The 60948-nt window shown below is 38.6% G+C and overlaps 1 protein-coding gene across 4 annotated transcripts; it reads left to right on the forward strand.

The window, feature by feature from the left end:
• Window positions 1-43207: 43207 nt before the first annotated feature.
• cbfb.L (core-binding factor subunit beta L homeolog) lies at window positions 43208-60674 on the forward strand. 4 transcript variants are annotated; one of them, XM_018257853.2, is made up of 6 exons: window positions 43208-43434; window positions 46782-46868; window positions 47665-47781; window positions 55036-55152; window positions 55903-56031; window positions 59194-60674. In XM_018257853.2, exons 1-5 carry the CDS (start codon window positions 43357-43359, stop codon window positions 56026-56028), a joined length of 525 nt encoding a protein of 174 aa, XP_018113342.1. In that variant the 5' UTR covers window positions 43208-43356; the 3' UTR covers window positions 56029-56031; window positions 59194-60674. The 4 variants fall into 4 exon arrangements, with proteins under 4 accessions (XP_018113342.1, XP_018113343.1, XP_018113341.1 ...); XM_018257854.2 differs by having other exon boundaries at window positions 55903-55998; XM_018257852.2 differs by having other exon boundaries at window positions 43209-43434; window positions 59212-60674.
• Window positions 60675-60948: the final 274 nt, after the last annotated feature.

Consider the following 60948-nt stretch of genomic DNA (forward strand, 5'->3'; position numbering starts at 1 on the left):
ATCAGACATTTTAATGCATATACAGTAAAGTGCATCTGTTCAGCTTCATTCCTTAAGAGAAAAGTGTTGTTTCTCCGGGTGCAGCCAGGAAATTTAAATGGAGAATGATGCAAAGTACAAAATAAATGTTGCTTTTGGGACCCATGGACTTGTACAGCATATGTATACAATACCTTTGCCACATATAGTACAGGAAATGGCACTTTGGTTTTAACAATTCACTCCTAGTAGCATATGGCACAGGAGGGGATACACTGAGTATTATCTCTAATCTCCCAACTTTGCAGCTCATGTAATTCCAAAAGCACATATAGATTTTGTAAAAGCAGCTGCTTAAGATAAATCTGTTCTTATACTGATGCAAATTAGTCAATCCAGCAAGTCAGATGTATTTCAAAAATACAGACTTCCACATTTCTGAAATCAATCTCTTGGAAGTATATTTCTTTCTAAAATGTCAGAACTGAACTTCCTGCCTTCTTTGAGCACATATATCAGTGCAGCAGATCCCCTTGTTTCTAAATCATTAATCCATCAGTAGAATACATGCTCTTATTATTTTGGAGAAAATTGGATATAAATTCGGCAGAGTGGACCTCTTTGGTGCATGTATTTGGTCATCAGCTGACCTGGAAGCAGAAGAGGCTTCTTTGGCACTGTGATCAAATTCCTTAATTGTACAGACCTAAATTGTTCCCTGCATTGCACCACATTGTTCTTAGAGGTAAAAATTGCCAATAAGGTTCATCTAGATATATCTAAGCAATAATGCACCCAGCAACCTTCAGAAAAAGCAATGCTCAGCTGCTTAAGAGAAGACGTTGAAAATAATGTCCTTCAGTGATACTTACAGTTCTCTTTTTCCTACTTGAACATATATTTTTTACTTCTATATGCTTTGTGAAAATAAAAGATATCCTTGACATTTATCTCACATACCAGCATCATTTAACTTATATGTTTCAACAACATTTTCTCAACTTGCGGCAGCACAACCACCATTTTGACTTTTTCGTTCACTTGAAAAAATATTTTCAGTTGCAAACTGAATAGAATAATGTACTGTATGCACACCTAAATGGTTATGTAAAGAATTCTGACTTGAACCTGGTCCGCAGAGACATTCTTCATTGTACAGTTAATACTGCTCTGCTTTGACTCACATGCCAGCAGGCCAGTTAATATGTGTCCTCCAGATGTTATTGTCACGGTTGGCACCCTAAATTCAGAACTGATGCTAAGCACCCTGTTCTCGGCTCTTGCTTCCGCCTTTAACAGCCGCCTTTCACCTCGGGAGGAGCCCTCGGCTAATTGGATGCCACCAGGTCTTATAAAGAGAGGTGCAAAGCGAGAGGTTCTGAACAAATTAAGGGGCACAACTGTAAAACAGAGTCTTTTGGGCTGAGGGTCACGGTACGAGGCATAGGCAGAATCGTAGTCAGATCAGGCCGGGTCGGGGAAGGCAGAATAGTCAGGTAGGCAAGGGTCAAACCAGGAGATCAATCAGTAGGGATATAGAGTAAGCGAAGTAGGATATCAGGCAGGGGTCAGGATACAGATGTCAGAATCGTCAAAAGCCAGGCAGGGGTCACAACAGGAATCAGATAAACAGAATAGCACTAAGCTGAGAAGCACCAGGAACAAGATCCTATAATGGGCAAAGACCTGTAGCCCTAATGAGCCTTTTATACTATTCAATTATCGCGCCATTGCGACTGCGCCTTTAAATTTCGCAGAGGCGCGCAGTGCGCAGCCCTAAGGAACCGTGCCTGAGGGGGAAAAATGGAGCGGCGTGGTGGGCGTCACTGCTGCACCGCTAGACCACCAGGGAGGTGAGTCACCATTACAGTTATATTCTCTCCAGGAGGTTTCAACCACAATGATGACAGATAACAGAAAAGAATAGCAGAAAATAAAACTGTATGCCAATGACAGAGTTTATGGCCAGCTCTCATCTACACAGACATGTGACACAATAATAATACAGCTCTACCAAACTGGCAAGAAAGGGAACCAGATCGGTGCTCATCAAGATGGAAACCTATAACTAGATCTGCTTTACACTTCAAGGTGATATCCATTCCCCAGGACAATATTTTGACAGAAACAAAAGGATGCAGATTTTCCTGGAACATAAAAAACAGAACCTGAAGTAATAAAATTTTGATGATATTCACTCACAAGGAAATAGGGCAGGTTCTTCAGACAATTGTGACAATGGTTCACAAAGCTGGCTGACTTCATAACAAGGCATACATTCGACTCATTGCTTTTTCTGTGACGTGCTTGTTTTGTGCATGCCTTTACAAGACTGCCAAATGCCTACGGTATTTGTATCCAAATGGTGAAAAGTGAATCCTAGATGTGCGGGTATTAAAGGGAGTATTTTATAGATTTGATGTGGAGTGGCTAGGTCAATGGTAGTATCTGTACTTGGTGTAAAGCTTGTTCTCTTTAAAAATTGTAATGCACTTTAATAATGCTGTGCAATACAAAGGCAAAGCTGGAGTTTCCTGCCTTACTCCATATAAAACATATCTGCAAAATGAACCTACTGACCTATTAAAGAATCTTACAAAATTTGATTGATTTATATGCAAACGCAGTGCCTCACACAAGCCAGATTGTAGTACTTTAAAAGGCAGCTTTTATATATGGGATTATCCAATGGCAAATATTATTTGAAAAGCTAAACTATTAGATTTTTTTTTAAATGAAAAGGAATTATTTATATAAATCATTGTTTATGTAAGTGCTGCATTGTTGGGGGGTATAGTTTGCTTTTAATTAAGCAGAACCTGTATTTAGCCATGTTATTATCCTTTATTTATACAACATCAATATACTACCTAGTAGCAGTTTTGGAGCTCCCCTGGAATTCTGCGACACAAGAGGAAGTCCAAAAAGGCTTAAAACCTTTAAAAGGGGTTGGTACAGAGCAATGGTCTTTTTGGCCTAGTAACATTTGATTGGTCACTAGCACTCACTAGTGGCAGGGTAGTATAAGTGGAACTTGTTTCAGAGCTGAGAAATAATTAGTCTAAAGAATTTGGGCAGCCCTGGCTCCAAAGAGCAGGTAGTGAGAGTTGTAACCCCAGTTAAGGATGTAGTGTGTAGGGCTTTGGTTATTCTGAGATATTGCAGGAGAAGCAGCAAAGTCAATGTGCAGCTTATTGCAACACTTATGTGGAATGTAATAAAAGTCGGTAACGGAAAAGTATTCGCAATGCGAAAAGTTATGCCTTTTCTTATTTGTGCAAATTGCTTTGCTTTTTGTGACTTTTATAACATTCTCCTATTAATGTTTTACATCAGATGTCAGGAGTGTCCCCCGTGATATCTTGCAAATTTTCTGGGGGCAGTAGTCAGCCATATGTAAGTGGATGACAGGAGGTAAGAAGCATGGCTAAACCACAAGAATTGGGGAAGACTGTATCAGTTTATGACTGTGCTGCATTAAAAGTCAAAAGCTGATTCAGTGCAATGTGTGTCCAGTGCATTCTGTACATGGAAAAGGCAAGTGGCAACTTTATTTTAAGTGGCACAGACTGCTTGTAATTCCAAGATTCCTTGCACCCATGTGTGCAGTTCATAGGTGTACAATATGCTTATAACGATCTGTTTGCCTCGGATCCCGGAGGAAGATAGCTGATCCAGGAGAACTGATGGTAACAGGAACCTCTCTACGGCTCCGGTATTCACCGCCGCCCTTTTGGGGCCCCGGGCTTTCTGCTGCGGAGGTGGTAGAGAAGCCGGGTGAATTACCAGGAGCGAAGTAACAAGGGATCAGGTAAGGCGGAGTCAAGTGCAGGCAAAGGTCGTTTCCAGAAGACGGGTTTCAGAGAAGCGAAGTACCAAGGGGTCAGGCTAAGGCATAGTTAAATGCAGGCAGAGGTCGGATTCAGGCAGCGAAGGTTTGGAGGTCAGGAAAACAGGCAGAGGGTCAAAAACCAGGAAACTCGAACAACCAGGGCTTTAGCAGGAACAGTAGGAACTGAAGCCAGCTTGGGCAATGTGAGGAGGAAGAGGAAGGTATTTAAGGGAACAGGAACCAATCAGGAGCACGCTGAGGAAGACAGACACATCAGGGACCAAAAGGAAGCCAGGCGCCCAAATTAGAGGTCATTGCTCCTAAGTATGCGAGCGTCCATTCCTGCGCAGGCATCCGATTTGACGTGCGCGGGCGCCTCGACGCCGGCGCCCAAGTTGACGCGTGCCTGCGCTTATGCGCCAGCGCTCAAAACCAGTGGCGGGTGTTACAATGCTTAAGTGCTTGAGATGGGGGGGGTAAACTTATATACCTAAATGTTGTGTTCTGCCATGTCCTCGGTAAGATACTAAATAAAACTTTTTTTTGTGAATTCACTAATATCAATCATATCTACCTGGTAATACAGTATTTTAGTTCTTTTCCGAAAGCATTACAACGTATTTGTGAAGTGATCCAGTGCTTCCTCCACCAAGGATAAATCGTTACTGTGTGCATGCATTGTATATACTTCTGGAGCACAGTCTAATGGTCTGTATGGCTGATTTGATGTTATAAAGATAGTCAGAACTATATTGCTGCTATAGTCATGTTTCCTTATGTTAGTTTATTCTGATCTATGGATGTACTTTAGGCACAGGCACAGCTGCTCATATAGGAACATCTTAAAAGATACAGTAGTTTTATATAAACTACGAGAGTTTATTATATTGTCCCCTTATATACAGTTATCATGTGACAAACAATATCAGCTCTACCAACCTTCCTCATAACCGAGACCTTCCTTACCTATATCAGCTTTTCAGTTTTATTTGGACTTTCACTATTTTTGAATTTCGCTTTCAAACACCGGAGACCAAACTGCACTGCATGTTTTACAAGCAAATAAGGTTACATAGTAACATAGTAAGTTAGGTTGAAAAAAGACACGTCCATCAAGTTCAACCTTTTGACTCTTTTTTTAACCTGCCTAACTGCTAGTTGATCCAGAGGAAGGCAAAAAAAAAAACCATTTGAAACCTCTCCAATTTTCCTCAGAGGGGGATAAATCCTTCCTGACTCCAAGATGGCAATCGGACTAGTCGCTGGATCGAAGAGGTTCTGCCAAAAATAAAAGAAAATGCATGTTTTAAAGCTTTTACATTTTCAGATAAAAAAAGGAGTCAATGAGTACTTAAAAACAACTCTTATTGCTAGTGTATAGATAAGACATATTTTAGCCAGCAGAAATGATAATATAACAGTTGCTGCAAAAAATGTTTGTTGACTTCAGTGTATTTTGTGTGTAAAAATTTGCAGCGAAAATATTTACATTGACTCCAGCGCATTTAGCGTAATAACGTTTGCGACTTTTAATTACATTTCCCCTAAAAAGTACTTTGTTTTTATGCCAGACTAGCCAAACTGAAAGGGGTGGTTCCTCATTAAATTAACGTTTCATATGTTATAGAATGGCCAATTTTCTATTGGTCTTTATTTATTTTTTAATATTTTCTTTTTTTCTTTTTTAAGGTTTTTATTTTGCATTTTCCAACAATAAAAAAACAAACAAATATTGTATTATGCATGGTTCCATCTTATTGTAAATATATCACACAGTATATCAGCATTTGAAATATTTGAATCCTGTACATTTGTATATACTTTAATTCAGGTATAATTCTGGATCTATTGCCCCTAGGGCACTTAAGTAGGTGATATAGATTTATATGCCATTGTTATCTTGCCATCTCTAACATTAAGGCTCCTCTGTGGCCTCCAGCCAGTCATACTTCTGAGGACATCCTTTTACAGTATGGGTGAGTGGTATTAGGGGGGGTGTTGTTTTTAGCAAGTTCAAGCAACCATTAAATATGGGTGGTTGGGGGGACATCCAATTCAGGAGAATACATTTCCTGGCATAGAATAGTAATGTACGAAAAAGAATTTTCATGGCCGCCCTTGGGGTTACCTCATCTATTACACCAAGAATGCACACCTGAGGGGTTATCAGGTTGGGTAGTGCCATTTTATCCTGAATATAGTTGAGAACCTGAGACCAGAAGGCTTGGATTCAGGGGACATGACTAGATGAGGTGTAGGTAAGACGCCTCTGAGGCCCTACACTTAGGACACTGTGGTGAGTCGAGTCTGTTCATACTAAACAGCCTATTTGGAGTTAAGTGGAGTCTATGTAGGATCTTGAACTGAATCAATCTATCTCTGGTCGAGACAAGATAGTCATAGGCCCTGTCAGTTGCCTCCTCCCAGTCCCCATCCTCCAACCCTGGGATGTCTCTACTCCAGGCTGCACCCGCTGCGTTAAATGGAGGCTTAATAGTAGCTAGGAGAAGCGAGTACAGCCTGGTAACAATTTTCTTGGTGGTAGGGGCTGATTCTATCTTAGATGTTGTAAGGTTCATAGCGTTCCCTTGAAATTGTGCTTTGGTGGCCTGTCTAAGCTGGAATAGGAGAACCAGGGGAGAGATTCCTGGGTTTGGACATGTTTAATTTCACTCCTGGGGCGTATCATTCCATCCTTAACCAAGTCTCCTAGTGTACGTAGGCCCCATTGTGGCCATATTTTGTACTCTGCTATATGTTGCAGATGTGGGAGGAAGGAACTTCCCCATAGGGGTAGATGAAGCGACAGGAGGGGTAGTGCTAGATCGCAAACTTTAAGAATATTTTCTTTAATTATTTGCCTTTTTCTTCTGATGCTTTTCAGCTTTTAAATGGGGGTCCCCATCAAAAAAAACAAAAGCTCTGTAAGGCTACAAATGTATTGTTATTGCTATTTTGTATTATTCATCTTTCTATTCGGGTATCTCCTATTCATATTCTAGTCTCTTATTCAAATCAGTGCATGGTTGCTAGGGTAATTTGGACCCTAGCGGCTAGATTACTGAAATTGCAAACTGGAGCGCTGCTTAATAAAAACCTAAATAACTCATAAACCACAACAATAAAAAATGAAAACCAATTGCAAAAATGTCTCAGAATATCACTCTCTACATCATACAAAAAGTTAACTCAAAGGTGAACAACCCATTTAAGATTGGTATTGGTTTCAAATGTTTCATGCACAGAATAAAGACTAATTTGGTTTTCACACTGACTACAGTGGTTTCACATCTGGTCACTTAAAATGTCAGCATAGATTTTGACTTAAATTTTCCATGGAGGGTAATAATGGCATCAATAAATACTACAATATTGCTGCCCACTCATTTGCAGATCCTCCACAATGTTTAACTGTTGACACTAGACTGGTTTTTTTTTTATCCCAACATAAACCCTCTCCAATGATTTTTTATCAAATATTTCTCAGTAGCTGATGATCACGTTCAGGTAGCATTTTATGAATACAGTTCTTGCTTAGGTATTGTTTATCTGTTATTTGTAAAAAGACACACAGATTGTGGCTCTATGTTGCAGTAAGTAAAAGTAAAAAAACACCCAAAATGTAAAAGCTCTATTTATTTTATCAGTTCATATTAATTTTCTTAATAACCATTTTGATTCCATTCTTCTCTATATATCTGAGTGATTTGTGCAGCTCACGGCGTGCTTTAAAGGGTTTCACTCACTGTGTGTCTCTGAGCATACTGACAAATTAATTAGTACAACAATCCAAGACCAGTAAATGTCTCTTGGCAAATGTACAGATGCAGTGTACCCACCAACTGTTTTCTTGCTGTTCTCAGCATTCATTGTAAGTGTTTCAACGGACAGTAATTTGTTGATTAACGTTTCCTCTTATTTCCCATGTTCTGTAAGATTTTGTGACTAGCATGTGATATATTTTCTGTCATTTTATTTTCAGTGCAAATTGGGTTCTAATTTTATGTTCTTCCGCTGGCATGCATTACAAAGGAAATTGCCAGGAACATGGACTGATCTACGTGCGCTATCAGTCTGATTTGAAGTAAAGCCAAGGGATGAAATTTCATCATTGTTAATATCCTCGTTTCTGGCTGGCACATTGCAACCTTCTCTTACAATATCATATTATCAGCAATTCATCGCTTTGATTGCATTCTTGACTGATTTTCCTTTTAAAGCACCAGTATGAAAGCATAACTAATGTATTTCAATGGACATTCAGTATAAAACATGTATAGGATATGCTTCACAAATACGTCTTCTCCGTGTTCATATTCATCATTACTCATTTCTGGTAACAGTATTAACAGTCACCCTGTAATTGATCATCAGTTCCCTTCTAGTCTTATATTCTCCATCATTCCTCAGAACTCCACTCTCCTACCTACATGTTCAACCCTCCCCCTTTCTCTCTACTGCGTTGGTCTTCAGCAATCCTCCACCATCCTACAAAATTAGTTGTCAACCTTCCTCACCCTTACCCTAAAATATATAAAAGCTTTACCCTAACCCTAGGACTGATAAGATGGCATTGAGCTAAAATTGGACAATATGTTAGCCACTGGGCATCCATTGGATTTCCCTTTAAAGAAAAAAAAAATCAAAGTAAAATGTGCATCTTTGTGATGACCTCTTTTTTACCGCTGTAATGAGACCACAGAAAAATCATGTAAACTTTTATTAGACCCAATAGGATTGTTTTGCTTCCAATAAGGATTAATTAAATCTCAGTTTGAATCAATTACAAGGTAATGTTTTATTACTACAGAGAAAAAGGAAATATATTTTAAGAATTAGAATTATTTGCTTATAATTGAGTCTAGGAGATGGCCTTCTGAGCTTTCTGTCTGCGTAATAGCAGACACTGCATCTTGCACCCAAAGCACCAATATAAACACAATATGCAAGCAATTTGGCAAATCTAACACAAGTTGTGGCATGTGTTTTTACTGAGTTCGTGTGCAAATGGTAGATATTGGTGGAGCAATATATACAGATGCAAACTGTTTCACAGATTCCCAGTTACATTTATGCACCCAGTCTCCACTCTTGTGGTGCCCTATGTATTTATCAAATGGTAAGCTTTATCTTGCCCATTAATAAATACATTTCTAAAAATCCCACAGGAATGAATAGAAAGTGGATGAGTTTTTCTTTGGGGAACTCTAACATTTTGATAAATCTGTGTGTTTGTAAGAGTTATTTACCCAAATACAGTTACTTGCACATGCAGTTTATTCTTATTCAGATCTCTCCTTTTGGATAAAGCACCAAATTCATTTTTCCTATGGTCACTCTTATAACATCACCTGTATCTGAAACCTGTACCTATACATTAGCAGGAATAAACCAGGATATTTGTGTATGAAGGTGGATGTGTGCCTTTAGAAACAAGATATATTGGTGAATGCCCTGAAAGAGAAGATTTGCTAAGATATGAGGAATGTTTAGCATGCTTACTATAACACCTGCTTCAAGGATCATTTGTCTGAATAATCCCAGGGAATATTGTTGATATAAACAACACAAGAATCATGCTGTGCCTTCTGCATTGCCAAATAAAAAGTGCCTTAAACAATCCTTTATTTGTTCTGTCTATTTACAGCAACTTGGTTTTTAATGATGGGAAGTATTGACAAAACATCATAACAGAAAAGAAAAGTGAGTGAACACAGATATTAAATTTATGCGCCAACAAAAAAAAAAGAAATACACAGGAACATGAAAGCAGCCATAAATAAAGGGCCTTAAGCAATAGGGGATGGTAGCAACCATATACAAAGGGACACAGAGATACGGAAAGGGCTGCCAGCAGAGTTCGTGGAGTTGCCAGTTGGGAGTTTAAAACTTGTTTATCTAAATTCCCCTGATCCACCATGGTCATGCCCTGTTAGAAACAAACACATCCATTTTCCAGCAAGCACCTTCTTGGGATTTTTAATTTTGGATCATCATGTCTGTTCTGGCCTCTATAATGACTTGCCCCCTGACAGAACTCCCACCCATTAGTGGTCCTGCAAAAGGTCTTACCTTAAAAGATCTCTTCAATTTTTCATGGCTTATTAATGAACTGGCGAAATACCAGATTAAAAGACCACAATAACTTTAATGTTTTTCTGTGTTCCTTTTGTTTTTATCAAAATAAAACATTAAAAAGGTAGAATTTCTACTTTCCCTGGCTTCTTTGAAGATGTTGCTGCTCATGTCAGCTTCTATTTTTCACTGGTTGCCTTAGCACCTTATATCCCTCTGGTAGCACCAATCCCCGTATACACACCCAGAGGCCAAAGTGCAAAGGGTGCCCTGATGTCATGGGTGTAGTTGGACTGAGACAGCTTAAAATTAAGTTATTTATGCATAGCTGCTTTGTCAATAACCCTTTCCCATAGTCTGCACATAAGGAAGTTATAGGTTTTACCTTTTACTATGCACAAATAAGCATAAAGTGTTCCTTTAATTAATACATTTAAATTCCCCCAGCAGTTGACACATTAACTAACTGCACATGTACTGTATTAACTTCTCATTTAAAATTATACTAAGCATGTTTAATTAAAAATATACAATGTCTCTCATTAACAACTGAATCAGATAAAAACACTAGAGAACTGATTTATTAACATTTGCCATTAACATTTGCCATTTTTCTGTGATTAGATTTTTCTAAAAGTGCAATTGTGATTTTTTTAGTTTGTTTTAGTCAAATGTTTGAGAATCATCAAATAAAAATTCAAACTATTTGATTTGAAAATCCAGCAACTAAAACCTAGCATGCCTCTGTAGAAGTTGGAGGTGTATTATACAAAGATGTTATTTTCAAATTAGAGTTTTTGAAAAAAAAATTTTTTTACTGCTCAGCAGATCACAATTCCTAATTGCAAATAAAGATATTTTTTAAATTACAAATATGTGGCAAGCATTTAAGAATCCCAAGGAAAATTATTTTGAAAAACAAGATAAGATTCTCAAAATAGATTAATAGGCCCACATATATGGAGGGTTGCAGCATGCTGTAATGATTTTTGTATCAAAGAAACCCCCAAGTCACTAAGAAGCATGCAGTAAGATCCCTAAAGGGGTGTTAATAGGCCCATGGTACTTATGCTGCTAAAGGCAAAGCACTATTTTTTCTTAAAATTTGTGAGATCTAAGGTCATTAATGTGCATCATACAGGAAGGGGATTCATCTTGGGAATTTGTTATGTATGTATCAATGGCATATCCATTGTAAGCATTGTGTCTCTAGGCATGGCAACTGCTATCTTCAGGGGGGATTTTTGGCTCAGGGGCCTTATAACCATTTTTACCCATGGAGTCACAGTGCTAGTGGTGCTATACATAAGAAGCAATAAATTAAAGTAGCTGCATTACTAGAATAAAAAATATGTGGTATTTGGCTCAATATTATGGGACCTCATGCCCCACGTACTCTTAAATGTTTCTGAAGAACCTTCTGAGCGAGACTGTTACCTGAGACCTTCATCGTCCTTAGAGAAGATGTGTGCATGTTTACATACGTAAATGTATCTATAGTTATACAACAACCATAAAAATAGTTGAAAGCAGCTTAATATGTGTATCACTTGAGTTTAGCACTGCAAGGAACTAACCCATCAAGAATAAATCCAACAGAGAAAGCAGCCCACGAAGCTTGGCAGAAGCACACAATATGTAACTTGCAGAAGAACAGGAGCTGGCACTGGTGGGTGAATTATCAGTAAATTAACTACAAAATAACAAGAAAAGTAAAGCTACCAAAACTGCAGATATAATCAGTGGGATTGTAATAATAGTGGAATTGTTACTTTGAGTTTCAGATTGAAGGTAAAACATAAAACCGGAACCTTGGTTTTAATTGCTCTCATTCTGCCAGCAGAAAACTTGCCACAGTGATAGTTTCATCACTGTAATGTTTAATAACTATAAATCACATTTCTTTTTCTTACACTGCCATTTAGTAAACCTACAAATGCAAATTAAAAGTACAGGTATGGGACCTGTTATCCAGAATGCTCGGGACCTGGGGGTTTCCAGATAATGGACCTTTCCATAGTTTGGATCTTCATACCCTTAAGTCTACTAGAAATTCATTTAAACATTAAATAAACTCAGTAGGCTGGTTTTCCTTCCAATAAGGATTAATTATATCTTACTTTGGTTCAAGTACAAGTACTGTTTTATTATTACAGAGAAATTTGAAATAATTTTTTAAAATTTGGATTATTTGGATAAAATGGAGCCTATGGGAGATGGCCTTTCTGTAATTCTGAGGATAATGGGTTTCTGGATAAGGGAACCCATACCTGTCCCATCAAATTATCATTACAAGCTACATGTTATATAGCTTGGGAGCTGGACCCCAGTTCTTGCTTGGGAAATATTTTTGAAACAGTGGGATAAATGGAATGGTACAGCAACCTGAGAGGGACATTAATAAGAGGGACAAACTAACTCCATTCCTCACTGAAAGCATAGCAGCCAGTTGGGAAAGTGAGGAAAGCCAATTCACCACTACAAATAACAGGAATCTCTATAAAATGAGTATCTGAGCCAACCAGTAGTAAAAATTCAACAGCACAGGTAAGGGCTCTTAGCACATAGAAATGCATATATCACATTAATATGCTTTTTTAATATGTTTTTTATTTTTACAAATCCTTCTGTTTTACCATCTTTTGTTGATGCGTCAATCGCAAACAGCATGATGCGCTTAAAAAAACCACAATGGGGGTTATTTATAAACACTGGGCAAATTTGCACCTGGGCAGTAACCCATGGCAATCAATCAGATGATTACTTTCAGTATTCAACCTATAGCTGGCTGAAAAAAGCTAATCACTGATTGGTTGCTATGGGTTACTGCCTAGGGGCAAATTGGCCCAGTGTTAATAAATGAGCCCCAATGAATCTTGACTCCCATGAAAAATACAGCACTGAACGCATTTGAGTACAAACAGGTAGAATATAATGGAATAATTTAGCTAATGCGCTTAGACCCATGGGGCAGATTCCCTAAAGGGTGAAGTGACTAATGCTAGCGAAAATTCAACAGCGTGGAGTGATTTTATAACTAAGCCGATTCCTTAACAGGCGCAGGCGTCACTTCGCTAGCGAAGGAGATTGACCCTAGCATTGCTTCGCAATTTTCACTCTGGCGAACAGACGTGACTCCGCAAATTCAGTAAGATGCTGCTTTTACTCAACATTACCTGTTGCGCCACCTCAGACCAGGCGAAGTGCAATGGAGTGCATAGGATTTCCTCAATTTTTGTTTGAAAAAAAGTCCCAAAAAACGCTGGCATCTTTTCCTTTTTTCAGGATGAAAACCTGCAAAAGACCATACATTTTTTTTGGGTTCCCGGGTTCCCACATGCATTTCCTAAAATATGGCACATAAACCGTATATACTGGGCTCATGTGTAGGGCATTATAACAACTTTATTTTATTTTATTAAGGTTCCCTGGACTTGTGTAATGTAATGTATTTGCTGCAGCATATACGTCCATTCAACTTTCACTTCCCGCTGTATGCAAATTAGCCAATGCTAGCGCAGCTTCGCTTTGTTTGGCAAAGTAACGCTAGCACAACTTCAACTCCAGCATTCGGGACCCTGGACACAACTTTGCATTTTAGGGAAATACCGTTGTCCTGGCGAATTTTACGCCTGATGAAGTGTTGCAAAGGGGGCGAAGAGGTCGCTAGCGAATTTGCGCCACTTAGGGAATTTGCCCCATGTCAAATGAGCAAAGAACGCTAAAGACCCTGGTCCATTTAATAACCTCTCACAGTGCATGACTGGTGAAACAAGTGATAGGTTAACCTCTAACAGTACTGAACAAAATTAAACATTTGTTTTATAAAAGTCCAAATGCTAAAAACTAGAAAAAATCGAGTTTTTTTTTCAAGGTTTATATGCAAAAAGTCTGAATCCAAAAAACTCATCTCAGACGTGTCGAGGTTGTATATAAGTCAGTGGGAGAAGTCCCTATCCTATTTGGAGGTTTCTGTGGTCTGCACTAGAATTAGCCTGAAAATCCGACTATTTCAGGCTTTTCAGGAAAGATACAGAAAAATAATTGAGCAATTCGGGAAAAAACATCTAGAAAAAAATGTACAATTCGGGTTTTGGCTAAATTTTATTGAGTTTTTCCCCAATCCGATTAAATGAAGCTCTTTTCAATAATAAATAAGGTTAAATTGTGGATTCTAGTTTGGTTGGACATTTTATAATTAAATGATAGGAAAAATTTGGATTTTGAAAAATAAACCCTTTACAGTAAATTTCCAACACTTTATCACACAGTTTACTTAAAGAGGCTGCTATTTCTTCTTACTCATAGAGTTTGTTTACCCCAAATATCAGTCCTGCTGCCAATGACACTGTTTGCACTACAGATCTAGTTTCTAACATTTTACTCATATATATGGTATTTTCAGTTTAATTACAAAAATGCTTTAAAAAGAATTAGTTTGAAAATGTTTCCCAAAAGGACAACAAATAGACTGGGCAAGGGGTTAGTAATACCATTTCCATCCAAATTGTATGGCAGACAGACAATTGATGAGACTGCGAACAGATTGCTTTAAAATAAAATCAGATTCGGAATCTCTCATGCTTGGGATTTGCTTGTCTCTAGCATTTTTTCCCCAAATTGCCTACCATTTCAGAAATCACCTGGCAAATTGCATGTAATTAGCCACATGATTTATTCATATGGACTGACAGACAAAACAAGGGACACAAAAGATGGGTTTGGAGCATTGGTGAAATATCCTTAAAATTATGCATATTAAAGAACAGAAAATTCAGCACAATCCTAAAAAAAAGAATAAGGTCATTAAGCCTGAGTGTTTATTATTTCCCTGTTCATTATTTCCTTTTTATTTTTTAGTATGTCTATTTTAGTATTCAAAATAAATATACAATAAGGGTGTTGTGCTTTTGTAGATACAGTATTTTATATTTGGTCATAAAACATCTACTTTTATCAATCCTTTGTGCTGGATTATGTGGTGAAATGTGTCTAAATTAAACTGTCTGATTTGAATGCCCTTTACGTGACTTTTATTTAAGTAGGGGTTTTTTTTGTCCCTAGGTGTAGCTAAATTTCTGGAAAATGCTGAGCTTTCTAAACTCGTATGTAATGAACACCTAATATCCTGTCTGAAATAAACCCAGAGCTCCTGGATACTCTCTTACCCTCTGAGATCTATGAACCAAGATGCTTCTGACCCCCACCAGCAGAAATATGCAAACTGATTACCCCACTAACTATGCCATCTCTCAAGGTGACAGCAGTCAATAAAAGGCCTAGAAGGGAAAGCTAAACAGAACTATCTGCAAAGAGAAGTATTTTGTGCTCCTGTTTGGGGCCTATTTCACCCAGGCCATACGCAGAACATAAATCCCACTGAAAATATTCCATAATTTCCAACAGGATGTGGTACACACTGTGCAGTGAGAGTTGATCTTGGGAATGTCTAAGAAATCCCTGTAGTTTACTTGCAGATCAATAAATCACTCTGAGATCTATAAAAACTTCAAATCTGCAGGGAATTCCATATATATATATAAAATTAGCAAGCAGCATGCACTGCACAGCTGATTTACTAAGAAAAGTGCTAACGTGCACTTGTGGAAAACACTGACATCTTTGCTTTCATTTTCTTCCTGGTAGTAGAATGGTCAATACTAATTGCTGATTTGGTTGATATGGACAAGTGCACTTGTACACTTTAGAATGTATAGTTATAAATAATCCATGTGCGTGTGAGCAAAGATTTAATGACATTTATGGCCCTACTTAAAAAGTTATGCCATCCTATAAGACTGCTGAGTGCAGCATGGTTCAAAATACGGATACAATTTTGAAGATTTTCAGACTTTTCCCTCTTTGTAAAACTACTTTGTTGGAAATGTTTCTTTCATGCTCACAAATTGTATATGTTCAATGCTGTGAAAGATAAGGAAGTACCAGCAAAATATACAGAAAAACACTAGGGACTGATTTATAAATAAAGAATACACCCAAACAGTACCAATTTAAGCGGGACAGTCCCAAATTGTGGGCTCCAAAAGGTGTATCGGGTAAATCTGGTGTAACTGGACAGGTCCAGGGCAGATCTGGACTTTGAACTATAATCATCAGGACATTTGATATTTAAAAGCTAGGAGGTGTAACACTAATTTATACTTTCATGGAAGTTGCTTATGATGGATAGTGGAATTGCCTATTTAAAATGTTTTTTTCTTTTATAATTTGAGGTTATCAAGTAGTGAAGCAATTATTCAATACATATGTCATCAAATTAGTAAAATGTAACTGTAATCACATTTTTTCAATGGCGTCTCAATAGCCTCCATCGGTCAAATCACTCATTCACATAAATTTACCGCTGATCTTCTAAAGTATATCAGTGCATGGTTACCATAAAATAGTAGATGGGGGCAGTTATAATAGTTACTCTGCAATATTGCATGGGGGATTTCACAGAAGTCTCAGTAAAGGTTGTTTGAAAATGTAATGGTAATGGACCAGCACATTTTTCAGCATTTTTCTGCAGCTATGGGCAACATTGCAAAACAGCTAATTTAAAAGTGGCATGGCTATCTGTGTGTCATAGGTACTGCATTTTTGCATATTTCTTGTAACCTACAACATGCTGAACAACATTTCTTCTGCCAAAATTTCTCTGCAATAATGAAAATGTTAGCAGATAATGTTGGTACATTAACTGGCTTATGACAGTATAGAGCCTGGAACCTTTAGAACGTCATTCATAACATAGTGTGTATATATATATATATATATATATATATATATATATATATAGACAAATACAAGATTCCTCTGCACTCAACCCATTATCAATATATTTAAGACAGAGACTTTTTGTGCATACTGCTACTGAAAAATGCCTTACCCTTTAAACAAAACAGGGATTGTTTGTCCATATATTGCAATATATTTAAGCTGGCCAACTACGTCAAAGTCATCCCATATCTGGCCAGTCCTATGCTCAATTTTCATTTGATTCATTAAGAATTCTATGGTTTCATTATACATTTTATAAAAGGGACGAATGCGTTTTACCTGCAACTTACTAGCTGCTTTCAAAGTAAAACTCCCAAACTTGGCTGCCCTTTTATTAGACACCAGTGGGATCACCTGACTATAGTTGGAGGGGGTGGGAGCTACAACATGGAGCTGGTCACTGCTCTTGTAGAACTATAACAAACAAGGGAAAGTTGTGCTCACCACTAGTTTTTAAAATCATTAGGCGGGGGTGCAATGAGGGTGTGACCACAAAATACATATAGACAAATACAAGATTCCTCTGCACTCAACCCATTATCAATATATTTAAGACAGAGACATTTTGTGCATACTGCTACTGAAAAATGCCTTACCCTTTAAACAAAACAGGGATTGTTTGTCCATATATTGCAATATATTTAAGCTGGCCAACTACGTCGATATGTATTTTGTGGTCACACCCTCATTGCACCCCCGCCTAATGATTTTAAAAACTAGTGGTGAGCACAACTTTCCCTTGTTTGTTATAGTTCTACAAGAGCAGTGACCAGCTCCATGTTGTAGCTCCCACCCCCTCCAACTATAGTCAGGTGATCCCACTGGTGTCTAATAAAAGGGCAGCCAAGTTTGGGAGTTTTACTTTGAAAGCAGCTAGTAAGTTGCAGGTAAAACGCATTCGTCCCTTTTATAAAATGTATAATGAAACCATAGAATTCTTAATGAATCAAATGAAAATTGAGCATAGGACTGGCCAGATATGGGATGACTTTGACGTAGTTGGCCAGCTTAAATATATTGCAATATATGGACAAACAATCCCTGTTTTGTTTAAAGGGTAAGGCATTTTTCAGTAGCAGTATGCACAAAATGTCTCTGTCTTAAATATATTGATAATGGGTTGAGTGCAGAGGAATCTTGTATTTGTCTATATGTATTTTGTGGTCACACCCTCATTGCACCCCCGCCTAATGATTTTAAAAACTAGTGGTGAGCACAACTTTCCCTTGTTTGTTATATATATATATATATATATATATATATATATATATATAATCTACAGTCTGGTCATTTCCCAATGGGACCAGACTGTAAATTATATCCTTATAAACGGCGCGTTCTGACGCCAGAACGCGCCGTTTATAAACTTAAAGGGACAGCACTCGCAGCTGCTGCCATCGCCTCTACCCGACCTTCCCACCACTATAGCTTTCGGCTCTGCATTTGCTTACCTCCCACAACACGCTCCACCCCCTCCCTTCGGCTTCTCTTTCCTTCATAGCAGATCTCACTCCAGTAAAAAATCTGCAGCTGCCTCACTAGCGTTCTCTTCTCCATTTTCACTCCCCCTCGCATCAACTATCTGAAGTCTCGCTCCCCCTCCCTCACCCTTCCAAAGTCTCGCTCCACCTCCCGTCCACTCTCTGAAGACTCGCTCCGCCTCCTTCCCTTGCCTTCACCCGTCTGTGATGTAGTGAAAGAAAATGTCACACAGTGCGGGAGCTAGCCTTCAGAGTGGATGGGAGGCGGAGCGAGACTTAGATAATGTAAGGGAGGGTGAGAGAGACTCCAGGTAGTGTATACGAAGGGGAGGAGACTTTGGTAATGCAGAGGGGGGGTGCAAAAATGGAGAGGAGTCCTGTGAAGAAAAAAAGGAAAGAACTACATCCCAGCTGTGACATGACCATAGCAAGAAGAAATAAAGGTACCCAGCTAAATATACTAAAGTATGGCATAATTTAAAAAGCAAAGAACTCGTCAGAAAGTACAAACTGAACCCAGAAATTGTAGATTATAATGAATAATGTACCCCCCACTGAAAATTTATAAAGATATTAATAGTCACCTCGGAGTTATGTGACCTGTATAAAAGCACTCGGCCTGCGGCCTCGTGCTTTTATATGGTCACATAACTCCTCGGTAACATAATATCTTTATAAATTACAGTAGGGGGTACATTATCCACTATATATATATATATATATATATATATATATATATATATATATACACCTGTATATATATAACAATTCAAATGTCCAACTGATTTGCTATTATTAAAAGGATAGTTCACCTTTAAGTTAACTTTTATTATGTTATAGAATGACCAATTTTAAACAACTTTTCAATTTTTTTTATTTTACTTCCAGTTCGCACAATAAAAAAAATCATACTTTCGCAGTTGTGCAGTATATCCGTTTCAAATGATTATACAATGTATCTAAATGCGGTATGACTCATATCTTTATTACTGAACCAGATAATAAAAAATAACAAAAAAGGAAAAGAAAAGCAAGAAAACAGAAAAATAGGTTAGAAGATGGATCCCCCACTCCACATAATATGTAAGCAAAACATAGCTTAGAGTATTACCCACTATAGCTCCATTATATTACTGCAAGGCAAGCCGTCTTGTAACCATATAATCCTTCCAGGGCGACCAAATTTCCCTTCTTCTTCTGATTCTTTCCAGCTTTCAAATGGGGGTTCCATCTAAAAAACAAATGCTTTGTAAGACTGCAAATGTATTGTTATTTCTAATTTTTAATACTCATAGTTACATAGTTACATAGTTAAATTGGGTTGAAAAAAGACAAAGTCAAAGAAGAAATCTTTCTATGCAGGCCATCCCCTATTCATATTCCAGTTTCCTATTCAAATCTATGCATGGTTGCTAGGGTAATGTGGACCCTAGCATCCAGAATGCTGAAATTGGATAGCTGCTGAATAAAAAGCTAAATAACTCAAAAACCACAAATAAGTAAAAATGAAAAACAATTGCAAATTGTCTCAGAATAATTACAATTATTTATAAATTACCAGCACATTGCACGGTGCTATAGAATGTTGCATTTCTAAAGCATATTAAGTGTACAAACCATCACAGTGAAGGTACATGGCTGCATTTTTATCCTGTGAGGTCCCTGTAGCAACCATTTACTGTCTGGGCATTAATTTTTTATAATCGTCTAATGATAAGAGAACATTTTAAGCTCATAAATAATGTTGTGTGAAGCACTGAGGCATTAATGGTTAATGCACATTAGTCCAGGTCATGTGATGTGATGAACTGACCACAACCTGCAGATCCTGACATTTTACAAGAGCTGCTTTTCTCCTAATTAGAGCCAAGGTTCACTGCAGGAGCAGGACAAGCAGAGAACAGAGCTCAAGTCTTGGAGAAGAAGAACCGGCCTCTACACAGTGCAAAGGATTCTATTGCCTGAGAATTTTCATTGCAATTCTCACCCTAAGCATGACATTAAGTGATAGAATACTTGCAGAATGGTAGCGAAAGTATCACAAGCACCCGGGAAAAATACTATTAAAATGTAATAAAATAATGGCTGGTCTGCATTATTAACAGAAGGTTATCTTTACAGCACTAAGTTGATGCTATTTAAATATGTGTTACTATCTCTTGCTCAGGCTGAACTGAGATTTTATAGAATAGGAATAAGGGTATAACATTCAGTATAACAAACTCTATTCCAACTATACCTCTCTTTGTCCAATTCTCAGTTATCAGTTCTTCTGAAAAAGTGTACCGTTGTGATTTGCGCCCCCTGGTGACTAATGTTGGGCGGAAACATGTTGAATAGATGTTTTTCATTAGGACCATAAAGGGAATGTAACAGGCGAGATAGCATGTCAATATTTATTTAACACATAAATGCTTAAGTCAAATTAAATGTATTTAAAAATATTTTGTATGCCTGTTTATTACATACGGGCACCTCCATAGAATCTTGAGGTAACTACAAATGACCTACTATGCAGCAACTATACCAACAACTGAACTCTAGGATAATGATGGAAACAATGATAGCCACAGATCTGGAAAAAAGAGCTCAAAACAATAAAATCTGGGAACCATGGAAAACCAAACAAACCTCCATATCTACCCATACATAACCTCTAGCCTTAGACCTCGCTCCAAGGATATTGCCCAATTGTTGCCTATGTAATTGTCACTCTGCTTTTGTATACATAACCCATGTTGTACTCGAGTAAAGCTGGCCATAGACGCAAAGATCTGACCGTACGAATCGAGGATTCATACGATTTTCGAACCGTGTGTGGAGAGTCCCGACATTTTTCGTCCGGCGGAGATCGGTCGTTTGGCCGATCGGACAGGTTAGAAAATTTCGGTCGGCTGCCGATAATATCTCTGCGTGTATTGCCGATCGTACGATTTTCAGTGGGAGACTGTCACTAGCTTTGGTTGGACATAGATATCGTACGATCGCTGTCAGGGGCAGAACATTGCTGATCTGTTCTTTAACTAATCTGACTGGTAAGACTTTGATCTGAAAGGTTAGTGGCGGGTCGGGAGATGGGAAAGTCCGATCGTACGATGATTCGTATGATCGGATCTTTGCATCTATGGCCAGCTTTATGATGGCTATTGTGAGACATGCTAATTTGTTCATACTTACAACTTGCAGCTGACCTTGCTTGTTTGCAAATGTACCAATAAAATCTTTAAGTTACATAATACCTGAATATATGACAATATCATTGTAATGCTAGTTAGCCAGTTGGTTTTGCAACTATATTTATTTATCTGCAATTTTATAGGAGATATGCAGCATAAAAACACATGCAGAAGTCTTATAAAATTGCCTCAAATCACTAGGTCAACCTTCTTGAATTTGAAGAAAAAAAATCTTGTGATGAAAAGATAAAAGGAACACACAAGAAATAAATCATAAACCAAGGATCAATTAACATATCACCAGATGTATAGCAGGTGTATCAAGCTTTGTTTACTCTGAATATTACACCAGGCTTAATTTTCTAAATTCAAATATTTGACAAACTGTACAGTTTGTGACATAGAATTTATCTGACATATACTGTCTCTGTCACTTTGTTTTAAATGTCTAACCTAATTGTCCTTAAACATTCTTCTGACTTAATTATTAAGGGCTTGATTTAAACACAGGTTTTGTTATCATTTTGATTCCAATTCCTCTGTACCTAAACCATTTCTAACACTCTTAGACAGACAACCTGCCCAAGTCTCTATTGGTCAATTAGGTCAGCGTTTCTACTGGTCAGTGAGGTCAGTGTTTCTATTGGTCAATAAGGTCAGCAATGTATGCACCAGTCATCCAGTGTAAAATGGAGCAGTGTATCATTAACATAAAATCATTTTTAGTCCCAAAAAAGGAGTGTTCAACTGTTTTACGTATATATATATATATAAATATATATATATATCTTGGCTTGCAAGAGGCAGTGTGATGGCTTGGGTGTGCATGGCTGCCAGTGGCATTGGGACACTGGTTAGTGATGGGTGAATTTATTCGCCAGGCGCGAATTCGCGGCGAATTTGCCCGATTCGCCGCCAGCGAATAAATTCGCGAAACGTCCGCGAAAATTCGCCTGCAAAAATTCGCTGGCGTCCAAATAAAATTTGCCCGGCGCCATTTTGCGAATTTTTCTGCTGTTTCACGAATTTCGCGCGAAATTCGCGAATTGTTTTTGGCGAAACGGAGCAAATTTGCCCATCACTAACACTGGTGTTTATCCATGATGTGACACAGACAGAAGCAGCCGCATTAATTCTGGCCAGTCAAATTGATTGGGAGGTGTTTACACCCCTTATAAATTTGTTGTTTACACACCACCTTACCAATCATAAATTACCCCTTAAAAATTCTTAAATCTTAATACAATGGAATGCCAATAAAGCTTCCAATTTTGTTTTTTCACTCACCTACAACCAAATATACTTTCAGGAATTCCAGTACCACAACTTGGAGTCAAAGGCTAGCACCTATAGTTTGCCAAAATCCCTTCCAAAGATCATTTGTTTCTGCAGCCTTTGCCAAATTAGGTGAAAAAAGTCAAGCCTAAACATACAACAAAATTAGCAGGTTCAACTACAAAAAAACATTTATTGGTTACAGATAAATTCAAAACAGAATTTTATTAAATTCATACCACACCAAATGACATGAGTGCATCCTAGTGTCACATGGTCCCCATAATGCTCCCTTCTATAAAGAAATATCTACAACTATTGTTGGATCAAAGAGAAATTGTACTCAGCTAACTTAGAAGAGAGGAAGAGGATGATTGGATCTCACGCCCCACCTTAAAGGATAACTAAACCCTAAAAATGAATATGGCTAAAAATGTCATATTTTATATAATGAACTTGTTGCACCAGGCTAAAGTTTCAGCTTCTCAATAGCAGCAATGATCCAGGACTGTGGGTGAAAACAGAATACAGGTATCCGGAAACCCATTATCCAGAAGGCTCCGAATTACGGAATAACCATCTCCTATAGACTCCATTTTATCCAAATAATCCAGATTTTTAAAAATGATTTCCTTTTTCTCTGTAATAATGAAATAGTAGTTTGTACATGATCCCAACTAAGATATAATTAATCCTTATTGGAAGAATAACCAGCCTATTGGGTTTATTTAATGTTTACATGATTTGTTAGTAGACTTAAGGTATGAAGATCCAAATTACAGAAAGATCCATTATCCGGCAAACCCCAGGTCCAGAGCATTCTGGATACGTTATATATGGAGGTTTCAGAATCCTTAAGAAAATATAACACAATTCTTTGTAGTTTTTGGTAAGCTGCAGCTTTGTCACTACATAGTCACTCCACAGTGCTTCTCATTTCTAAGATACCAATCACAAGGCAAACTAGCTATCAAATGCATCCAGCTAGGGCTGTGGTGTCCTTGTTGGTAGTAATGGTTGATATTCGTACAATGCATATATGTTAGGTAGCCTTGTGCATGGACATCACTGCTTTGTGCCAAGTCTTTTTGATGTTACCAATCATCTTACTTTTGAACAGCTGCCCACCAATGTTCTCTCTAATTGTGTTTTGTTGAGTGTGTTTGTGTGCAAAGGGTATTTTTTTTGAGCCCACTTTTAAAAAATCATGTGTGTGTGCAAATTAATTGGATTTGTCTGAATATGTTCAAAATTTTGTGTTTTCACACAAAATTCTTTATGCACACAATTTTTTCTTGTGTGCATGCTCATAGCTTAGAGTGAAACATTGCTGTCCACTTGAGAGTCTGCTCCCCCGGTAGTTAGCACTACTTGCGTTTCATTTATTCAGTATTCAATGCATTCCTGGTATTTATTTAGCATTGACACATTTTCACAGCACATTACAGAGATCATAAATCATTCACATCAGCCCCTGCCCCAGCAGAGCTTAAAATCTATCAAGAGACAATTATCCGGCTTGTATGTTTTTGAGGGTGGGAGGAAACTAAATAACCAGGAGGAAACACAGACACAGGGAGAACATATACACTCCTTGCCAGTAGCATAACTAGATATTACTGGGCCCCACTGCAAATTATTTTTGAGGCCTGCAAAATGTTTAGAGGTTAATTGAAATTGTATATTAATTGGGGCCTCATGGGGCTCCTATACCTCCTGGGCCCCTCTGCAGCTGCAGGGTCTGCTTCCTCTGTAGTTGCAGTTCACTGGGGCGCCCTAGGCAAACCGGCTGGCCACCCCCCTGACTGGGGGAGACACAGGGGAGAGAGGGAGGGGTGAGCGGCTGAGAGGAGGGAGGAGACAGCGACAAAAAGGAGGAAGGGAGGGGAAACAATGGAGGGGAGATCAATGAAGGGGAGGGAGGGGTGATCGACGGTGAGGAGGGAGGGAGGGGAGAGCGACGGAGGGAGGGGTGAACAATGGAGAGGAGGCAAGAGACAGCAACGGAGAGAAAGGAGGGAGGGGACAGTGATGAAGGGGAGATCGACGGAAGGGAAGGAGGCCCATGTGGCCCTAATTTATATACAATTTCAATAAAAACAGGTTAACCTCTAAACATTTTGCGGGCCATTGCCTTGTACTAAATGCTGCTCATTTACTAAAGTGTGAATTTTCTTTTCATCTAACTTACCTTTTCTCTTGGTGAAACATTTTCAGGTTAGTTCTCCTGGTGTATTCTCCTTTTAATAAATTTGCAATGTTGATGACATTCTTCATTTTTGGTGAAAATACTCCAGATTTTCTCTTTAGTATATATGTCCTAATGTAGGGAGCAATAGACAAAGATGCTGTATGGACTACTGAGTGGCAGTGTGCAGATTGTGGTGGGGATCAAGCGACATGCAGCATGGGTGTTGGGCATAGTATTTGAACTTGGAATCAATACTACTTCCCTGCTCTGTTCCTTGTTTTTCTGCCCCTGGCCCACCCAGTTCCATTGCACATATTTGAGACCCTGCCCCTACCCATTCAATACCCTTGAAATAACTTCCACCCTGTGTCTATTCTTATTACTTATTATTCTTATGCTTCTGTTGCTCGGAGACCAATATACACTATGAAATAAAAAAAAAAAAAGGATGGCACTCACAACATGCAATTGTGCTACTATTTTCAGCTTTCTAAATCTGAAAATAGTAGTACAGTTGCTGGTTGTGTGTGCCATCTGTTTTTTTTTTCATCCAATCCCCTACCTGATCCTACTCATACATCTTTTTTATTACAAAAGGTAGCAACACTATGAATTTTGTGTTCACAGTTCTCATGACAAATTTATGTTATTCCCATACAGATATTTTACAAGGTAAAATTGCAAGGGTTAAATGGTATCTAAATGGCTTAATATAGCGGCCATCTTTTTCTACTTTTTGTAGTCTATTAACACAGTGGACTCTATACAGTACATGGCACTCAATGATCAATCTATTAATCTTAGCTATTACTGCGATAATGGAGGATGCGGAGCCTAAGGGAAATTAGTACCTAGAATAAAACTCTGTTTATATTACAAGCAATAATTCACAGCATGTGCATCTTTTGAGAATCATAGCACAAATATTCCTCTTCCTCATACAGGTGCAGTATACTCACAACAGATGCAGGATGAATTTCTTCTGTCTTCTGGAGGCAAATTCAGCTCCCAGTGGATGCTATATGAAACGGTCACTTAAGCTGTAAATGAATAATGATGTGGAAGGTGCTATATTTTGAAAAACAGCAGAGAAATCGAAGCCAGAAACTCAGTTTTACAGTAGAAACCAGAAATATCTACCAGGAAAAGCCTAAATAGCAGAATTGCAATAAAACACATTAAACTAAAGCATTAAACTTTATAGGAGCTAATATATAGTGAATAAAGTACCCCCTCTTGTAAAATATATGGATATTATAAGTTACCGAGGAGTTTCAAGACCATATAAAAACACGAGGCCGAAGGCCGAGTGTTTTTATACAGGTCATGGAACTCCGAGGTAACTTATAATATCCTCATATTTTACAACTGGCGGTACTTTATTAATTATAATACACAAATTTTAGTGAGTCATGTGACAGAAATTACATCACTACTCACCGTTTATAACTGATGACATCACTACTCACCGTTTATAAGGATAATGTCACGGCCGGCACCCGATACCAGAACAAATGCCAAGCACCCTGGTCTCGGCTCGGCTTCACCAGTAGTGTGACCACCGTTGGGCTTCGGGAGGAGCCCTCAGCTTACTTGGGTGCCACCTGGACTTAACGAGGGGTGCAAAGCTAGATGTTCTGGCTGGCAAAGGGGCACGGCTGTTTAGCAGAGTCTTTAGGCCGAAGGTCACGGTACAAAAGGTCAAGGCAAGCGGATGGTCAGACAGGCTGGATCGAGGCAGGCGGATAACAGAATCGTCAGGAAGGCAAAGGGTCAAAACCAGGTGATCAATCAGGTGGGTTGAGGCAGAATCGGAGTCAAATAACAGGCAGAGGTCAAACCGGAACGTCAAACAGGAGGATTAAGCAGAGTCAAGGTCGGTTTCAGGCAAGGGTCAGGTTCCAGAGATCAGAATAGTCAAACAGGCAGGCAAAGGGTCAAAACAGATAATCAGGAACAGATTCACACAGAATAGCAACAGCTAAAGCACCAGGAACAAATCCTATCACGGGCAATCTAAAATTACAAACTGTCCCTTTAAATACATTCAAAACTCGCGCCATTGCGCACTGACGTCACACGTCAGCGCGCCTGCGCCTTTAAGACGCAGACGGAAGCGGCGCGCGCGCCCTAGGCGCAGAAGATCCCTGCGGGCGTCCCCGCTTGGAGTGCGACGAGCGTCCCCGTCGCACTCCACAACCCCTACCGGGGTAAGTTATTACAGATATAATTTACAAGATATTCACGGCTTTTGTGTATTATATACTAATATACACATAAACACACATATATATAACTCCAAGTTTGAAATTGATTATTATACAGTGCTGTGCTTTTTAGAATGCTAATAATCTATTTATGGAATTAAGAGAGAGTCCTATTTAAGTAAACAAATCGTATTGGTTTTCTATTTAATAAATCATTTGTTTTTATATGGAATCTAAGCTAACATAAACACAGCCTATTTTATTTTATGTTTAAATATTGCCCTTAACGAATGGTGCTCCTAATTAGGTATAATACCACTATAATTTTCTGGAAACCCATCATCCACAAACATTTCGATTGCAAATTGTATATCACATATCATCAAAATAGTGTCATATATACAAAAGTAAGTACACCCATGGAAATTTGTTTCTATTTCAGCATACAGATATTTGATCTTCATTTAAACCATATCGATAAAGGTGATGTACTATAACAAATACCATTTACATTTTGTATTCCACTGGGTAAATTAAATAAAAATAAGATTGAGAAGGGATTTAAAAAGATTGTCAAACAACTGGGCATCAATCATTCTACTATCTGGTAGACTATCAATAAGTGGACAAGATTTCAATCAGCCTATGACTAAGTGGTGGATGCAGCTTTGCTGCATCAGGGCTTGAGATGCTCACCATCATAGAATCCACTATCATTTCTTTATTTTACCAGAGGGTGCTTGAGAATAATGTCAGAAGTCTGAGCTCAACTAAAATTGACTGCAACATGACAATGACCCTACACATTCCAGTAAATCCACCAAAGAAAAGGAGTGTTCTGGAATGGGCAAGTCAATGCCCGGATCTCAATCACATCGAGATGCAGCAAGGTGATTTCAAATGGGCTAAATTTGCAAAAAAAAAAAACCTCTGACTTATAACAATCAGCATAGAGAAAAAAATATTCCCAGTCAAATCAGAGACTGGTAGGCAGTTGTAAGGAATACCAAAATTAGGTTGTTTTTGCCAAAGTGGGGCAATGCCATCTTTTAGAACCAAGTTTGTACAGTGTATGTTTTTTCATATAAGAAAATTGCATTTGTGTTGTTTGCTTATATAAATTACAAATTTAGAAATAAAAAGTACACCATGAAAATCATGACAGAATCTATTTGACTATGTTACTTTGTTCCTTACATACTCACATTGAGAGACCTTACTACCAGGGGGTCTATCAAGAGGAAAAATTATCTTTGAGCCAATGTACTTTTATAAGCAAAATTATACGTTATCAGTTTTAGTAGCCACTGACACTGTCTAAGGTTAAACAGTTTGTTATTCACAAAATTGTGCAGTTCTCAATTAAGAATGCCCAGCACACTACCATTTAGTGTATAACTTGTATTGGTATTTCTGCCAAAGTGCATAACCTTGTCTTTATCAACATTAAGTGCTAAAACTTTGAAATTTGACCATCGAATTGAAAAAAAGTTTTTTGGATTAAATTTAGCAGTTTTCAATCAAATTAAAATCGTTCGATCGATCGTAGAAATGGTTAAAAAAGAACAATTCGAACGATTAAATTGATCGATCAAACAATTTTCAAAAAAAATACTTTGACTTCTAAAAACTTATCCAAATGTTGGCTATAGGTTCTAGGAGGTCCCCATAGGCTAACATAGCAATTCGGCAGGTTTAAGGTGGCGAAGTGTCGAAGTCGAAGTTTTTTAAAGAGACGGTACTTTCGAATATTCAAAGTTTTTCCAATTCGAATTTGGCCTATTCGATGGTTGAAGTACCCAAAAATTACTTTGAAATTCAACGTTTTTGGATTCCGAAAATTCACTTCGAATTCACTTCGACCCTTAGTAAATGTGCCCTTAAACCTCATTTGAGGTTTGTTGATCAGTTCTCCAATTTAGTCAGATCTCTCTAGAGAGAGTGGCAATATCTTGCTGGGAGCTTATAGTTTTGCACAATTTATTATCATCAAAAAAATAGAGACAGTACTTGCACAATGTCAAACTTAAGGTCATTTCTGAATAAATTAAAAAGCAAAGGACCAAGGACAGACCCCTGCTGTATTCCACTAACAATGCTGGTCAAATTAGAAAATGTTACAGTGTTTCTGTATCATTCTTTATATATGATTTCTTTTTTGCATGGTAGTTTCAACATGTGTCTGTTTATGCAGCAACTTATTGTCTTCACTTATGGTTTTGGAAGAGTTCTTGAACCCATGCAATGATTTCCACTACCAGATCATGCCTGTTCTTAATACAGTGCCGGCTAAAGATCACAGCCATCCAATACTTGCTTTCGGCCTTATAATTAGTTTAAAATACAGTATATGAACCACCAACTAATCAAAGTCTAAGCATTCAATCTCATGGGCTCCATACACTACCTTTCAAGGAAAAGCAGAGTTTCACAGTGCAATAAATAAACAACCAGGCGGTAGAGGTTTGGCCTAAATAGAGTATGGCCTATAAAAGGATTAAATTCTGACATTTATTAATCGGATTGGCTCTGCTGCATTACGAACATTAATAGACAGATAAAATGTATTATACAAAAATGTTTCTTTTTAGTGTCACTCCAAATAAATGTAGACATACATATGTATCTGCACTGGTTTCTTGATATGAAATGGACATTAACATATTATCCATTTCCCTAAGATATTAAAGTGATATCAACAGAATTGCCCAAGGTATTCCTAGTCCAAGAGTATCAATGCAAGAGCTAGTACAGCTGTGTAACCCTATCCTGGCCTAAAGGTGTCTGTCTTTCCAGTTAATGATGGTGGAACATGTGCCACACTGGACTCTCATACCCAGATGGACCCTCACTGTGGAGGAAGAAGGAAGAGAGTGTTTTGCCACTGAATTAAAAGAGGCTTAAAACCTCATAAAATGCACAAATCAATGAGGTATTATTATATCAGATACAGTCATAGTTAGAGCAGGGTTCTATGACACCACTGTGGAGACCCTTGGCAGGTAACTGTTGTCCTAGACAATAATGTCATAGAGGAAGTCCAGGATCAATTGTAAGAACACCAGGCAGTGGTCCAGATCCCCTCCAGTGGAACAATTCAGGGAGCAATATGCTAAGCCTGAATTCCTTCTGCACTATGGTCCCTTCACTTTAGACCACTAATACCTAATGAGAGCTACCTTCAGTTACTATACTTTTATGGAGCACAAAGCTGCTATTTATATTTTTACCTTATACCTTACATTGCTAAAACATACTCCTGACAAATATTAGTCTTGTAATCTGACTAAGCAGGTTCCCTGTTCCCTGACTTGCCCTAGAAGGGTGGTTTCTCTGGGGCAGAACCTTTTACTGGGCTTTGGTGACACCAGGCTCCCCAGACACATACACCTGGGTCAAAAGATTGAGGAGAGAGAGAGAGAATCACCCCTTTCCAAACACTATATTAGTATGTAACAGGAGCTTATCACTAACTTTATGGGCCAATATCATAGAAATGTAAATAAGATTACATACAAATACTATATTAAATACATTAAAACCTTCCAGTAGCAAGAAACTACATGCAAGAAGCAAGAAGCTTATACAATAATGCATTTCCTAGGCTGTAAACTACTTTACAAAATGTTAAAGGTTAAAATGAGTCATATGGCCTCCATATAACATTTCAAAGAGAGACCCTAGTGTTGCAGTACACAACAGAACACATTACATTAAAAGAAAAAGCAGAGGTTTGCACACACAATATGATATAGACCATGCCTGGGGTTAAGAGAAATTGTGCATCCAAACTGAATGGGAATCAGTCCTGCATTATGTGTCTGTCTCTACACAGGACAAGGTCAATATTGCTTAAAAATGCAGGGCTTTGTGTTTAAGAGCAATACAAATCTGCCACTAGAATGGAGAAAATTGCAGAAAATTTCATTCGCTTTGAATGAAGGGAGATCTGTAGTGATTTTGTCTCTCTCCTAGAAGAGATAAGTTGCTGTGGCAACAAAAACTCTACAAATCAGTGAATCCAGCATCAGAACCTGTCCACCTCCTGTTACTAAGACTCTCAGGCCTGCTCCTTGTGTACCTGCCTCAGAATTGCCTCTATCAATGGTTTATCTTCTTTTTTGTGACTGCAGGCAATTCAGGGGCTTACTAGCAGAGGTAAATATAATCCTTACATACAATGAACATGTTGAATTTACATATTTCTCTCTTTTCTGGTGAACCAAAACTTGGGCTGTTTGTCTGCTACACCAAAATACCCTATTAATGTTTTCAAGCCTTCTTCAACGCAATGGTGGCCATTTATTATGACCATAACTACTGATGAAGCTGCTTTACGGATTTTGCATCAGGGGAGAAAGGCCACAGAGTACTGTGTCACAGATATTTGTAAGTTTGGATCTGACTTGCTTTAGCTTTGAAGCTAACCAGTTCTGCATTGGCCTCTCAAAGACACTCAATCCTGTGTGGGCAAATCCTGATAGGTCTGAAGCCATGATGTATCTAGTAATTCAGACAGATTGCTGAATAAGGGAGAGGCAACAGTGGTTTGTAGAAGCCAAGCTGGCTTTTGTTCAAAGTCTTTGCTGTTCACCAGATGCCAAGACTGTTTGCCATCTTTTCCGGTTAGAGTGACACATGTGCCTGCTTCTCTGGATGCAAGTGCACTGCGCCTATTTATGCAGGGAACCCTGGAGATACTACCTGGAATGGAGGTGGCTATAGCTGAAGGGTTCCTTTGCTTTAATAGGTGAAACTGTGCTCAATTCAGATTGGGAGACCGGAAGGACTGCGTGGCGCAAATCACAACTATACAGAAGTGCAAGTGCCCTTGGACACAAGTACCGTTTAATGAATAGAAAATCATTTAGTATGGCCATTATGTTACATTCATTTGGACAGGCTCAGCAGAAACTTTAGGGCCCTAATTATAATAATATGAATTTGATTTTAAGCATGACTTTTAACACTTATATTCTAGATTCTATTCTATTCTAGAGAGGACTCTGGGTGAAAAACAATTTTAAACCATTCGGTGGTGGTGCAATGAGAGTGTGACAGTGAAAGTCATACAGATAAGGGGGCAAATTCAGTAAAGAGCAAATTTTTTGCCATACCTCGTGCCACTTCGCCAGGCGCAAGTGCGCTACCAATACAATCATTCGCTAAAATGCGAAGTTGCGTCTCAGCAGCCGAATGCTGTTGAATTTTCTCTAGTGTTCCTTCGCCACTGCAAGCATTTCATAGCGAAGTTTCACTAGCATTCATTTCAGCCTAGCGAAACTTCGTTAGTACCCACCCTAAAACAAATGTGGCATGCTCCTCAAATGTCTGGGAAAAAAATTAACATTAAACATTAAAATCTTTAATAGTTTGGACTTTTGAAGGCAATCCCACTTTAAAAAGTAAAAGTCACCAACTTTTATGAATTTTCAGCATACAGGATATGATGTCACTGAATAAGATTGAGGAGGATGTAGCTCCGTTTTATTAGTTTGCCTGGTCTAAGGTGGCAAAGGAAACTCTAGCGAAAGAGGTAATGTTTAGTAAAATTTGCACTTTAGTGGATTTGCGGAGTAATGACCGTTTGCCGAGTAAAAAGTGGCTTTCGCGCATGCGCAGAAGCGCTCATCCAGCCGCCCGGCTCAGCATATATATATCTATATATATATACTGTGTGTATATATATATATATATATATATATATATAGATGCAATAAATTAATGACTTCCTAATAAAGTAACATTTATATCAACATCGGTGTGCGTGTAAACCTTTGGACTTTTGGATTTCACGATCTACACACAGCACCCGAGTTCAGTCCTTAACGACGAGTGCGGACCTTAATGGTGGATAGATATATATATATATATATATATATATATATATATATATATATATATATATATATGACAGTCCAGTGAGTATCCGCACTCCAAGGCACACTATTATGGCTTATATAGCCAGGGTGCAAGGTTTAGGACAGGGATCCCCAACCTTTTGAACTCGTGAGCAACATTCAGAAGTAAAAGGAGTTGGGGAGCAACACTACCATGAAAAATGTTCTTGGGGTGCCAAATAAATGGTGTGATTGGCCATTTAGTAGCCCCTTTGTGGATTGTCACCCTATATTGAGGTTCTGTTTGGCAGTACATCTGGTTTTTATACAAACAAAACTTGCCTCCAAGCTAGGAACTCAAAAATAAGTACCTGCTTTGAGGCCACTGAGAGCAACATCCAAGGGGCTGGAGGGCAACATGTTGCTCACGAGCTACTGGTTGGGGACCACTGGTTTAGGATATATATAACATAATATGCAAGAGAACCAGCACTCCCATATATAAAAAATTCTCATTTATTTCTGTTGCATCAATATCCAACGTTGGATATTGATGCAACAGAAATATATATATATATATATATATATATATATATATATATATATATATATATATATATATATATATATATATATATATATATATATATATATATATATATATAACAAACAGGGGAAAGTTGTGCCCACCACTAGTTTTTAAAATCATTAGGCGGGGGTGCAATGAGGGTGTGACCACAAAAAACATATAGACAAATACAAGATTCCTCTGCACTCAACCCATTATCAATATATTTAAGACAGAGACATTTTGTGCATACTGCTACTGAAAAATGCCTTACCCTTTAAACAAAACAGGGATTGTTTGTCCATATATTGCAATATATTTAAGCTGGCCAACTACGTCAAAGTCATCCCATATCTGGCCAGTCCTATGCTCAATTTTCATCTGATTCATTAAGAATTCTATGGTTTAATTATACATTTTATAAACTCCATGTTGTAGCTCCCACCCCCTCCAACTATAGTCAGGTGATCCCACTGGTGTCTAATAAAAGGGCAGCCAAGTTTGGGAGTTTTACTTTGAAAGCAGCTAGTAAGTTGCAGGTAAAACATATTCGTCCCTTTTATAAAATGTATAAATGTATACAGTTTTTCCTTTAAGAACATCTAGGACAAGAAATATGACATCACCCCATGTCTCACCTCAACTAGCTTTCATTTTAGGACCTCCTCTTTTTTGCTTCAGGCTTCCCCAGGAGATGCAGCATAACAGTTTAAGAACTTGTTTTTATAGTGTCCTAGTGCCTGAAGACTATCGTGCGGTTAGTGGTATTCGAACGATCGTACATCTTACGATTTTTCGGCCGACATCTGTCGGGAAATTGATCGGCCAGGTCAAAAAATCTTTGTCGGTCCCAGTGCAATCTATCTATGTTTGCAGGGCCAAGCAGGCAGCTCCCCTTTGTTTTCCTGGCAAATTGGTCTTTTTAGTTGATGGTAAATTCGTACGATCGCACGATCGTTCTGAGAAGATCGTGGTCTCACAATCAGGATCTGATCTTTTAAAAATCTCAACATCTATGGCCAGCTTAACTCTTCTGCCAGAAAGAGCTACATTCTATTCTTGCAAAAAGGGCTTCATACTCCATTCAGACAAAATCATATCAATGCGTAGCTTGTGGGCAGGAAAATAACCAGCCTAAAGATACAAAACATCTTGTCCTTTTTAGTGTCCTCCTGTTCCTTATACAGAATATCCTTAGGAAGTCACCCCCTCAAAAGAAAAAAAAAACAGTGTGCAAGCACTTTCCTGAAGAAGACCAAGAGATGCACATCTTGATGGGGGTTGTATTACATTTACTTAATAAACAGCCTGGTGGTGCCTCTGGTTTTAGGGGCCCAGAAAGTCAATTTCAGTAATTACTAATTCATTTATTGGACAAAAGCAATAGGAATACAATTTGCTGAAACAATAAACATCTCATAAACAATTCTTTTGTTATCTAAATGTGTTTACGTTGCTAACAAGCCAGCCAGTGTTTTGGGATCTTGCCCCTTTAAAACTTTGCATGGTTTGTTGGCACAATAAACACTTTTCACAAGATTTTAAGTGTTGCAGCGTGTTTGTGTTATACGTGGGTCCTTGGCAGTGGGACCAGCAGCTTGCACCCTAAGCTACAATAAGCAGTTGGTTTAATAGAGCATTGCCTGAATTTGTTGTGCTTATCAAAAATTTAGATTTTTATTCAAGATATACTTATGCTTATGGCACCCTAAAATAATTGATAAAATTATGGCAATGACCTGAAACCTTGCTGTACATCTGATTCTATGTCTATATTTGGTTACATGAAGGCAATGTATTCTTTTTACTTGTATATTTTATTATACTAAGAAAAATGAAGTGCTGTCCAATCAATTCAGATTTGGTAATTGTGGCACCTGCTGAGATTAAGTAGAAATTAAATTGAGTGGTGAAAGAGGGGAAAGGGAGAGCAACTGCAGGAGATATTGGGGGAACAGGAGTCCCTCTTGCATTTATTTTTTTCAATTGCAGACATGCAAAAGGAAGCACCTGAAGTGAAGTTCATATTGTCAAAATGATTTGCAGAATGCCTTTATTTTCATTGCTTAAATACGGCCACTGGAGGTCACCATAATACTGACTTTTACAGAAGCTCTGCATTTGAAACCCACATTCATCTTTTTAGCTGGGATGTCTTTGAATTATTATTTGTCAATGTGCCACAAACCAAATCTGTTCTTGCAAAACAAAAGGAGCCCACTGCTAAAATATATATGAAGATCAGAAGGCTGATCACTGATGAACATCAACAGAATGTCTGATACATTTAAGGTGTAAGGGAGGAAAAGATATAGGTGAATATAGAATGAAAGTAGAGAGGTTAATATAGCACTGACCACAAACCATCACAACTTGTTCTAATTGCCAACATGTAATTGACAAGCAAAACGGATACTGGTGCTCATGCATTTTGTGACCAAGAGACATTTACTCATAGGCTTGGTATGATAACCCTGTGATTAAGTGTCTCTCAGACACAAAACGTATAAGGCTTGAGCCATGAAGGTTTAAATAAAGGGTTTTTTTTAAAAAAATGTATATACTTTTTTTGCTTGATGTTTTTTGTGGTTCCTTTGAGTTTCCAACACCTTTCCTGTTTCGTACTGGGTACCAGTCTGCTCAATTAGCTAGCTAGATTTACTTGTCTTGTAACCCTAGAGTCCTCAATAATATTTAAGTTGACTTGAAAGCCCTCTAGTTCAAGATACCCAAAAAGCATATTTCATAGTAGTTTATTTTTGCCTCCAGAATTGGACTGGTTTGCAATTTGGCTTCATACTGTTTATGGTGACCTAGGCATTCCCATCCGAGCAAGGCTCAAATGAACTCCCAGTCTGGAAAACTGTACCATAACTCCTTACTCCTACTCCAAGTACCCCATAGGTTTTTTTCTGTTGTACGCCATCACAGGTTACATAATTTTATCATTTCCAGGGACTCTCAAAATAATTCTATTGCATTTTGGGGTTTCCACACCCTTAATTATAAAAAAAGAACAAAGATAGCTTATTTTTTATGTATGACTGGATCAGTGCTGTGATCAGTGCTGTCTGATCACTGACTTGGATCAATAAGTGAGACTCCCCTCCCAATCTTTTTAAATAACAAATGTTCATAATATAAATCCCAGAGTAATATTCACTTGGGCCCTTATAAACTACATTATGCTTATCTACTTAGAACACAGTACTTCTTGAATTAGAATTCCTTCCTGAATCACATCTCTGCAAATATGAAAATCAATTACAATGTTGTCAGTGGTCAGGCCTGAGTGGTTTATTCTAGGCTTCCCCATAAGGCTTGTGTAGAAACACCCTAGACTCTCTTAGATAGACAAAGTAGTATATTTATAGGGTTAAAACCCTGAAAAAAACATAAACATGCTCTAATGCAGTTAGCAATTTGCTTTAATTTTTCAATTTTTTTCAAAAACTTTGAATGCATGACTGCCTATGATAGGCAATTCAGCAATGAAGAATCCTCCCTGCACAAAAGTTCTTGATGTGTGCCTGAGTACAACTGTTTCTTAATCTACCGTCAAGTCTCCCTGCTCATACAAACTGGTGTAGACAGTTGTATGTATGTATATTTTTATTTGTATAGCACTCCTTGAAGGCAAAGCACAGCAAAACAATAAATTAGTAGTAATAAACAAGGGGTCATTGAAATAAAAAAGTAACAATAAGTGCATTATTAGAAATACAATTCACATAAATATAAAATATAATTACATACAGATTAAGTGCTCAGTGTCAAGGAAACAAAAGGCTAGAGGACCCTACCCCGTAGGGCTTACAGTCTTAATGGGAGGGTATCATACAGACACAATTCAGAGGGGTATTAAGGTGTAGTAGGTTACAGATTGTTACACTGTTATATAAGTGCCAGTTCCCAGTTCAGGTGTTATCCAGATGCTCCCAGAGGTAGTTGAGTTTCGTTTTAAAAACACTGAAGGAGGATTCTCTCATGAGAGATTCAGGAATGGCATTCCAAATATAAGGAGTCGCAAGAGAGAAGGGTTTGATACGGGAAACAGCAGTAGTAGTGGGGGGTACAATCAAGCGGTTGCTCTGACAGGAGCGGAGGTTTCGTCCACGAACATATAGAGAAACAAGAGATGAGATGTAGTTAGGTGCAGAGGAATGAAGGGCTTTGAAGGTTATGAGGAGGTGTTTATAAGTTATTCTTTGTTTTATAGGAAGCCATGATAAGGATTTCAGCAGCGGAGGGGCCTGTACCCTTTTGGATGAGAGGAGGATAATTCTGGCAGCAGTGTTTAATACAGACTGTAGGGGGAGAGATGGGAGTTAAGGAGCCCAGTTAGTAGAAGGTTACAGTAATCTAGTCGGGATAGGATGAGAGCATGCATGAGCGTCTTGGATATATCAGGTGAAAGGAAGGGACTGATTTTGGCAATATTGCGTAAGAAAAAGTGACAAGTTTTGACAGTGGTGTTAATATGATCAGAGAAGGAGAGAGAGGAGTCAAAGATTACCCCCAGACAGCATGCTGAGTTGACAGGACTAATGAGCATGCCATCAATAGAGATAGTAAATAGGGGAGTAGGACCAGGCATAGGTGGAAAGATGATTAGTTCAGTTTTTGTTAGGTTGAGTTTGAGGTGGCGCTGGTTCATCCAATTTGAGATAGCTAGGAGGCAGTTAGAGATTTGAGCCTCTGTTTCAGCTGTTAATGAAGGGGTTGAAGACTTTGCAAAATGTATGTGTGCTCTGTACATGTCCTTACTGGGGTGATCAGTCCTGTTATAGGGAAAATATAACCTATGCAGGAAAGGTTCTAGTTCCATGCTAAGTTGTAATACATACATACAAATACAACTATGTGAAGGAAGATATTTGACGCACACAAGCTATGACTTCATATTTACCTGTATATCTAAAAAAAGAATATAAATGGAAGGCAAGCTTTTATACCCTAATAATAGGTGTGTGAGCATGGGTGTATTGTGGCCCTTGCCAAATAATACCATTTCTATTGAATTGGTACCTATTTTTTACAATGTATTTACATTAAAGAATACAGCAATCAGTAGTGGATCTGGGCATTCTTTTTCAAAGCAAAGTTATAATTAGAGTTGCAGTTGAATGTGCTGCTCTTTAATCGTGTAATAACCCGGAGACATATGCAGACTTGCATCCTGGCCTTTGTTTGGTTTGAGTTTTCTTGTCACCCCTGGTAACTTTATAAGACAAATTTCCATTTATTTTACCACAATTGCCTAAGGTGGCAGCAGACCTGAAAGTGGTTATAGTTCAGTGATTTTGATAGATCTATGTAATTATGCTCTGCAATTTGTGCTTTGATATTTTTCTTTAACATTTTAAGTGCCATGGATCATAGAACCTACAGTGCTGGCTATAAAAGACCATACTACAGCAATGTGGATTCTCTTCTGGTCGACTCTGTGCCATGCTGATCTATACATGGCATCAAGCAGTACTGTAGATCCAAGAGCTTTAAACACTCAAAGGGTTAAATTATAATTCAGTCCATTCAAGTGTCACCCATTTAGTTTAGAAGGGTTGCCACCTTTTCTGGAAAAAAATACCGGCCTTCTGTTATATTTATCTTTTTTCGCTATTAATAACATTGGGATCAACCAACATTTTTACCGGCCTGGCTGGTAAAACACCGGCCAGGTGGCAACCCTATTTAGAAGTCATGATTTTTTGACCTGCCCCTTCCTTCTCATGCTGGGGAACCAGAAAATCACACATTTTCCAGGTCTCTGCTAGATAACAACCTAATTGCAATAGCAGGACCCAGAAATGATGAAAGTGAAATAATAAGGTGTTGTAGAAATAACATATTTAGAAAAGCCTTACTGTAATCCTTTGCCTACAGATTTTGTATATGATTTGCCTACAACTGGTGTCTATACAGCACTTTGATAAATGTTGATAATTTTACATATCATGCCTATATGTTAGAACAACTTAAAACAAAGAGGAGGTGCTGTAAGGTTTTTTGTAATTAACATGACTTCAATTGTTAATGATTTCAGGTCATACATAGGTGAACCACCTGTGATACCCCCACTGTGAAGAGCATCAAAGGACTAATTTCAAAGACCAAGTGGGTGGTGGTTGTGGAAACAGCAAATCCTGAGTGAAGAGGTGGGAATGAATACAAATTTTATATGGAGGAATAAAACATTTTGCTGTGTCCCCTTGACAGCTCTGTATTTGCAGTTTGGTTTATGTATCTATTTATGCCATATTCCTTTTCTGATTGTCTTTTTGTTTTACTGTAGCTGCCCTTGCCTTTTGCCAATTCTGACCCCTGGCCTGTGAACCTTACTATGCTGTTGTCTCTTCCGTGTCAGCATTGCCAGTCGTGACTGGTTCTGTATCTCTTGGTAGTACTGAGCTTTTTTTTAGTGCTGTCTTTGGCTCTATGCCAGATTTCTGGAAGGTCTACTAACAGTGTTCTACTCCCATATTTATAGATCAGCACCCTCACTTCCCTGTGAAAAGATGGCGGTGGAAGCCGCATAGTTCAAGGCCAGTCAATAGAAGCTGTTTAGGCAAAACAGCATGCCGTGCCCCAATTCCACTTCTGTTTGTGGGTTTAGGACATTTAAAGGCTTAAACTACCCTTTCAGTTCTAACATTTTTCAGGGCTCCCCTTGATAGAAATAATATTTAAACGTAAATAGTTCACCCTAAACTAGCCTTCAGGCTGGTATTCTAAAAGCAAATTAGCATATGATGCCCCCCAATTTAGCTTTGACTATAGAGCAGTAGCACGGGGCTCAGTCTGAAGGCCAAGTACTATCATAGCTATAGCAATATGATTATTTGCCCTCATAGATACTCCTGGAAGTCAAACTTGTGAACCCTTATTTGCTGTCCTTGATATTCATAGACCTAGGACTGAATGACATATATAAATGCTGAAACCTTTTTATGAGCTAACTGGAAGGGGGATGGACCGCCATAATTTGTGAAACACTGTTTTGTGTAAACAACAAACTTTTTTTTTATACAACTGTGAACTAATAGCAACGGTCAGCTTTTTTTAAAAAAGCAGAAAAAACCGCAAGCGTGTGTGTCCATAGCTTAAGGAGCCACAGCACTGTACAATGCATGAAAGTACAATATATATAAAAGTATACACAGGAAAACAAATCACACAATAAATATACACAGAGTTCATATCAGGACAAAAATTAAGTGCTATTTTGTAAGAGACACAGTGGGAAGGAGGTACCTGCCCTGTAGAGCTTATAGTCTAAGTGAGTACTATTCCTTTGTTTAAAAATGGTTTAAACAACTCCAGAAGTTATAACAGTATGAGTGTTTAGTGCATCATGTCTACAAAAGCCCCTTCCTCCTTTCGATGCAGTAGCACCATACTAATATCCAATTTTCTAATAGTGGTATCTGACATTATTTTATGAATTTGTTTTCATACAGCGGTTTCTATGAGAGACCTGCTTTCTAGCCAGATGGGACAAAAAGGACTGTAATGCCGAACCAGTCCCGCCTCAGCTCCTACTTCTGATGGAGGGACAGATGGTGCCCTTAGGGTAAAAGACAGTGGGACTGTTTTTTAAAGCATAACAAAGAATTGATAATGAACCCATTCTAACTCCTAAATAAATATATATATAATAAAGGCAGGCACGTTGCCTGTTATTTTTATTTGGAAAAAAACACAGTAGTTGTAATTTATGACCATAAGCACAATTGCGTGCCCATAAATTATCTGTCAGGTGATATCTGAGGCAGCACACAGACCATCACAAAATGGTGGTTCAAGGCAAGAGATGTAAAAGGGCAGTATTTACTTAAATATATAATCCGGTTTGGTAAGATTCTTTAATATGCCACTTAATATGATATAAACTATCTGTTGCCTAAGTGTTCATTTTGGGGGTATAGTTTCCTTAAAGGCTGTGCTGCACTTTTCAAATTAGCCTGGTCAGCTCCGAAGTGAAGGTCCGAAATCCCAAACTGCCTAAGAAGTCCCGAAGATCCGAAGTCCTGAAGACCCAAAGTCCCAAACACCGGAAGATCCGAAGTCCCGAAGCTCCAAGGTCCTGAAGCACCGTAGACCCAAAGCCGCGAATGGATCAGAAGCCACAAAAAAACAGAAGCCAAGAAAGGAGCCGAAGCTGAAGCCCTGAACAGTGAAAAGACAAAAACCACTAAAGGTGCTGAAGCTGAAGACCCGAAAAGACCCGAAGAAGCTGTCATCCCCGACGACAAGGAATTAGAACCTAAGGTAAGTTTCACCGAACACCAATTTGTTTTTTTTTATTTTACTTAACCCCTGGCCACCAATATTTTTTTAAAAATATTCTATGGAGCCCATGACCACCAATGTTTTTTTTAACTTGTAAGGGGGGCTAGCCACCAATGTTTTTTGTATACCTTGTGGGGGGGGGGTGCAACCAATGGGCTTTTTAACTTGTAGGGGGGAGGCTGGCCACCAATTATGTTTTTTTAACTTTTATAGGAGGGGCCCCTGTCTACCATTTTTTTCCAAACTTTTGTGGGGGGCACCTGTATTTTACCGGCCTAGCCAGTAAAAGTGATGCTTGATACCAATGTTATTAATAGGGAAAAAGATAAATATATAGGCCGGTATTTTTTCCAGAAAAGGTGGCAACTCTAGGCACCTGACCACCAATTGTTTTTTTTTACATGTAGGGGGGACCAGGCCACCAATGGGTTTTTAGCATCCATGTTTGTGTGGCTTTTTGGTGTGTGGGGTCTCTAGGGTGGGGCCTGCGGTGATTGGTGGGGCAGAGGGGGCGTGATTTCTGGTGGTGGCCCTGGGTCCTCAGTCCAACAGGATTTTTATACCTGCCCGATCGACATCTGCCTGATTTACGTACAGATATCTGTTATGTTTTGGGTAGCCGAGGTTGAGTAGAGTATAACAGTGCTTTATTAGCAGAGTCACGCAGCCATTACACAACCGTAAGCTTAAACTCTAACACTCTCAAGCTGTACAGAAAGTCCTGTGTATGCATAGTACAAGTCCTGTGCACAGTGACACCCGCAGGCCATTTGTATAAACACCACAATATCGGTCAGAGATGCCCATCAGTGGGCCCCATAGACTGGTCAATAAGCTTCTGACTTGGACTGTTGGCACTTGGTCTTTCGGCAGCTTGTATCGGCCAGTGTATGGGCTCCTTTAGAAAACGTTCATTGCAATTTACATCGAAGTGCAATTGCATCTGTTTTAGTGCATTGGAAGCAATTTCATCAGCTGCAGCTCCCCCTGGTGATCCCAAAGATGCTGGGATTCTGGGGGGGGAGAGAAAATGTTACATTGTGGATAAAAACTATGTTAATTACACCCAAAAGTGCACTTTGTACAGTTTCAGCCAAGTAAAGCCCCCAATGCACACATTCTGGGGCCCTAAACTACACAAACCACCACATCAGAAATGATGAAAGGACCATTCCTATCGTTTTCCATAACAATTATACTAACTAGGAACCAACTCACCATTATTTACTATATACCTGCAAGAGGCTACTGAGACAAATCAAGGCTTCAGCTTAGACTATTTTAGGATTGCGCTATATATTACTGCGTGATCTAATTGCATATGTTTGAAAAAGGACAGCCATTCAGCAAGAATTGCGATTTGTGTTCTCGACCCAAAACAAGAAGCTTTAGAACAAAGCACTTTACTAAAATGCCATTTTCAGGTACCAGCAATTGGTGCCGTCACATGACAATCTTACTGCAGCCTATCAAAGGCATATAAGCAGCTCTGATGTTTAGTGGGTGTGGACTAGAGGGCGGTGCCTTGGAGACGTGATTGAATGGGTGGGTCTTAGAGCCGAGCAGGAAAGGGGCGGGGCTTAGCAGCACCAAGAAGAAGGCGAGAGACTTTGGGTATTACGGTGGGGGGCTTTGCGGTGACCCTGTGGGTGAAAAGATGCCGCGGGTTGTCCCGGACCAGAGAGCTAAATTCGACAACGAGGAGTTTTTTCGGAAACTAAGCCGGGAGTGTGAGGTAAGGGCGGAAGGTACCCAGGAGACAGACCTGTGCTGTGCTGGAGGAGAATGGGGTGCTGGGAGGAGGAAGAGGAGAAGACCTTGGGGAAGATGGAGTGGGCTGAGAGGTGCAAGCACGGTGGGGGCATGAGATGAGAGCTATAGGGAGGAGGGTAACACGTGTGGGGTCCCATGGTGAAAAGGCGTTTTAGGAAGTGAGGGCTGCGAGACATTGGCAGTTTTTGTCCAAGCGGCAGTGCAATAAGGGGAAAGCTGGGGTCACGCGGCGGCTTGACATGAACTGACGTAGCGAGTGAAGCAGTGACAGAGTGTCCGTGTCACACAATGACAAACGGCTGTGTTTGGGACAGTCATAGCGATGAGTGACACTGAGGGTTAACGTGGCAGCTAAGGGGTTAATACAGAACGCACGCGGAGTTTGCATTAGGGACAAATGAAGCCAAATGTCAAATCAGCATCAGCACATATTAACTCTAATGGAAACACTTCTGTGCAGCGCCTTTTTCTATTGGCTGACCCCAGGGACGCTGCTAGTAATGAGTCGTTTGGGTAGTAATTATAGTTCTGTGATCTCAGCTTTGACTCATGGAAATATAGAGCCTGGGGTGAAAGTGAAATGTGGGGGCCCCATACATAGGATCTCTTCTGGGTCCCAAACATAATGCTAAATGCAGATGGCATTATAAAGCAGCAGTGCCATACTCCTCTCATCCTATTGAAGAACGCTCCTACAAAGTATGAAATGATGGCATAGGACTGATAGAGCGGGTGATCTATATTAATGGAAGTTAACATTGTCAAGGGAGCAGCAGCCACGATGCTTGATCGTAAGCCATGCTGTTGGCTGCTTTTTGGGGCATTACAGGTGACAGGGAGGGTGTTGGTGTGAACCAATGTTTGACTATACAGGAATAGTAGTAGGGTAATTAGTGATGTTCTTCTGGGTTGACCACCAGTTGTGCGGGTTCAGGTTGAATTTTGGCCAACCATTGCGAGTTAGGTTTTGGTGCAGGTCAAACTGGTACGGTAAGTACATTCCTTATACTTTTGAGTGATATCACAATGATGTATAAATCCTGCTAAAGTTCAAAAAAGTATATATGTTGCAAACATTTAAATTCTAAAACTATTAATTGGTTTACATTTTTTATGCTTTAAGGTTTTTGTTCAGCGGCTCTCCACTGTGGAATTTCAGCAGCTATCCGGTAGCTATAGTCCAGTCTAACCTAGCAACCAGGCAATGGTTTAAATTAGAATAAAGAGCGGGAAATAAATGTCAGAGGGTCTAAATAGAAAGATAAGCAATAAATAATAACAATAACATTTTAGCCTCTTAGAGAAATGGATTTTTGGCTGCTGTCAGTGACAACTATCTGACAATTTGAAATTAGTCGTAGAAGAAGACACAATTCAGACTCTTTAAAAAAAAAAAAAAAAAAGACCAACTGAAAAGTTGCTAAGGATAGGACATAATATAAGATACTAAAAGTTAACCTAAAGGTGAACAATCCCTTGAAAAACTGTTGGGTCCTTTAGCTTTATTGGCCTTTGTTATTAGTCCTTGCCATGCACTTGGCCCCACTGGGAGGAAAACTCCATGTTTTAGGAATTTCCCATGAGGTGACGTCACTAAAAGAGAGGTCAGTCTGGAAATGTTTGAGTAATTAATTTTGGGTTGACTGAGGGAAAACTGAGTCATGTAACAATGTACTTATGAAGCTGCCAACATATGGGGTTGTATGAGACAGCAGGTTATGTACAGCTGGTTTGGACATGGCCAGCACTACAAACAAGGACAATATTGTGTTGGTTGATTTTAGGGTAAAAGCTGATTGCAGAGAACCACGGATAAAGAGTTGGCAGAGTTCAAGACAGATTCAGTGTGACAGATTAATCTGTCAGAGAGATTTAGCCCTGGCAATGAGATAAAGAGTGGGAGAGTAAATCAGTGACTGAAGTTAGGAATTCAGTTTGGGGTATTAAAGTAGGGATGCACCGAATCCACTTTTTTGGATTCGGCCGTAACCCCGGAACCCTTCATGAAAGATTCGGCCGAATACCGAACTGAATCCGAACCCTAATTTGCATATGCAAATTAGGGGTGGGAAGGGGAAAACATTTTTTACTTCCTTGTTTTCTGACAAAAAGTCCCACCCCTAATTTGTATATGCAAATTAGGATTCGGTTCGGCCAGGCACAAGGATTCGGCCGAATCCTGCTGAAAAAGGCCGAATCCCAAACCGAATCCTGGATTCGGTGCATCCCTATATTAAAGTATGTTTGTGTGTAATACTAATAGACACCTCTAAACCTGGTTGCGCTGTTGCATTGCTTTAGTGTCCTAGATGTCGTACAAAGTTGCTGCATTTACTTTTCTGTGCACTGGGTTGCCTAAACCTACAGTGCCAAGGTTAGTTTGATATATTTTTGAGTTGTTATTGCTTCAGCTTCATTTTTCTGGCACAACACACTTATTTTAGCTTTATTTGCGGAAGCTACTCCAGTGCCAGGCTCTCCGGCAGCGATCTCCAACCAGCAGCATGCAGAATGGAAGCCAGGACCAGTTAAGAAACCAGTGCATATGCTCCCTCTCTGTGATTGCCAGGAAGCCTAGAACTGCATGTGATAAAAAAAGAGATGGCAAACTGGGTAACTGCATTTAGAATACAGGTTTGGGGGGGGGGCAGGGGACCGTGTGCTGAAGCCTTGATAATTAAAAATGAAGGGTAGAGGGTTCACTTTTCTAGCAATTCCAGGTTTCAAAAAACATAGTCCGAGGTGATGAAGACATATAGAAGGCATTATAAGTATTTAAGTATTTTTGGGCTGGGGGTGATTAAGGGATAGTATTACTTTTAAATCTAGGGAAACCAATCCAGCATATTAATCCATAAAAATCACAGAATACCATGGTACTTAAAAAAAGCGAAGCAAGGCTAAAATAAGCCATTTCAGTATTGGATCTCTTATAGACCATAACATAGTAATATCTATAAAAAGAATTAAAATGTCTATATTTCATCTGCTGATTCCACATGTCAGCTGATGCACTGGTAGATGAGGACGTGAGAGAAGCTATGCCTTCTTTTGCTTTTAGGTCTGCTTGTTCAGGCAATCGGGCTAAATAAATTGAAAATTAGTATTTGGCCATGGCTATGTATGCACAACTATATAATCACCATCCATTTGAACTGTGATCATCCAGTGTATGGCCACCTTATAGGCAGTACAGATCCATTGAAGCTACTCCCTTATTTGTGTGGTAATGATGTAAGGGAAATATACCTACAATTAAATTTTTATATATGTATAAATACATTTGTTCTAATTCTTGATAAATTTCAGATTAAATACACAGGTTTTCGCGATCGGCCTCATGAAGAACGACAAGCACGTTTTCAGAATGCTTGCAGGGATGGACGCTCTGAAATAGTAAGTTCAGCACAATGCATGGCCTTATGTAGATTTAGCATTAGCATGCCTTCATTTTTTTATATTTAGATAGCCCTTTCTATGTTCCCAGTACCCCATGGTAAATGGGCCTCGGTTGCTTACTAAATAGGGCTCATTCATATACAGGGACAAAGTTGCAAAAACTAGGTGCAGTTCGTTTTACTGCAGAGATCTATTTTCTCCCAGTACTTCCAATTTTCTCCACTACAAAAAGGTTAAAAAATATTGAGTTCATCATTAGCTGAAAAGAATTTACACCTGTTGGTAAATGCTGCTCAACTTGCACTTACATGTTTCTGGGCATCACGCCATCAGCCCATGAGCATATACTTCCACTCTCTTAAAGGGAAACTATACTCCTGACCATTGCAGATATGTTGCATAACAGTTCAAATGCAAGACACGGCTTCATCTAAATAAACCATTTTGATGAAAATTTACTTTTACCCTCACGTCCCTTGGCAGTGCTTTCTTGTGGGTAGGAATAAAACACCACCTCCAATAAACTTGACACTCCCCGCTTCTTACCCAAGGTGCATCAGTGCCAGCCTCATGAGCAGAGGGTAATGGAATATCAGTGGCCTATATTTGTAGAATGGCTTTGTGGTCAAGTTTCAGAGACTTAGAGGAGCATTACAGATTAAACTTTGGTGCACCCAGGGAAGTGGCATCTGCTAAGGCAGTCCTTATTCAGTAAATCTTAATCTGTTTAGATGTTGCATGTATGTTGCAAAAGTTACATTTGTTAAACTACTCTACTGATTTTCTTTAAAAGGCATTTGTTGCTACGGGTACCAACCTATCGCTGCAGTTTTTTCCAGCAAACTGGCAGGGGGAACCACGGCAAGCACCCACACGTGAATATGTGGACTTTGAACGGGAGCCTGGGAAGGTGAGAAAATAATGAATACTTTTAGGGCAATGGCAAATGATTCTATTTGTCGCTCACTGTTTTGTCACAGCTACTTAATGTCAAAAAACATCCTGCCATAGACAGTACCGAGAACTGACTGCTAAAACGCTGAAATTGCGCCATTGCTCAAAAATGCCTATGTGGGCGTATTTGAGCAAATAAGTGATTTGAGTGTTTTAGCAGAGACAACTCTCAATATTGTCTACTGATCACATATTAATCTATCAATCCGAGGTATTCAAGTTTTTTTTCCGCTGAAACCCAGTCAATTCGCGTATTCAAGATTTCCCCCCCATTCAATAGAGTTTTTTACATTCGGGTTTTTCATAAATAAACAAGCATTCGAGTTGTGAGTTTATTTGAGGTAGAAAAAAACTCACAAACTTGATCTATTGCAGGCCTAGTGCTTTCATACAGGTCATGTAAGTCTGTGGTGACTTTAAACATCTTTAGAAATTTTAGCAGGGGGTACATTTTCATTATAACCTACAGTTAAATGTATATAGGTTAGTCAAGAGCTTTCTATTTTTGCTGCAGAAAAATGGATGGCATAAATGTGGCATAGGGTATGAGTTTTCAACAATTTTTTACAAAATAATAATTGTTTATGTTAGGCTATTAGACAATGACAGGAACTGTGCAAGGGGAGAAAGTTCTAGAAAAGATCACCATAAGTTATAAATGGCACGTTTATATTGACTTCGGAATATGCATCACATTTGCAGTGCCACCGATGTTTTATCACTAACTGGAAAAATTCCCCTTTGAGTAAAAACATTTTGTTTGTTCTATTGGAATAGCAGGGAGCCCGTTATTCTGCTCTAAGGTAACCTACTCTACTTTATTTTTTTTCTCAAAGTGTGTGTGCACTATTCATTCATCTATAAAATAGTAACTATCAATTGTAAGTCTGTTTTCATGAAATATCGATTTAATGTTTCCAGGTCAGTAATTTGCTGCAGCACAATAGTATATAAAAGTATACTGAAAAAGGGTATACAGGTTTCCACCAGATCTGGGATTTTTTTTATACTTGAAATAACTAGAAACTCCACAATAGTACTATTTTTAGTACTCAAAACGTGGTTTTGCAGACATTTCTTGTTTCTGCTAAAGTAAATCTGCTCTTTGTTCAGTGGAACTAATAATACAGATGTAGAGTTTGCCTGCATTCCATATAGAAAGTGCAGACTAAGGGAGATTTACTTGTACACTTAAATTGAAAAAAAGAGATGTTACTGGCCTTTTCTATGTTTTATTTAAAAACAGTATAATAATAAAAAAGAAACCATTGCAAATAGTACTGAAACTAGTAGAATGCTGGGATTAGCAACACAAAGTTACTCATATACAAGTTTGTGTGACAATTTATAAAGTCTACATAAGATGTTGCATACATTTTCCATAGAATTGTCAAATAGCAACAGTCCTTGATGTGTTTTGGCTAAGGCTAAGCCTTTTCACAAGTGGAATTCTGTTGATATAATATCATTAGAAATTTCTGCAGTGTGTATGCCATAATGTGTTTATAGTTGACTTTTTTGCTCATGTAGTTTATACCTGTGTTGCCTGTTGTATGCTGTCATTTTCTGATACACTTCCCTGTGTTATGCACCAAGGATGTGCTTAGGAGAACCTTGTCTCCTATAGAGTGCTACTAGGAGTGAATGACCAATATATAGTTACATAGTTAAATTGGGTTGAAAAAAGACAAAGTCCATCAAGTTCAACCCCTCCAAATGAAAACCCAGCATCCATACACACACCCCTGCCTACTTTTAATTAAATTCTATATACCCATACCTATACTAACTATAGAGCTTAGTATCACAATAGCCTTTGATATTATGTCTGTCCAAAAAATCATCCAAGCCATTCTTAAAGGCATTAACTGAATCAGCCATCACAACATCACCCGTTCCACAACCTCACTGTCCTCACTGTGAAGAACCCCCTACGTTGCTTCAAATGAAAGTTCTTTTCTTCTAGTCTAAAGGGGTGGCCTCTAGTACAGTTATCCACTTTATGGGTAAAAAGGTCCCCTGCTATTTGTCTATAATGTCCTCTAATGTACTTGTAGTCATGTCCCCTCGCAAGCCCTTTTTCCAGAGAAAACAACCCCAACCTTGACAGTCTACCCTCATAATTTAAGTTTTCTATCCATCTAACCAATTTACACTGCACTCTCTCCAGCTCATTTATATCCTTCTTAAGGACTGGAGTCCAAAACTGCACTGCATACTCCAGGTGAGGCCTTACCAAGGACCTATAAAGAGGCATAATTATGTTTTCATGCCTTGAGTTAATGCCCTTTTTTTGCAAGACAGAACTTTATTTGCTTTAGTAGCCACAGAATGACACTGCCCATAATTAGACAACTTATCTACAAAAACCCCTAGATCCTCAGATGGAGAAAAAACAGTGGTTGTCCAAACTAATGGTTTAGGAATTAATATTGCAAGAGGTTCCCAATAGTTGCCACAAAGCCACTGTTGGACCATTTGAGGCCACTTACAAGCATACACTACAGTAAAATAATTAGCAAATGTTTAAAGGAGAACTAAAGATTAAATCACTGGTGGTTACAAAATGTTAGGCGCCACCCATCATTTACCTGATACCCCAGGCTCGTGTTCGATTAAAGCTGCACTGGCCCACGGTATTTCAGATCCTTGTCGGCAATTTCTTCGGATTCTTCTGTTTTCGTATTGTTCCGGTTTGGGCAGGCACATTCCCAGTAGAGTCAAAGTCAAAATTTCTAAATGAAAAGCCAGAAGAAAGATTATGCTGCAGACCTCCTGCAGAAATACCCTATGCCAGTGCATTTTTTCCGCTAACAGGAGCACCAGCCTGGAGTATCTGGTAAGTCATTACAATCAATGGGCTATGCCTAACATTTGGCACCCCACTGTGATTGTGACTTTAGTTCTTATTTAAAGTAAATCTTTCTACAACCTACAATCCAGTTGAATTCTAAGCTAAAGTGTCTTATGTAACAAAAGGAGGTTTATAATGTATAACCAAAACATAAACAAGACTCTTGTTTATATTTTCTTTTACCTTCATTGCCCTTTATTAAGCTTGCGATACTAACTTCTAATATCAAGTTTGTGAGCAACATGTTTACTTTCAGTAACCTTCTCCTGATATAGCTGCTTAGTGCGTGGATTTCTAGACACAAAATCAATGCTTATTTTCATCCACTTAAAACTAGGGGGTATAAGGATAACAATGATTTCTGGGAGAAGAAAATGATGTTTAAATATATAGGGTAGCAGCAGTACACCGGTTAAGCTCCCCTGGGCTGCCGTCCAACTATAGAAACTCCATCTCACATTCTTCTCTGATTCTGCACCCGCTGAATTCCTCTATGATCCGACAAACCTTGGCAAGCAGCCCGTGCTAAATGGCTTCTGTTGTGAGTGTGCCAGGTTTGTGTGAGCCACACAGTGCCTCAAAGTCCTTAACCATTTCTAACTTTTTGGTTGGTACTACTAAATGTTTTATACACGTTTCATCTGTTCCATGTAAGTCATTGGCTCATACTTGGCATGACTGGGCATCTTATTGCAGCTATTTTTCCCAGGAAAAAACGCTGGAGAGGAAATGTTAAAATTGTTGTGGGCTCTTTGCATTAACTACAGTCTGACTACAGCCATTTAAGCTATGCTTTACTTGTAGTGTTTCCCTGTGTGGTTTTATTGTCTGGAAAATTCCCCACAATAAATAGTTACTTTTTTTTCTTTGTTGCTTTTTTAAGTCTGAAAGAAGCAAGTTTCATTTGTGTTTTCTGGTAAGGTGTCTGCTTTCTATATGACATGGCAGGAATTGCCGAATGTATGCAGTGTACTTATGTTGCATATCTGTGTAAAGTGTTTGTCAGTATGGTGTTAATGCAATTAACTGGAGTACCGTATATACTCAAGTATAAGCCTAGGTGCCTAATTATACCTTCAAAAACTGGGAAAGTTTATTGACTCAAGTATAAGCCTAGGGTGAGAAATGCAGCAGCTTCTGGTAAGTTTCAATCAAAAAATTGAGGGTTTCTGCTCCCATTGGAGGTGCCAGGGTCTCGTTTTTGGATGCCGGCGACCATTCTTGAACACAAGCGAATCTTCTTGGAGACTATTCACGGACGCCAGCGACTATTCTTAGACGCCGACGACTATTCTTAGACGCCAGCGACCGTTTTTGCGATTGACCCGAGTATAAGCCGAGGTAGAGTTTTTCAGCATATTTTGGGGGCTGAAAAACTCGGCTTATACTCGAGTATATACAGTAAATATTATTTGGTTGTAGTAGTATCTTATATATTTTCCTGAAATCTCCTGTCAGTGCTTCATCGTTTTGTGGGTCATTGTAGGCCATATGAAGTAAAAAGTTGTTAAGAACAGAGCATTTTTTATGAAACTTGTGAAAACTGATCTGCAAGCTTTAGATGCAGATGGGTCAGAGGAAGAGGATAAAGAGGAGTGGGTGGCACTGGGGTAGGTCCCTGTAGCCACTTGACTGATGAATCTGTGGCACTTTTAAGGGTTAAACAGACTGCTACACCAGAAAATTAAAATACTCTATATTAATGTTCATTTAAAGGTACATTGTATCAAAGGCTACAAGAAAATCCTTTTAAATTCTGGAATACCGCTTTGTGCATTATTCCAGAATCATGGCAGGGGTTGCCTCCATCAAAGGATTCCCTGTCCATCAAAATGAAAGTAAAAGGCTCAAACAAAAGATAAAAATTTAGTCAGAATTTTTAGCAGTGCTCAATTACCCATTGTGTATATGTGAGTTCCATTCATGTGGTTACCGTTCAGGTTTTTTTTGTTGTGTGTCAAACATATGGGTATATGGTTATAATTTTATCTACCAGCATCTGCTTATCCAGCCCTCTGACCCCACACAAGTCTTTGTGTTAAACCTGATATTTTAGTAAGTCATGCATCCCCATTTTTTTAACTAGGATTATTTAAATTAGATGTGCATAGTACTGTTGTTTTTAAGTCATTATTTGTATATGGTGTTTTGCACAATTTTATTATTAACTAGTCCCTCCATTTGGGCAGTAATTGATGTATGTGTGGTTTTTGTCTGTGTGTGTGTGTTGGTTAGATGTGCTCCATCTCTGGGTCAGGGCCTAGACAGGAAGCATGATGCTGTAGACTGCACACAGTGTGAGAGCTGAAGCCACGGCCTGTGTAAAGCAGATCTCATAACATCCTCTTTCTGAGTCAGCATGCATATAGTAATGTACTTCTAGACACAAGCCCCAAACTTGCCTTTCCCCCCATAATAAGAGCTTTTAATAGTATAACTGGTGTATTTTTATCTTTTCCCACCAAAGACTACTTTCATCGTTTCATTTCATTATTAATTGCTTTACAAGGTACAACAATTCTATTCAATGTCGTTCAGCCCTTTGAATAGTGACTACTGAAGCCATTACATGTTAGAGTACTTAACCTCCCATATTCTCAGCCCCACCGTCCAAGCTCCTTCTCCGCAACATCTATTCCATTTAAAAGTTTATCTGTGAGTGGACCTGGCATAAAAATGCACAACCGAGTTCCCAAATGCCATGCACTTTACAACATTACTACTTCAAACTGTTACTACTGGCTTCTTATACATACCACCTTTTTTTGTACTTTGCTCTTAACTGCGATGCCTGAACTTTTATCCTTGGGTCAGTTCTCCTCCTTGGCAAAAGTTAAACTTGTCCATTTGTCTCATTGGACTGAAAACTCCCAGCTATGGATTCTATGGTTCTAATTCAGACTAAAGTTCAATAGGAAAAACATATAAAATCATGTTATGTTTTGTGTCTGCAGAGGCTTCATTACAAAATCATCTTGTTCCTGTTTAAACCATGTTTTAAAAAGTTATCTTATCCTAACTGTTTCTTAGATGACTGCCTCTCTTCCTTATTTCTCATGTGGAGCAAATGTCTGTAAACTATCTTGCTTATCAGTGCTGCCACATCTTCCTGTGTATTGCAATACAAACTGCTATGCGGTATGTTCAGGTTAGACCATCTGATGTATGGGGGGGGGGGGATCTGCAGCCACTCTAAAACATTGAGAAAAGGCACTGGTATGCAGTGTTTTATGTTCCAACATATTTACTCTGCTTTTATGGGACTCTAAAGTACTGCCTGACCACATTTCTTGGGAGGTGCGCATATATCCATGATGAGGTGTGCATATATGCACGATAGGTCAAACAGACAAACATATAAACGAAACATTTGGGTTGCATAGGAAGAATTGCTAGTGCAACCAATATTATTTTAACCAGTTGTCAATGTGGCATTAGCAGACTCCTTATTACAGTCACCTTATAGCTTATCTGTTTATGAAATATTTTTTAATAAGATGTGATCCTTCCTGTTTAAGGAAAAATTCAATGAGAGATGGATTTTAATTTATCCAGCTCATGATATACAGAATAGAGTAGAGACAAGTCTAAAGCAACTGCTCTTCGCTGTAGTAAAGTGCTCAAAATCGTACATTGGGAAAACGAAAGGTTTGATTCTGAACACTTGTGTCGCCATGAGATGGCTTTTGCAATGCACCAGAGGGGGACCATTCTGGCTGCATTGCTAGTGCATTGAGTGCAATTGTGCTTTCTGCACTAGAAGAGCCACATTTCTGATTTAATTACAAAAATTAGGCTCTTAAGGCAGAGGCACATGAAGCATAGGAAGCAGATCCACTCTCTTCTACACCTCAGTGAAACTGTAATGACAAAGCACACAAAGCTGGCCCATCTCCTCTCAGCTCCTTGTGCCTTTAAAATTAACAGGGGCACTGCCATCTGATTCAAGGTTCTCACCTTGGCCCTGCAAATAATTTCTCATTAAATGAATAACCCAACATAGGCAGCGTGTAACGAAAAAAAACCATAGCGTTTCAGGAGAGGAGGATCATTCCTATATTTGGGAAGTAGGCTGAAATAATAACTTTCCTAATCCTTTAAGATGTAAAATGTTGTTAATTGTCAATATTATATGAAGAAGGGCGTTATAGACCTATACTGGGGGATCTGTTTTCACACAGAAAAGAGGCCACCAATTTAGGCTTGAGGAACTGAAATTTAAGTTGAAGCAGCCAAAATGGTTCTTCATAGTGAGGGCTATAATGCAATGTATGTTAAATTATGTGTAATTATTTCTTGTTTGGCATTGATATTAAAATATATCTTTAGTTAACAAAAATGATGGCTCTTCTGCAGGTTTATTTGAAAGCTCCAATGATTCTGAATGGTGTCTGTGTCCTGTGGAAAGGCTGGATTGATCTTCAGAGATTGGATGGGATGGGTTGCCTTGAATTTGATGAAGACAGAGCACAGGTAAATGGGTAGCCTGTATTACAATGACAAGATCCACGATCAAGCAGACTATTCTGCTGTCTGGGTTTGGCTTTTAGAGGCTATTCTGTGGTGATTGTGGTGCCTGTACTGTAATGATAAGTCCTGTTTGTGATAATGTCATTACTTTTAATATAAGGTAAGGGTTCTGGTTATTTGCTGCATGCAAGCTGATATATACATGCGGTCCATCACTGTATGGGCAGCTGCACCAGGCACCCATGTCATGTTGTAGATAAGGAGTAGGGTGTTTTCCCAGCAGATTGCTGCTATCACAGGGGAAACATTTTTTACAGATTCACAAGCTATTCTGACTTGAGCTGAGGCTCAGTTAATGATTTAATTTTAGTTACATTTTGGTCATCTTTATAGAGACAATTTAACTCATAGAAAGCAACCTGCCCTGACGAGCTCTGTTCTTCCAAAACGAGCAATTGCAGTTTTGCCCACCAAAACCCATTTTATACCTTCAATATTCTTCATTCTGTCACCAGGGCAAAAATTAATCTCATGAAATCCAGACATTTCACTGACATCACAGAAATGCTTCATTTTCCTAGAAATTTTGCCTTAAAACTGTACTGTCTTGCTGCCCCTCTTCACACCTATCATTTAACCTCACCTTTGTATTTCTCTTGTACCCCCTTGTCATTATCTTGTGTTGCCTGGTTTTTCTCCTCAATTGATCTTATTTTCTTGTTTAAATCATCACATTTCTTCTCTCTCTCCCAGCAGGAGGATGCTTTGGCCCAGCAGGCCTTTGAAGAAGCTCGAAGGAGAACACGTGAGTTTGAAGACAGAGACCGCTCTCACCGGGAGGAAATGGAGGTGAGAGTTTTACGACCACGCTGCCCATAACTGGTCAGTACCCATGATAAAATGATTACTAATTTTGTTTAATAAGATGCTACTAAAACAACAGTTTGAGTGATATATTCTTCACATATATTTGTATATGTTTTAACACACTCCTTTACAGCTGTCACAATTGCTTTTGCAATTATATAGTATCAGATTTAGTGCTGGCGAGATTTATGCTGCCTTTATATCTAACTTGGAACCTTTGAATTTTCTTTACTATCTAGGGCCACTAATTATTATTATTATTATTATTAACATGTATTTATATAGCGCCAACATATTGCGTAGCACTGTAAAGTAAATGTGATTATACAACTACATCACATGAATTACGTATATAGAATATATGGAGTAACAAACATCACAGTCAATACAGGTACAAAAAGGTGAGGAAGGCCCTATGCATAGGCATACAGCCTAAAGGGAAGGGAGTAATACACAAGGTGTGGGAGTGGGCAAGATGAGTTAAGTGGGTGAGAAATGTGGTGTTGCGTTTGGTAGTTAAGCAGAGTGAGGGTAGGCTTCTCGAAAGAAGTGCGTTTTCAGAGATTTTTTGAAAGCAGAAAGGTTGGGAGAAAGTCGGACAGACCGTGGAAGAGCAGTCCAGAGGAGGGGTGCAGCCCTTGCAAAGTCTTGAATGCGAGCATGTGAGGAGGTAATGAGAGAAGAGTTGAGTAGCAGGTCAGTAGAGGAGCGTAGTAAGCTAGTGGGTGAGTATATAGAGATGAGTTCAGAGATGTAGGGTGGAGCAGAGTTGTGAAGTGCTTTGAAAGTCAGTGTCATTAATTTGAATTTGATTCTGAAAGGTAACGGAAGCCAGTGCAGGGATTGACAGAATGGCGAGGCAGAGGAGGAGCGGTTGCTGAGGTGTATGAGCCTCGCAGCAGTGTTCATTATGGACTGGAGAGGTGACAGTCTCTGGAGGGGGAGGCCAATTAAAAGAGAGTTAGAGTAGTCTAGACGCGATATGATGAGAGAGTGAATAAGAATTTTGGCAGCGTCTTGGGTGATAAATGATCGTATTTTGGATATGTTCCTTAGGTGGAAGTGACATGATTTAACAAGTGACTGGATATGAGGAGTGAATGACAGGGCAGAATCTAGGATAACCCCAAGGCACCGGGCCTGGGGAGAGGGGGTGATAGTGGAATTGTTAACTATGATGGATACTTCGGGGATGCTACTGGTGTTAGTTGGAGGAAAGAGAACTATTTCAGTTTTAGAGAGGTTTAATTTAAGGTAGCGTTGCGACATCCAGGTAGAGATAGCGGACAGGCAGGAGGAGACGCGAGTTAGGAGTTCTGGGTTGAGATCAGGAGATGAGAGATAGATCTGAGTATCGTCAGCATAGAGGTGGTAGTGAAAACCATACGAATTTATTAATTTGCCAAGGGAGGAAGTATAGAGGGAGAATAGTAATGGTCCCAGGACTCTAAAGTCTTCTTGCTGAATGTTGGTTAATACTGGAGCATACAAAGCAGGTTCCCGCTTAAAGGGGTTTTTGACCTTTAAATTTAACTTTTAGTAACATTCATATTCTGGGACAATGTGATCTTCATATTTTATTATTTGTGGGTTTTTTTTACTATTTAGGTTTATGCTCCACAGTTTGGAATTTCAGCACCTATCTGGTTGAAAGTGAAATATGTATAAGAGAAGGCCTTAAAAGAACAGCAACACCAAAAAATTTGTGTTTTAAAGGAATGACAATATAATGTACTGTTGCCCTGCACTGGTACAGCTTATGTGTTTGCTTCAGAAACTCTACTATAGTTTATATAAACAAGCTCCTGGGTAGCCATGGGGCAGCATCCAAGCACAGGCTACACAGTAGATGACAGATACGTCTTGAATAATCCCATTGTATACTACAGAGTTTATCTGCTATCTAATGTGTATCCTGTGCCTTTTCTCCTTTTTCAGATTTGGATGGCTGTACCCATGGCTACACAGCAGCTTGTTTATATAATCTGTTTTAGAGTTTCTGAAGCAAACACACCAGTGCAGCAGCACAACAGTACATTATATTTTCATTACATTAAAATACTTTTTTTTTTTTTGGTGTTACTATTCCTTAAAGATAAGTAATAAAACATAACAAAATTGTAGCCTCACAGAGCAGTAGTTCATGGGCTGCCAGGGTCGGTGACTCCATCTTAAAAACTTGAAAGAGTCACAAGAAGAGGGTAAAAAATAAATAATGAAGACCAGTTGAAAAGTTGTTAAGAATTGGCCACTTTATAACATATTAAAAGTTAACTTCAAGGTGAACAACCCATTAAAGGGTGCTGGAACTAACCATATATAACTAACTATATATATAAAAATGTGGAAGTTAGAGGAGACTCTCCCTCTACACTTCAGCCCATACCCACTAATTCAGGTCAGTAAAAGGATCAGTGCATCCATGTTGTTGGGCATGTAAAAAATATCTGAGAGTGCTAGTTTTTTGGATAGCTTGTTCAGCTGTCTTTAAAAGATAAGTTAACCTTTAAAAAAAGTTACATGTACTGTGGGATACATGTACTGTTAATATGAATGAATTTTGTTACAACATCGCCACCTGCTGGTCATTTTCTGACCAGTCTGACCACCAAGTAGTCAAGGAAGTTGTCAGGAGAAAGAAAGATGCTGCTCTGATGTCCTTCTGCTTAGGAAAGATTTGAGAAAGTTTTTTCATTTTTTTTCCTAAGCAGAAGATCATCAGAGCAGCCTCTTTCTTTCTCCTGACAACTTCCTTGACTACTTGGTGGTCAGACTGTTGGGAAAATGACCAGCAGGTGGCGCTGTTGTAATAAGATTCATTCATATTAACAGTACATGTATCCCTTAATATCTTGGAATAAAAACAAAATAAATAATGAATGTAAATTACAAAAGTGCTTAGAATAGAACCCTCGTCCATTTTACATCCACTTATTTTAAAGGTTTACTTATCTTTTAAGGAGATTAAGGAGAACTTTGTGAGAGAGTCATGGGTGACAACGTTTTGATCAACCATGCACAAGGTATCTTTTTTTATAGAAGCTAGAGATAAGAAACCCTGAAATAATTGTATCTTAATATATCTATATCAATTTTAGATTGTTCTTAGTATCCGTTCTTTCCATCAATGTTTACTTCTTGTTAACTGAAATTGCCTTTGTTTTAACCATTTAACAGTATTCTGTTTTCATGTAGGCTCGGCGACAGCAGGATCCCAGTTCTGGTCTGGGTGGCGGGGATGATCTAAAGCTGCGTTAAGCCTCCATCTCCAAGTTCACTGTACCACCTGCTTAACAAGGAGAGTAGGACTATTTCATTTGCAGCCCCATGCCTTTGGTTCACTGTGGACCTTTTGCCTTTCACCCCATGTCTGTAAGCATGCTGCTTGTGCTTTTTACAAACAGTTCACATAGATCTCTTGGTGCACTATGTGTGCAATAATAGGTCATGATTTAAAGCTTACTATATAAATTAGGTCAAGTTTTTAATATTGTTTTTGCTATTTTGCTTGTTGCTTTTATCTGCTGTTAGTTTAATCTGGACATCCCTGGAAGATGTATAATTTAAATGTTTGATATCAGGTCACACAGTAATGCACTGCACAATTTAAGGTGAGAAGCGTTGGATCCCCATGTATGTAATATAAATACAGTTACAGAGCAGTCTATGCCCATTTTTATACGGACAAAGTGTTACCTAAACTGGATGAATTGTGTAGAATCACATCTTCAAATTATTCTTGTTTACGGTTTTTATTTTCTATGTAATATTATCAGACTGGGAATATATTTTTTTCTGGAGCAGTTCTAAGCACACTAAAAAGACACTTTCATATTTTCTTAACAACCTCTTATGTGTATCATGATAATATAAATTTCTATGTTACAAACATATCACAAAATCCAATCATAAATTTGTTGTATACATTCTCTAGGTAGCAGTTATAAACAATCCTAAATGTGTTGTATACATTCTCTAGGAAGCCGTTATAATGGGCATTTTAAAGCTGGTTATTAACTGTCAAATGAAAGAGATGGATAGATGTAGGTCCCCTGATTAAAATACAAAACAGCTTCAGGAAATGTATTTAAAAAAAAAAGTTGGAGGAAGAATAAGATTCATACTTTTCAAAGCTTATACCTAATTTTTTATTGATGTATCATTTGGTGTTTAATTTGTCTTTACAATCTGCTAGTCTTTTGTACATTTTGTTTTGGAAATTTTGGGATGTCTAGCGTGGGAAAAATTGCAACATTTTTGTAAAAGCTCTATACCACCCCCTGCAGCTCAAGCAATATGTTACATATAAAAGGGAAAAGGATCATAAATAAGTTAGACTCACATTATCATAAATGTCAAGAGCCTTACAATTTTAAGAGCAATGAGTTAATGTAACTTGCAAAATGGATCATGTTAGAACTCTAAATTATTTTATTCAGAAGTCAGTTTTACCAGTACTATAACAGTGTTGCTATTCTGTAGAACCAAAAGAAAAACACATACTATGCATTGTTTGATTTTAATTAAGCTTTACTTATATAATGTTTACCCTTTAAGTGGTTTATTTTGTTATTGTTGGAACTGTATGAATCAGATACAGAATTGTTACCTTGTTTTAATAAAGTACTGCTATTGCCTAAATAGCTGGTTTACAATTACGTCTCCATTTCAGATATTGACATATTTGTAAACATCATTTTGGTAGCAGGTAATGTATAAGTGCGTGATTGTGAAAGCCTGTTAGAGATCAGTAGAGACACTTATCAGCATTGCATAGCTAACACCAATATGTGTGTGGATTTGTGATGATGCCTAGTAAAGGAATGAACTGGACATATTTTCAAATATTATCCTTTTAACTCCACTTTACAGATGTGACTGGAGAATTCAGTCTCCTTTTTGGCAGATTAATAACTCCCCCGGCATATACTG

Source organism: Xenopus laevis, chromosome 4L (genome assembly GCF_017654675.1).
Source record: "Xenopus laevis strain J_2021 chromosome 4L, Xenopus_laevis_v10.1, whole genome shotgun sequence".
NCBI lineage: Eukaryota > Metazoa > Chordata > Amphibia > Anura > Pipidae > Xenopus > Xenopus laevis.

Bases quoted from the DNA above. Each gene is read 5' to 3' on its own strand.
- cbfb.L (XM_018257851.2), top strand. From the start codon at position 43,357: ATGCCGCGGGTTGTCCCGGACCAGAGAGCTAAATTCGACAACGAGGAG. The intron at 55,153-55,902 runs GTAAATGGGTAG...TCTCTCTCCCAG, and splicing joins TTGATGAAGACAGAGCACAG to CAGGAGGATGCTTTGGCCCA. The intron at 55,999-59,211 runs GTGAGAGTTTTA...GTTTTCATGTAG, and splicing joins CTCACCGGGAGGAAATGGAG to GCTCGGCGACAGCAGGATCC.